General features: G+C 46.6%; 1 protein-coding gene and 1 non-coding gene across 2 annotated transcripts; one reads left to right on the top strand and one right to left on the bottom strand.

Annotated features, from left to right (window-relative positions):
• Positions 1-19222: 19222 nt before the first annotated feature.
• Positions 19223-54782, bottom strand: DHCR24 (24-dehydrocholesterol reductase). The gene is made up of 9 exons (XM_059063101.2): positions 54171-54782; positions 49480-49635; positions 40020-40125; positions 39205-39323; positions 37043-37306; positions 32936-33079; positions 23942-24139; positions 23632-23810; positions 19223-22119 (listed from the first exon to the last, which is right to left on the bottom strand). The coding sequence occupies exons 1-9, from the start codon at positions 54399-54401 to the stop codon at positions 21966-21968; spliced, it is 1551 nt and encodes a 516-aa protein (XP_058919084.1). The 5' UTR covers positions 54402-54782; the 3' UTR covers positions 19223-21965.
• LOC131747050 (small nucleolar RNA SNORA8) lies at positions 40641-40757 on the top strand. Its single transcript, XR_009332749.1, has one exon. It is a non-coding gene; the product is annotated as a small nucleolar RNA SNORA8 (small nucleolar RNA).
• Positions 54783-72089: the final 17307 nt, after the last annotated feature.

The following is a 72089-nucleotide window of genomic DNA, read 5'->3' as shown; positions in this document are numbered from 1 at the left end:
ATCACAAGTGAAAACAATATAGAATGTTAGCAGGGAGTGGGTGTTGTGGTAAAGGCATCAGGAAGCGGGGGTGGTGAAATGTTGAAATTCTTTGGGATCAGCTGGTAAATAGCCACTGAATGAGCCCTGCAACCTGGCTCCTCCCTGGGGCTTCCCAGGCCTCCCCATGACCAGCTCCTAAGGTGTCCTGCCAGTATAGCAGGGGCCCCAGATGCTCCGTAGGCCCTAGAGCCAATGCCCAGGCCACAGGATATTATTTTGTGTTATCTAAAAAATAGACATTTTAAAGAGCAGTTTTAGGTTCACAGCAAAACTGAGCAGGAAGTACAGGGTTCTCATGTCCCCTCTGTCCCCCCTACATGCCCAGGCCCCCACTATCAATAATCAGCACCAGAGGGGAACAGTTTTTACTATCAGTGAATCTACATTGACACATTATTATCACCGAAAGTCCATGGGTTACATTAGGGTTCACTCAGTGTTGTACATTCAATGGGTTTGGACAGATATATAATGACATGTATCCACCATCATAGTATCATACAGAGTAGTTTTGCTGCCCTAAGAATCCTGAGTGTTCCCCCGTCACACCGGTTTTTAAATATTTGGACTATCGCTCCTGCTTAGAACAGTGCCTGACTCAGTAAATGTCCACAAAACAAGCAAAAGAAAGAAGAAATGGATGAAGGCAAGCTAGGCTGCAGGGCACCGCACGGAGGAGGGGCTGTTAGAGACCCCATCAGACTGACCCCACCCCTGGCTGGGGGGCTTCGTCTCTGTCGCTCAGGTCATTGTGGACTGGCCTGGCCATGGGACAGTGGCAGGCATGGGGGAGAGTGATGCCTCATTGGACCACTGCTTGTCTCTGATTGTGGTAAGGGTCCAGAATTGCAGCTCTTGCTTTTCCTGATATAACAGATATTCTTTTTCCTCCTCTGTTTCTCAGAAAAAACGGCCCAGGGAACTGATGAATTTCAAGAGCTTCGTGGAAGAACTTAACTCATGTCACAATAAGAAGCGTGGAGTTGGGCTTCCCTGGTGGCGCAGTGATTGAGTGTCCGCCTGCCGATGCAGGGGACACGGGTTCATGCCCCGGTCCAGGAAGATCCCACATGCCGCGGAGAGGCTGGGCCCGTGAGCCATGGCCGCTGAGCCTGCGTGTCCGGAGCCTGTGCTCCGCAACGGGAGAGGCCACAACAGTGAGAGCCCGCGTACCACACACACACACACACACACACACACACACACACACACACACACACACACACACACACACAAAGCATGGAGTTTTTTCAAAAGTTCTCCGCAACCCGGAAGCCCCTCCAGAAAGAATTTATTGGGCCACCCTTAGCCAGTGTCCCCCAAAACTAGTCACTGTCCCTCTATGGCCTTCCTTCCTTCTTCTCTTGGAAGGGGGCTTTCCTGCGGGGGCAGGGTGGGGTGGAAGTGGCTATTTCAGCTGAAAGCTCACCCTTGGATACCAGACTCACCTGGTTCCCTATCCTGGTCTTGTACTTACTAGTCACATTGGATCAGTGTCTGTCATTCTCTGAGCCTTGGTTTTCATGCTTGTCCCTTGAGCGTGACCAGGTGGCTGTGAGAATTCAGTGAGGTTAGTACTAGAGCCTATGGCATGGAGCCTGGCACCCGGGAAGTGCCCAGTGGGCATTGATCTCTGACCCTCCCTCCCCTGCAGAGAGGATTAGGGGGAAACTGGAGCGGGATCAAGTGAGAATAAGGGGTCTGCGCGACAGAGGGCCACACACCTGTTCTGTTTAGGGGAGAGGTGGGCTCCTTTCTGGGGGCTCGGCAGCCAGTGGTCTGAGTAGGCTCTGGACATTAGTCCACCCCCAAGCAGGTTCTGCCCCCCCAGGGAGGGAACTGCTAAGGGCTTGGGAAGGTGGGCATGTCCAGAGGAATGAAAAAGGGTACCAACATTTCCTGAATACCTGCTCTGGGGCGGGCACCGTTCAGCCCCCTGGAGGGAGGGATTGTCTTTTACATTTCATGAAAGGAAACTGAGGCCCAGAGATAGGAAGGGATTTGCCCAGGCTCCCAGCAAGGGCGAGAAGGAGCCAAGATTGGAGCCCAGCTCATTTAGCTGCCAAGTCCGTGTGGCTTCTACTCCCCAGGCTGGGGTCTGGAGCACCTCTCTGGACCCTGCCAGACTGGGAGGGCCCTTGGGAACCTGGAAAGAGGTTTCAGGCTGATGGATGGGCATAGAGTGGGTGGCAGAGGTCACGAGAGTACCGCAGGGCCCCTTCACCCCCAGAGGATGGGTTCCTGGTAAGTTGGGAGGTGGCCAGATACCTCCCACCATCCTTGGCTCAAGTCTCAGGGCTGCCAGGGGGGTGAGGTCAGCTGCCCGGAGCCCTCATCAGGCCTGGCCCCAGGCTGACCACCGCCAGACCTCGCCAAGCTTTCAGCCTTTGTTCCTCACCTCTAGGTCACGTCTGGTCCCAGTAAGTGGCTTCCTCCGGAGAAGGAATGCAAACACACATCAACCAACCACCATTCCTGCTGTCTCCCAAGCGGATAGGCATAAAGGCCTCCCAGATGATTCTGGGGACCTGGGTGAGTGGGTCTGGGTAGGGGATACACAGTGAGGAGCAGGGAACCCTCTCCTAACTCTACAGGCAGCTACAAGTTCTCCTTCCCCCCCACCCCCCACCCGGGAACTGGTGCTCTGAGAGAGCCAATCCCACCTCTTTTTTTTCTACCAGGGACTAACACCCACTCCCACTGTCTCATTTCTCTAAGGCAGTGGTTTTTCAAACTTGAGCGGGCATTAGCCTCACCTGGAGGGCTTGCGCCACGCCAGAACTTCTGATTCAGTAAGCCTGGAGTGGGGCCTGGGAACTTACATTTCTAATGAGTTCTCAGGTGATGCTGATACTGCTGTTCCAGGGACAAGTTTGAGAACCACTGTGCTAATGGACATCACCCAGAGCCACCCCACTCTTATTTTCTAGGGAAATGCTCCCTCCATTCTCTTCATATTTGTCTTGAGGCCTCAGGGTGCAGCTCGGGGAGTTGGCCCATTTCTCATCTCTGGTTGAGCAAGGACCCTCTCCTTCCCCTCCCCTCTCCTCCCCCTCCCCTCTCCTCCCCCTCCCCTCTCCTCCCCCTCCCCTCTCCTCCCCCTCCCCAGAGGCAGCCATCCCCCATATATGATGTAATCTTCGGTTTGTTGGTGTTCTTGTAAGACAGCTAAGCTCTTGCCTTCGTGTGCCTGCCTTCTTCATTCACCAGATGGCATTGGGCACCAGCCTCATTCCGTTGCTCATTCCTGTCCTTCATTTTTTAAGCCCACCTTTTACTGGGGTCTAATAACCATACAGAAAGGAGCATGAATCCTAAGTGAAGAGCTCCATGAATTGTCACAAAATGGACTCACCATGTAACCACCCCCCAGAGGGTTGAAGGGCACGTTTCCAGCACCCCAGGGCCACCCCTCAACCTCCCTCTCCATCAGGTGGTTCCTCTCCTGACTTCCAGTAGTGCAGGTTAGTTTGGCGTGGTTTTGAACAGCTGTTTGTTTTTTTAATTAATTGAGATATTTAATAGACAGTGCAAACCATAGTTTCATCTGATTATAAATGTATGAGTTATCCATCAGTTATCACAAACAGCAACAAGGACCTTACAGCTACGTTAGAAAAATGTATAGCTGGTATTTAATTCTAACAATCTCACGTGTTCTCAAGAGAACACCATCCATTTCAAATCAGTGTCACAAACTCCAAAAAGACCAGGGGAGTGGGAGTGAGGAGTGGGCCAGAGTGGGAATCACAGGGGCCAGTACACAGGTGATGGACAGAAATACAGCTCTCAAGGAAACCAAAGTCAGATGCATTATTACAGCTAAGGACAAGGAAAAGCTTATGGCTTTTAAAAAACAACTCCTGGGCTTCCCTGGTGGCGCAGTGTTTGGGAGTCTGCCTGCCGATGAAGGGGACACGGGTTCGTGCCCCGGTCCGGGAAGATCCCACATGCCGCGCGGAGCGGCTGGGCCCGTGAGCCATGGCCGCTGAGCCTGCTTGTCCGGAGCAATTACAATAAAAACTCTATATCAAAACCTATATAATATTGTCAAAGCACCCATCAGAGGAAAATTCATAGCTTTAATAGCTTTTAATATTAAATATGAAAGATTGAAACCAACAGAAGCAATCATTCAACTCTAGAAGTTTAAAAAAGTCAAAATAAATTTAAAACTAAGGCAGGAGTAAAGAATTAATGAGAACAAATCGAGTCTGGAAGGATGGAGGTGCTCTCACTGGGGCCTCACAGCTCCTCCATGTTGATGTGCTATTGTCAATCCCTTCCTCGGCTGTAAGGTGCGGGCCACGACCCAGTGTGGGTGTGGATGGAAAAGTGTAGGGTCCACAGACTGCGAGGCTGCTGTAGAAAGGCAAAGAGCGATTGCCAGGGCTGTCTTCCCATCTCATACATGAGTGCCTGCAGAGGTGGGTGTGATGGAAATGGCTCAGAGGCCCGCAGCCAAACAGGCAGGGCAGGGACCAGGGCTCTGACTTAGATCCTGTACTTCAGCCTCTCCTCCTTGGCCAGGTTTGCAGAGGCCATGGGTGTGGAACACCACTTGGCCTTGAACAGTTTGCTGTCTTCAGTCCAGGCGAGGGAGGGCGTGTGCGGGAGAGTTGTAAAGTCTCCTTCTGGAATGTGTAGTGGCAGCTAATCTTTCTCACCTTTCACTGCCAAGCCTCACCTGCTTCTTCCTGCCAAACCGCTGGTTCTGGGCTTCCAGCTAGGTAGCCTGGGATTTGACTCCTGTGTGGAAAGGCAGACTTTTGCTTTCCATTATTTAGAGCTATACACATAGTAGGTGCTTCATAAATGTGGCTGATGGACCAATGGAGCAAGTTTTCCACCTGGTCATTTTTCTGGCTCTTACAGCCTGGTCTCTTTACTCCATCTGGCCACCCTCTGGCTGTGTGGACATGCTCACTTTGCACTCCAGCCAGGCCACGCTTTGGCCACACTGTGATCTGTTCTGGAAACACTCTTCTCCTAGTTTCTGTCTGGAAAATTCCTATTTATCCTCCACAACTCTGCTTAAATGTGAAGGCTTCCCTGATTTTTCCAGACAATGCCTCTTTATTCTCAGCCTCTTGTGCATTCCCAGTTTGGAGCACTTTCCCTTTATATTGTAATTATTTATTCACATGCCTGTGGTCCCTAGTAAACAGAACTTCTCTATTCTCAAACTCCAGTGTCTAGCTGGCACGTGTAGAGGGAGCTCAATGTATATTTGTTAAAGTATGAGTCAGTGCTGCACGCAAGGAAACTTCCAGTTCGATCTGGTAGAAGCTTATTTTTCCTAAGTTTTTTCACTTGACATTTTTTTGTGAAAAATTTAAACATACACCAAAATAGAAAGGATTTTACAGTGTACCCTTGTATATGCATCACTTAGATTCTACCATTAAAGTTTTATTCTTCTTGTTTTATGACATATCTTCCTGTCTGTTAATCTATTAATCACCTATCTATTATCATCTTTCTACCCATCTATTAGTTACCTTACAATCTGATAAATTTCAAAGTAAATGGCAGACATCAGTACTTCCTCCTACATACTTCAGTAGGCATATTAACTTTTTAGTATTTTTAACTAAAGTCACATTCCTTGTCCAGAAATCTGAAATTGAAATCATAAGTATCCATTTTTATAATAACAATAATAATAAATTCTTATATCACTAGAGTATATTTAAAATATTCCAAGTGATTTTTTATGTATTTATGTATACAATAACTTTAAAAGGTAGGAATTACTCTCAATATTTTTCAGTTGAGACAACTGAAATTTGGGGAGAGAAAGGGATTTCCTAAAGCTGCTGCTAGGCAACAGCATTCATGCATGTAATCTTCAAATATTAATTGAGAACTTGCTATGTGGCAGGCACATCTTGGGACATTGCAGAGGAGAACCAGACAGACAGCAGTTCTGTCCCAGAGTGGCTCCCACTTTTCTGGGGAAGGTACTCAACCCCCGTTCTACAGTTACAGGGCAGTGTGAGAAGGATGAGGGCAGGAGGGGCCTGGGACTTTTCTATGTCCAGAATGCTCTCCCCACTCTTTTACCCACAGCGTTCTGGAGGGTGAGACCAGGAGAGAAGGCCCTTTGAACCCAGGGAGGCTAAGGCACAGATAGCCTTCACCATGACCAGTCTTCCTGTCCTTGTCCCACCTGCTCACACCCGGTCACTCCCCTTTTACCTGCTGGGCCTCTGTGCATGCTGCTTTGGTGGAAGATATGGAAGTTTGAACAGGAAAGGGGGACTCTTAGGAAATTCAGCACAGAGTCCCCCTTCCCCAGGGTTCCAAGCTGTGTTCTTTCCACAAGTGTTCACTTCTTTCAGGGAGGAGAAAAATTAGGACAAAGGAAAGTGCATGAACAAAGGAAAGGAAGCCAAAAAGCTCAGGACCTGTCCGGAAAACCCTAGATGGTTCGCTTTGGATGATGCATGGAGTGTGTAAAGGGGACTCGCAGAGAATAAGACAGGTGGGATTGGTTAGGTCAGTCCTTAGAGGCCTTGATTGTGAAGCTAAGCTGCTCAGACTTTATCTGACCTGTGAGAAGCCACAGAAGGATTTTTGTAAAAGTTAGGTTTATAATAGTAAAACTTACAGCCAGTAAAATTCACCCTTTTTAGGTGTATAGCTCTATGAGATTTTTTTCCAGTTCTGTGAGTTTTGACAAATGTATATAGTCATGTAATTAATCACCCAAACAAGCAAGATAAAGGATATTACCATCACCCCTAAAAGTTTCCTTGTGCCATTTGTAGGCCCCAGCCCCTAGCAGCTACTGATGTGATTACCAGCCCTATAGTTTTGCCTTTTCCAGAATGTCATATAAATGGAATCATGCTGTATGTAGAATCTTGTTTCTTTCATTTTGCATGGTGTTCTTGAGATTCATCCATACTGTTGCTTATATTAGCAGTTTGTTCCTTTCTAATGCTGACTTGTGTTCTCTTGAATGGATATACCACAGTTTATCCACTTTCAAGGAGAGGGACATTTGGGTTGTTTCCAGTCTGGGCAATTTTGAATAAAGCTGCTATAAGCAATCCCATATAGGTCTTCATGTAGACATATGCTTTCATTCTTTTTGGTAAATATCTAGAGTAGGATTTCTAGGTCACTTGATAAATATATGTAGAATTTTATAAGAAACTGCCAAACTATTTTCTGAAAAGGTTCTATTCCCAGTAATAATGTATGTGGGATCTAATTGCTTTACATCCTTGTCAACATTTGGTATTATAAGGCTTTTTTTCCTTCCAATTTAGCCATCCTAGTAGGGGTATTTCCTTGTGGTTTGAATTTGCATTTCTCTAATGACAACATGTTAGGCATTTTTTCATGTACCTCCTCCATATCTCTTCTTTTGCACATTTTAAAAAACGGTTACTTGTTTTCTTCTATTAAATGTTGAGAGTCCTTTATATATTCCAGGCATATATCCTTTATCAGACATGTACTGTGCAAATATTTTCTTCCGGACCCTCAAAAGGGTTTAAATGGGAAGTAACTCTTGTGTTTTAAAGATGTACTCTGTGGCATTGTTGGGTGGGGGAGTGGGATGGGGCCAGATGGAGACAAGGAGGCCAACTTAGTGTCAGGTGAGAGCTGAGGCTCTGAGCTAGGCCAGGGGCAGTGGGCTGGGGAGGACTGAAGAGCGGAAGGCACGGAGACCCACCGGATGATCATAAAGGCCTCTTTGACCCTGTGAGCCCGCCCTCCTGCCTTCCTTCCCTTGACAGATATTTGTGGACACCACCTTTCAAGCACCTGAAACAGTCTAGGCATAGGGGAAATATCAATAAAGACACCAAAGTCCTGCCTTCATCAAGTTTACGTCTCAGTGGGAAAGACAGACAATGCACAAACACATACATGTGTGCACCATAATGGCTGGTATATGCTGTTGGACACACAGAGTAAGGGGTTCTTATAAAATGCCATCTTCCAAAAGGCTTCTGAGATGAAACCGGAGAGAGTCCTCATGGGTTCCACTCTTAGGAAAGAATCCGAGCAATGAGAGGGATGCTGGACTGTGGTCAGGGCCTCTGGGCTGGAATTCTGGTCATCAGGGTGACCTCAGGCAAGTTCCCTGCTTTTTGTGACGCTCAGTCTCCCTCTTGGGATGATCTTTTAGGTGCTAGGATTTTGTATTTGAAGTTCTTACAAACCGATTTGGGGGCTCTGATGAGCCAAAGTCGGTGCATAACAGAGGAATTTCCTCCTTAGAACCAGGCTGTTCTGTTGGAAGAGCTCTAGAGGTCATCAATTTTGGCCTCTCAACTAACATAGGATTCCCCTAGGAAGCACCCTGTTCATCCCCTCTGGGTGCCTCTCCAGGGATGGGGGGCTCACTCTCTTCCAAGGGACCAGTTCCATTTTCTCTTTCTCTGTCTTTTTAAAGGGAAAGAATCACACCTTTTACTAGGGGGAAGTGCCCTCCAACTGTGGATTACAATTCAGATCCTATTCCTTAAAGCCACACATGAAGGACAGCCTGCAGTGACCGGAGGACCCAAAGGCCTGAAGGCAGATCTGGGGATGGGAGAGTAGGAGTGGGAATGGGCGGTCTCGGAGAAAGGACACATGGGAATGCCTGGGAGAGGGGAGAGGTGTGGTGGGATCACTTTTGCTGGAGATGTCTACCAGGAGGTCATGATGTCTGCTGGGCCAGATATCTTTTGACACGAGAGATCAATTATCCTGAGAATCGGCTAGTGACATGATCATGGGAGCCAGACAGCAGATGGACTAAAGGGGTGGAATGTGGTGGACACTCTTGGAACCCCTTTTATTCTAAAGCCAAAGTCCTTGGATCCTTGATCAGTAAAACCCAAAGAGAGTTGGGAGAGTGGAGCATACGTCCTAAGGTGGCTGTAGGCCCTCTCTGGGAATACTCCATCTCCATCCCAGGATGCTCCTGGAAGCTCAGCAGGGCCAAATGCCATGAGGAGGCTGCTGACCTCCAGGAATCATGCAGCCATTGGGAACAAACAGTTCCACTCCCAAAGTCAGACCTTGTGGGCACGCCAGTCTAGCCCAGAGGTGGGTCTGTGCAGGTTGGTCACGTGTCCTGAGCTTCTGCCCTGACTGTTTTTGGACAGTGAGAGATTGGGTGAGATGGCAGGAGTGTGTTGTCTTTAGAAAAGAGGAGACAGACTCACAGCCTCAGCCACAAAACTCACATAATGATAAAAAATACTTCAAACAATCTTAAGAGCATGAGTGCCTTACAGAAGTTACTTCTTCACTCATGTCAAAATGACTGTTTTGGGAGAAGTAAAATTGACTTTATTCACAGGCATGTTGTCTATTGAAAAAAAAAATACTACCGAATCCTCAAAAAGGCTGATAAGCCAAACTAGGTGCAAGTAGGTCTAATAAGTCTGCAAGGTTTTAGGAAATAAGATCAATATACCCAAATCAACTATTGCTATACACTAGCAATAAACAACCAAAAATTTAAAATTGAAAATGCCATATATAATAGCATCAAAACTATCAAATACTTAGGTATAAATTTGACAAAAGAGGTATAAGACTTGTACAGTGAAAACTATAAAATTTCTCTCTGCTGAGAGAAATTAAAGAAGACCTAAAAAAGGGAGAGATATGCCATTCATGGATCAAAAGACTCAATGTTGTTAAGATGTCAATTCCCTCAAATTCATCTATAGATTCAATACCAATCAAAATCCTAGTAATTTTTTATTACTTTTTTTATACAGCAAGTTCTTATTAGTCATCAATTTTATACACATCAGTGTATACATGTCAATCCTAATCACACAATTCAGCACACCACCATCCCCACCCTCCCAGGGTTATCCCCCTTTGGTGTCCATACGTTTGTTCTCTTCATCTGTGTCTCAACTTCTGCCCTGAAAACTGGTTCATCTGTACCATTTTCCTAGGTTCCACATACATGCGTTAATATATGATATTTGTTTTTCTCTTTCTGACTTACTTCACTCTGTATGACAGTCTCTAGATCCATCCACATCTCAACAAATGACTCAATTTCGTTCCTTTTTACAGCTGAGTAATATTCCATTGTATATATGTACCACATCTTCTTTATACATTCATCTGTCGATGGGCATTTAGGTTGCTTCCATGACCCAGTCATTGTAAATAGTGCTGCAGTGAACGTTGGGGTGCATGTGTCTCTTTGAATTATGGCTTTCTCTGGGTATATGCCTAGTAGTGGGATTGCTGGATCATATGATAATTCTATTTTTAGTTTTTTAAAGAACCTCCATACTGTTCTCCATAGTGGCTGTATCAATTTACATTCCCACCAACAGAGCAGGAGGATTCCCTTTTCTCCAAACCCTCTCCAGCATTTGTTGTTTGTAGCTTTTCTGATGATGCCCATTCTAACTGGTGTGAGGTGATACCTCATTGTAGTTTTCATTTGCATTTCTCTAATAAATAGTGATGTTGAGCAGCTTTTCATGTGCTTCTTGGCCATCTGTATGTCTTCTTTGGAGAAATGTCTATTTAGGTCTTCTGCCCATTTTTGGATTGGGTTGTTTGTTTCTTTAATATTGAGCTGCATGAACTGTTTATATATTTTGGAGATTAATCCTTTGTCCATTGATTCGTTTGCAGATATTTTCTCCCATTCTGAGGGTTGTCTTTTCATCTTGTTTATGGTTTCCTTTGCTATGCAAAAGCTTTTAAGTTTCATTAGGTCCCATTTGTTTATTTTTGTTTTAATTTCCATTACTCTAGGAGGTGGATCAAAAAAGATCTTGCTGTGGTTTATGTCAAATAGTGTTTTTCCTATGTTTTCCTCTAAGAGTTGTATAGTGTCCAGTCTTACATTTAGGTCTCAAATCCATTTTGAGTTTATTTTTGTGTATGGTGTTATAGAGAGTGTTCTAATTTCATTCTTTTACAAGTAGCTGTCCAGTTTTCCCAGCACCACTTATTTAAGAGGCTGTCTTTTCTCCATTGTATATCTTTGCCTCCTTTGTCATAGATTAGTTGACCATGGGTTTATCTCTGGGCTTTTTATCCTGTTCCACTGATCTGTATTTCTGTTTTTGTGCAAGTACCATATTGTCTTGATTACTGTAGCTCTGTAGTATAGTCTGAAGTCAGGGAGTCTGATTCCTCCAGCTCCGTTTTTTTCCCTCAAGACTGCTTTGGCTATTTGGGGTCTTTTGTGTCTCCATACACATTTTAAGATTTTTTGTTCTAGTTCTGTAAAAAATGACATTGGTAGTTTGATAGGGATTGCATTGAATCTGTAGATTGCTTTGGGTAGTATAGTCATTTCCACAATATTGATTCATCCAATCCAAGAACATGGTATATCTCTCCATCTGTTGGTATCATCTTTAATTTCTTTCATCAGTGTCTTATAGTTTTCTGCATACAGGTCTTTTGTCTCCCTAGGTAGGTTTATTCCTAGGTATTTTATTCTTTTTGTTGCAGTGGTAAATGGGAGTGTTTCCTTGATTTCTCTTTCAGATTTTTCATCATTAGTGTATAGGAATGCAAGAGATTTCTGTGCATTAATTTTGTATCCTGCAACTTTACCAGATTCATTGATTAGCTCTAGTAGGTTTCTGGTGGCATTTTTAGGGTTCTCTATGTATATAGTATCATGTCATCTGCAAACAGTGACAGTTTTACTTCTTCTTTTCCAATTTGTATTCCTTTTATTTCTTTTTCTTCTCTGATTTTCGTGGCTAGGACTTCCAAGACTATGTTGAATAATAGTGGTGAGAGTGGACATCTTTGTCTTGTTCCTGATCTTAGAGGAAATGCTTTCAGTTTTTCACTGCTGGGAATGATGTTTGCTGTGGGTTTGTCATATATGGCCTATAGAATTTCTGGAGAGTTTTTATCATAAATGTATGTTGATTTTTGTCAAAAGCTTTTTCTGCATCTATTGAGATGATCATATGGTTTTTATTCTTCGTTAATATGGTGTATCACATTGATTGATTTGCATATATTGAAGAATCCTTGCATCCCTGGGATAAATCCACCTTGATCATGGTGTATGAATCTTTTAATGTGTTATTGGATTCTGTTTGCTACTATTTTGTTGAGGATTTTTGCATCTATGTTCATCAGTGATGTTGGTCTGTAATTTTCTTTTTTTGTAGTATCTTTGTCTGGTTTTGGTATCAGGGTGACAGTGGCCTCATAGAATGAGTTTGGGAGTGTTCCTTCCTCTGCAATTTTTTGGAAGAGTTTGAGAAGGATGGGTGTTAGCTCTTCTCTAAATGTTTGATAGAATTCACCTGTGAAGCCATCTGGTCCTGGACTTTTGTTTGTTGGAAGATTTTAAATCACAGGTTCAATTTCTCTAAATGTTTGATAGAATTCACCTGTGAAGCCATCTGGTCCTGGACTTTTGTTTGCTGGAAGATTTTAAATCACAGGTTCAATTTCTCTAAATGTTTGATAGAATTCACCTGTGAAGCCATCTGGTCCTGGACTTCTGTTTGTTGAAAGATTTTTAAGCACAGGTTCAATTTCATTACTTGTAATTTGTCTGCTCATATTTTCTATTTCTTCCTGGTTCAGTTTTGGAAGGTTATACCTTTCTAAGAATTTGTCCATTTCTTCCAGGTTGTCCATCTTATTGGCATAGAATTGCTTGTAGTAGTCTCTTAGGATGCTTTGTATTTCTGTGCTGTCTGTTGTAACTTCTCTTTTTTCATTTCTAATTTTATTGATTTGAGTCCTCTCCCTCTTTTTCTTGATGAGTCTGGCTAATGGTTTACCAATTTTGTTTATCTTCTCAAAGAACCAGCTTTTAGTGTTTTTGATCTTTGCTATTGTTTTCTTTGTTTCTATTTCATTGATTTCTGCTCTGATCTTTATGATTTCTTTCCTTCTGCTAACTTTGGGTTTTCTTTGTTCTTCTCTCTCTACTTCCTTTAGTTGTAAGGTTAGATTGTTTATTTGAGATATTTCTTGTTTCTTGAGGTAGGCTTGTATAGCTATAAACTTCCCTCTTAGAACTGCTTTTGCTGCATCCCATAGGCTTTGGATCATCGTGTTTTCATTGTCATTTGTTTCTAGGTGTTTTTTGATTTCCTCTTTGATTTCTTCAGTGATCTCTTGGTTATTTAGTAACATATTGTTTAGCCTCCATGTGTTTGTGTTTTTTACGTTTTTTCCCCTGTAATTCATTTCTAATGTCATAGCATTGTGGTCAGAAAAGATGCTTGATATGATTTCAATTTTCTTAAATTTACTGAGGCTTGATTTGTGACCCATGATGTGATCTATCCTGGAGAATGTTCCGTGTGCACTTGAGAAGAAAGTGTAATCTGCTGTTTTTGGATGGTATGTCCTATAAATATCAATTAAATCTATCTGGTCTATTGTGTCATTTAAAGCTTCTGTTTCCTTATTTATTTTCATTTTGGCTGATCTGTCCATTGGTGTAAGTGAGGTGTTAAAGTCCCCCACTATTATTGTGTTACTGTCAATTTCCTCTTTTATAGCTCTTAGCAGTTGCCTTATGTATTGAGGTGCTCCTATGTTGGGTGCATATATATTTATAATTGTTATATGTTCTTCTTGGATTGATCCCTTGATCATTATGTAGTGTCCTTCCTTATCTCATGTAACATTCTTTATTTTAAAGTCTATTTTATCTGATATGAGTATAGTTACTCCAGCTTTCTTTTGATTTCCATTTGCATGGAATATCTTTTTTACATCCCCTCACTTTCAGTCTGTATGTGTCCTTAGGTCTGAAGTGGGTCTCTTGTAAACAGCATATATATGGGTCTTGTTTTTGTATCCATTCAGCAAGCCTGTGTCTTTTGGTTGGAGCATTTAATCCATTCACATTTAAGGTAATTATCGATATGTATGTTCCTGTGACCATTTTCTTAATTGTTATTGGTTTGTTTTTGTAGGTCGTTTTCTTCTGTTTCCCACTTAGAGAAGTTCCTTTAGCCTTTGTTGTAGAGCTGGTTTAGTGGTGCTCAATTCCCTCAGCTTTTGCTTGTCTGTGAAGCTTTTGATTTCTCCATCAAATCTGAATGAAATCCTTGCCAGGTAGAGTAATCTTGGTTGTAGGTTCTTCCCTTTCATCACTTTAAGTATATCATGCCACTCCCTTCTGGTTTGTAGAGTTTCTGCTGAGAAATCAGCTGTTAACCTTTTGGGAGTTCACTTGTATGTTATTTGTCATTTTTCCCTTGCTGCTTTCAATAATTTTTCTTTGTCTTTAATTTTTGCCAATTTGATTACTATGTTTCTCAGTGTGTTTCTCCTTGGGTTTATCCTGTATGGGACTCTCTGCGCTTCCTGGACTTGGGTGGCTATTTCCTTTCCCATGTTATGGAGGTTTTCGACTATAATCTCTTCAAATATTTTCTTGGGTCCTTTCTCTCTCTCTTCTCCTTCTAGGACCCCTATAATGCGACTGTTGTTGCATTTAATGTTGTCCCGGAGGTCTCTTAGGCTGTCTTCATTTCTTTTCATTCTTTTTTCTTTATTTTGTTCTGCAGATGTGAATTTCACCATTCTGTCTTCCAGGTCACTTATCTGTTCTTCTGCCTCAGTTATTTTGCTATTTATTCCTTCTAGTGTAGTTTTCATTTCAGTTATTGTATTGTTCATCTCTGTTTGTTATTCTTCTAGGTCTGTGTTAAACATTTCTTGCATCTTCTCGATCTTTGCCTCCATTCTTTTTCCAAGGTCCTGGATCATCTTCACTATCATTATTCTGAATTCTTTTTCTGGAAGGTTGCCTATCTCCACTTCATTTAGTTGTTTTCCTGGGGTTTTATCTTGTTCCTTCATCTGGTACATAGCCCTCTGCCTTTTCATCTTGTCTGTCTTTCTGTGAATGTGGTTTCTGTTCCACAGGCTGCAGGATTGTAGTTCTTCTTGCTTCTGCTGTCTTCCCTCTGGTGGATGAGGTTATCTAAGAGGCTTGTGCAAGTTTCCTGATGCGAGGGACTGGTGGTGGGTAGAGCTGACTGTTGCTCTGATGGGCAGAGCTCAGTAAAACTTTAATCCGCTTGTCTGCTGATGGGTGGGGCTGGGTTCCCTCCGTGTTGTTTGGCCTGAAGCAAACCAACACTGGAGCCTACCTGGGCTCTTTGGTGGGGCTAATGGCAGACTCTGGGACGTCTCACACCAAGGAGTACTTCCCAGAACTTCTGCTGCCAGTGTCCTTGTCCCCACGGTGAGCCACAGCCACCCCCTGCTGCTGCAGCAGACCCCCCAACACTAGCAGGTAGGTCTGTTCTGTCTCTATGGGGTCACTCCTTCCCCTGGGTCCTGATGTGCACACTACTTTGTGTGTGCCCTCCAAGAGTGGAATCTCCATTTCCCCCAGTCCTGTCGAAGTCCTGCAGTCAAATCCCACTAGCTTTCGAAGTCTGATTCTCTAGGAATTCTTCTTTCCGTTGCCGGACCCCCAGGTTCGGAGGCCTGATGTGGGGCTCAGAACCTTTACTCCATTGGTGCACTTCTGTGGTGTAAGTCTTTTCCAGTCCCTGAGTCACCCACCCAGCAGTTATGGGATGTGATTTTACTGTGATTGCGTCCCTCCTACTGTCTCATTGTGGCTTCTCGTTTGTCTTTGGAAGTGGGGTATCTTTTTTGGTGAGTTCCAGTGTCTTCCTGTCGATGATTGTTCAGCAGCTAGTTGTGATTCTGGTGTTTTCACAAGAGGGAGTGAGAGCACGTCCTGCTACTCCACCATCTTGGTTCGGGCCCTTGACATTGTGGCTTTATTACCAATAACCTTTTGATTTGTTCACACATTTGCTTTTTATCTTAGTAGAGAAATTTCTAAAAATTATTAGAAATAGCCAAATTTTAGTATTTTTCCATTCTTATGTAACAATCTACCTTGATTTTGCTCATCCAGAACAATAATCCATAACTTATTTGACTCAGCCCTGTGGAATCAGTCATTTTCTCAACATTCAGTTCAACTTTTTACCCACTTGCCAATGCCTCTTTCCTACACTCCTTCTTGCTCTCATCCTGTCTTCCTAAAAACTTACTCCTACGTATTTTATTAACAAGGAGGCATAATTGATTAAAAGCAACTTAATGTTTTCCTTTCTGAAGTTATTTGCATTTTAACGCTTATATTAACAAGATGGAACTCTAATGGTGGAATTGTAGGCATCCATCAGAGGGTTGGAGAAGACCCCTATAAGCAAATCCTATAAACTGTTGCTTATTCTTCTTATTTTAAGGATTTGGGGATAAGTATTACACGCTCTGTTTATTCATCAGTTAAGCTGCAAATATGCTTGATACACCTCAAGTCCTTCATATGAGTCAAGGTGGCAAAACAGAGAGTTAGCAATTTCAGGCAGAGATTACCTGTTGTTGTAATGCTGGGATGCCTAGCATAGTGCCAAGCATACAACGAATGCACAACTATCTGTTGTTTAATTGGTCAACCAAGAGTGATTCAGGCTGTGGTCATTGATCCCTAGATTGCTGACTTTATTTGCTTTTACTGCCAATCCCTGCAATTCTGTTACAGATTATATGCAGGAGATGGTTGTGAGCTCTGTCATGGTTCCTTCATATATAGAAGAACGAATGGTCTTACAAAATCAGGAACATGCCTAATCAGGCATGATCATTTATTAACTCCATTTCCAGCTCCTCTCCCCACCCTGGAGGATGGGGGTGGTGGTGGCAGGGGCTGAAATCATGGCTTGGTCTTTCTGGTGACCAGCCCCCATTCAAGAGCAATCCAGGTGCCCACCCAGAGTCACCTCATTAGAACAAAAGACACCCCATTACCTAGGAAATTCCAAGAGATTTAGGATTTCAGTGTCAGGAACCAGGAGTATCTATCTATCAGCTATCATCTATCTATCTATCTATCTATCTATCTATCTAATCTCTATCTATAGTTAGATATACATTTATATTTATATTTATTTATTTATTTTTATTATCTTACAGTGCCCCATTTTTTTTTTCTTTATCATTCCCTTGGATCTTCCCCCTAGGGAAACCCATGGGGAGGAGTATGATGGGAAGAGAAGGATTCAGCTATTTCTGGGTTCCTTGGCTCAACTATCTTCAAACCATCTGTCACCGGCAGTTCAGGCTGCTATAATAAATTACCACAGATTGCGTGGCTTATACAACAATTTATTTTGCATGGTACTGGAGGCTGGGAAGTCCAAGATCAAGGTGCTGGAGGATCTGATGAGAGCCCTCTTCCTGGTCTGCAGATGGGCATCTTGTATCCTCACAAAGAGGGCTAGCTGTTTCATTTCTCTTCTTAGGACACCACTCCTATCACGAGGGTTCCACCCTCATGGCCTAATTACCTCCCAAAAGGTCCACCTCCCAATTCCATAACACTGTCAACATATGAATTTCAGGTCACAAACACTCAGCCCATAGCTTCAAAATACCACCTCCTAGAACTCAACAAAGCCTCCCAATCTTTCACAACCTGCAATGACTACAGCGATCCTATAGGATGAAACCTGTAGGCCATCTTAACACCAGGACATAGCTAGAAAACATATTTTTGAAACACATCTACATTTAACTTGTGTACTGTGTGTATGTGTGTGTGTGTGTGCGTGTATGTGTGTGATTTTTCTTATATAATCCAAGTTTGGAGAACCAACTGTTGCAACTCTGGCATGAATGTTGGTGTCTGGACACTGCCCATGGTGCCCACAGGGTCTGGTGGGGCAAGACGGTTCCCTTGCAGAAGGAAGTGCTTTGGGTCAAAGCAGAACCCTCTGCTAATCCCTAGTGGTTTCCTTTCTGAGCAGAGTTCATGAAGAGACTTGACTCCCCACTACTTGTGGGGCTCAGCCAAGGGTCTCATTTCACTGTTTCTAGACCTGGAGCTACAGTCTCAACTAGATCAGGGTGAGGCCCTTGAAGCATTTTGATGTTTTAAGACTAATGAGTCTGCATCCTTGTTTAACACGTTAGTGGCCTCAATGTGGCCTCCAAGCAAATCACTTGACCTTTCCTGAGCTTCACTTTCCTCATCTGTAAAATGGGGATAAAAACGGACCTGCTTTTGTTACAGGACTCTGAGGATTAAAGAAGATATTGTATGTTGCATGCTATTCAAATGTAAGGTGATATTTCAGGTTTCAGCTACAAAATCTGTTTTAAGGACATTAAAGATTTCTCCTCCTTTATGGAGAATTTACAAATCCTGATTTGTGAAACTGAATAATTGGAAAAAGAATTTCCTAAGGGGTTCCTCTCAAACAACTTTAGGATGGGACCCTAACATCACATATATTTTAGGAAAATGTCCATCATGTATATCTATGCATTTGCATAAAACTTTATTGCACTAAACTCAACCCTTGTGTCTCTGTTCATTTAAGCCTGATGACCTGTAACAATTAGGGTGAACTAAATTGCTCTAACAAATAGTCCTGAATATGCAGTGACTCAACTACAGTGAAAGTTTATTTCCTGTTCCCAGACCAGGCCAAAGTTCAGGTTGCTGGGCAGTTCTCCATACAGTGATTCAGGGATCTAGCTCCTTCCCCTTGTGACTCTGCTACCACCTATGGCCTGGTAGTCATCTGCGTCTAAATAACAAAAGAGCCAGGAGAACCTCACACAGGGCTTTACCACTTCTCACATTCTCCTGGAGCGACTCTAGCACAAGGGCACATCTGAGGGCAAGGGAGGCTGGGAAATGTAGTCCAGTGGTGTGCTCAAAGGGAGGAAGGGGTTTTAGTGGACAGTTAGTGGTCTCTACTAGTGTGTAAATGAGGAAAGAGTCTCAATAGGATTAACTGATATGCCAAAATTAGTTAGGTCATCCAAGTGACAAAGCCAGGACTGCGGCCCAGAGCTTCTGTCATGTCTGGTGCCTTAAAAAGCACAGCCCCACCTCGATCTGAGCCCCACCTCACCTGAACTCTTCTCATTGGTCTCCTAGCTTCCAAGTTTCTCCTTGTAGTCTGTTCTCCACCCTGCAGATAGGGGAATATTATCAACATCTACGCTAGAACATTGTGACCGTGACGGAAATTCAAAAACAGTTAAAAAAACCCACCCTGGTCCCTCTGGCGTAACACACCTGTCCCTTCCCCCACGCCATCTTCCAGCCCTCGCGGGTTCAGAGGGAAACTGGAGCCTGCACTTGAGCCAGGAGTGCCTCCATGTCGTGGTCCCCAGAGCAAGAAACGACAAAGGCTACTTTCCAGATCACACTTTTATTCTTAACAGAAGCAGGGGCCACACAGCCATAGGGACATGAAGTGTTCAGACAGTAGGCACAGCGCCTGCAGCTGCAAGAGCCTGCTGGGTGGGGGGACCCATGCCTTTTTCCGTGGTCCCCACGATTAAGGAAAAAACTAAAAATCACACAGCATTCACTGCCACCCCCATCCCCACCCCTTCCCTTTCAGTAACAGCTAATTAAGATTATGCATCCTTCCAGCCAAAGAAACTGGCTAGAATCCGGATTTTACAGAAAACCTTCATGCAGAGAAACTCAGCGTTCCGGAAGGGAGAGGCCTCTTCTTACACTTTCCACACAGGCTGCCCCACTCCCGCCATGTGCCAAGTTTAATTCCACCTGAAACCACCACCTGGATGGGTAGTGACAAGACTGGCTACAAGAAAGAGCTGGTCACTCAGCTCAACATGCTTGGAAGACTGCCCCTTTCTAGGCAAGGTATCACTGAAGCAAAACACTATCCTGAGGCTGGTGTGATCCCCAGACCCTCCCTTCTGAGCCCCGGGTTCCGAGTGAGGTCTGTGAAGGGCAGGATTTTGGTTTGTAGGACTGAGGATAACAGAAGCTGCTGGCATCTCTGGCCACACTCCCAGGGGCCCAGGGATGGAGGCCCCACCGGTGAAAGGATGGGGCCTTATCTGTTGGGCTAATCTAGCTCGGGCTCACCATTCCTCTACAGCAAGTAGGATCATCAGTTTAGCGCCGAGCAGGAAGCCCACGGGCCCACTAGGAGAGCTAATGCCAGTATTCACGTGCTTTGCATACAAGCGAGAAAATGAGGTTTCTTATTTTTTTCTTATGCCCCCTCCAGAGGCCAAATGGGGAAGAGTGGTTCCTCTGCCTTCTGAGTGCCCTGAATGCGCCCAGAACTCCCAGGACCACGCCAAGACACTGCAGCGTGCCAAACCCAGGGCAGGATGAGCGAGCCTCGGCAGCCAAAGCATGGCTCTGGGAGGATTCTGGCAACCTGTGTGACGAGATTAACACTTCCTTGCAGGCCATGGATGCGCCTTTCTGAAAAGATGAGAGCTGGCCTTGGGCTGAAGGAAGGACCTTAAATGGCAGACAACCCCCAAGCGTCCACTTAGATCATTTGTTTTTCCTCTGACTATCCACACAAAAGAGGCTTTTCATGGGGTTTGCAGTCATGGTGTTTAAGACAGCTCTGCACTTCTAAAGCAGAAGGGCCTCAGGTGGTCTTGTGTGTGCTGATGTGACAGATGAGGAAACTACAGCTCAGAGGGACAAATGACTTGCCCACGGGTGCAGAGCTTGTGAAGAATACAGCAAGAAGTGAAACCCAGGCCTCCTGGCTCCTGGTGCAGTGCTCTCTCTCTCTCTCTCCCAAAATGTCACTGCCTGGCACAGTTCACTTAATTCCAGCTTCCCTTACACAATTCCCTCTCAGATTCTGGGTTTTCAGCTGAGGCTGGGCAGTTCTTAAGACGGAGCTGCATAAACAACCAAGCTTTACTAGGTGGGCAGGGACCTGGGAAGGTTTCCTTCCCTCTGGAACGGAAATGGAGCTAACTTTTCTCTGAGCTTAGGATTTGTAAGGCACTAAAATTAACTACAGTTGGGGGCCGGGGGAGAAAGAAAAAAAGGGGGGATGAGTGGTTGGAGAAATCAAGTTGATGCTGTTTTCTTTCAGCCCCGCAGTGAGGAACCCCATGAAACCAAGTGACGGTGGGCTCCATTTTCCTGCTTGGCGCAGTCCCACCCCCTAACTCCCACCCCTACTGCAGAGCAGAGGACACAGCCCCACCGTGGCAAAGCGGGTTCTGGGAACAAGAGCCATGGAGGGTGGAGAGCCAAGAATGAGCCCAGGTCCTCTGGATTCAATTCAGAGCAGAGACCACGCACCCAACCTGGGCAGGTGTCCCAGGCCTGGGCCCGGCCAGGATTCAACCCTGAAGTATCTTCTCCAAGGACACAGTCCCCTCTGAGTGGACTTGGGCAACGGCTGCAGTGGGCCTGCAAGCCTGAGCGTGAAGGAGGAAGGGGCAAGGCGCCACCGAGCACGGCAGGGAGAACTTTGGAATCAGACCTGGCTTTGGCACAGCACATCTTGGGCTCGCCCGTCCGCCTCATCTGTTGCCCTCCCAAGACCCCAGGGATGGAGAGGAACTTTCCTTCCTTCCCTCCGCGAGGAGGTCTTGCAGCTGACAAGTGATGGCAGCGCAACTCGAGGGCACCCCCTTCAGCCAAACCCGAGCCCAGGTGACCTAACATGGAGCCTTCCCAGACTCAACCACTGAATCCAAAGCAGTTTAGTCCGACGTGACTCTGAGTGGGAGGCCGTGCTAACAGCAGCTGCCACTTCTCCAGCACCTCTGCTGTGACAGGCGCTTGACTTAGATGACAACAGCAGGCAGACAGCATTACCCCCTTTCAACAGATGAGGAGCAGGGCTCAGAGTGGCTGAGTGACTCACTCAGAGTCACACAGCTAATGCGTGGCAGAACTAGGAACTAGACTCGGGTTTGTGTGACTCCAAATCTCACGTCCTGTCCACTCTACTTGGCTGCTCCTGGAAGCTGGGAGCAAGCTGTCGGGGGCATCTGGGTGGGGTTTCTGGAGGGGTTTCTTTCTGAAAGTGTGGATCTGGCAGAGCAGCCAAGCTTGAGTGAAGGGAAGATGCCTTCTGGCCCTGGGGACAGGGTCTGCCCTCGCGTCCGCCTCCTTCCGGGTGGGCTCCGGCTCAGTGCCTGGCAGCCTTGCAGATCTTGTCATAGACCTCAGGGAAGGCGTCCTGGCAGCCGAGCTGTTTCCGCAGCTTATGGTACAGGGAGCCGTCAAACATCTCCCAGAACTCCTCCCGGTCCATGTAGCAGTCGGCATACAGCATCTGGAACCTGCAGCGCAGACACAAGGGTGAGGACTTGGGGATGGCGGGGAGAAGGGCAGGGAGGGGAAAGGGGCGCAAAGAACCCCAACCATCCCTAAGGCGCCCCAAATGCACCGCCTGATCTGCAGGGCAGGACGCGCTTTTGGAGGATTTCTCTTGTTTAGTCCCCCTGAGGAGCTAGTGGTTGAGGCTGGTGCAGGAATTTTTATCCCCATTGGGGAATCTGGGCTCAGGGCTTTATTTTTTATTTATTTTTTTTGTGGTATGCGGGCCTCTCACTGTTGTGGCCTCTCCCGTTGTGGAGCACAGGCTCCGGACGGGCAGGCTCAGCGGCCATGGCTCACGGGCCCAGCTGCTCCACGGCATGTGGGATCTTCCCGGACCGGGGCACGAACCCATGTCCCCTGCATCGGCAGGCGGACTCTCAATCACTGCGCCACCAGGGAAGCCCTGGGCTCAGGGCTTTAAGTGGCAGTGGAAGCAGAGTCAGGAGTAGAATGCAGTGCACTGCATGCCCGTCTCCCTGATGTGGTCGCCAGGCTGCTTTCTCTCTCTTTTTTGACGTTCAATAAACTGCACATAATGAAAGTGTACAACTTGAAGCTACAAGGATATATGGCACAATACAGGGAATATAGGCAATATTTTATGATAACTATAAATAGAGTATGACCTTTAAAAATTGTGAATCACTAAATTGTACACCTGTAACATATAATATTGTACATCAACCATACTTCAATAACATAAATAAATAAAATAAGCAAAAAAATTTTTTTAATAAATTAAAAATAAAGAAACGTACTGCTTGATAAGTTTGATGCATGTGTATAACCTTGAAACTGTCATCTCAGCCCAGATAACGGCCATATAGATCACCCCCAAACTTTCTTCACGCCCCGAATTCCCCTGTGTTGTCTGTCCATCACCCTCCACAATCCCAGGCAGACCTGCCTTCTGTCGCCATGGGTTCATCTGCATTTTCCAGATTTTTTTTTTTTTTTTTTTTTTTGCGGTACGCGGGCCTCTCACTGTTGCGGCCTCTCCCGCTGCGGAGCACAGGCTCCGGATGCACAGGCTCAGCGGCCGTGGCTCATGGGCCCAGCCGCTCTGCGGCACGTGGGATCTTCCCAGACTGGGGCACGAACCCGTGTCCCCTGCATCGGCAGGCGGACTCTCAACCGCTGCGCCACCAGGGAAGCCCCCATTTTCCAGAATTTTATATAAATAAAATATATACATATAAATAGAATCATACAGTACTCTTTTTTCCTGGCTTCTTTCCGTCAGCATAATCATTTTGAGATTCGTCCACGTGGATTTTGCACGTCCACAGTTTGTTCCAGGACGTTTCTGAGCAATGCTCTGTCCAGGCCTCTGTGTGGCTTTCACGGTCCTGAGTTCCACCCCCCTGCTCCTCAGCTTTGACCTCCAACCTGGAGTGGGAGCCCCTGGACACGTCTAAAGCACCCCCATCAGCGCTCTGTGGCTGACGGCTACACTCTGGGCACTCGCTCACCCGTGCACGCTTCGGACGAACTTCTCCAACTGCCTCATGCAGGACCGGGCTTCAAAGTGCTTCACGCGCGGCTCCCCGTAGGCACCAATGTCGACGTAGAGCTCGGCCTCGTCTCCCTTGGGGTGCACCAGGCCTGGCTGGCTGGGCAGGATGAATGGGCACAGCCAGATGGGGTAGACCTGGGGGGCCAGGGAGGGCGTGTTGGTGCTTTTCCTCCCCCAGGAGGCAGGCTCTGCAGCAATCCCCCTTCTCTGCTGCTCACATGCCACCCCCACCCCCGCGTCCCCGCTGAGCTCCCGGCCCGGCTCACATGGATGTCGCTGTGGAAGGTGTGCAGGGCCCGTGGCAGGCACTTCATGGGCACCAGCATGTCCTGTACCACGTGGTGCTGCTCGTACAGCTTGCGCAGCGTCTCGCCCTGGGTCAGCTTCAGGAGGGAAATCTTGGGAGGCACCATCCAACCAAAGAGGTAGCGGAAGACGGGGTTGTTGCCAAAGGGGATGATGTCCTGAAAGACAAGGGTTGGGGATGGAGAGAAGGAACTCAGCAGGGCCCAGTGTTCCCACGTGCCAGGGGCCGGGTCCTGCTCTGGGGCTGGACAGAAATGTGACGGGTCCACTCCTATCTGGGGGGCGCATGGTGGTACCCAGGATTTCCCAGCCGGATCTGGGTTGGATTCCCGGCTCCAGCATTTACCAGCTCTGATGATGATCTTGGGCTGGGGACTTAACCTCCCTGAGCTCAGTTTCCTGATCTGCAAAATGGGGCTTGTGAGAATGAATGGTAAGATATCAAATGGAAAGCACTCGGTCCATTGCCTGAAGCAAAATAACAACGAAGCTATCATTGCTGTTCTAGTTGCTGAGGTCAGTGTGGCTGGCACAGAGCAGGCACTCCATAAATGTTTGAGAATGCTGTTGAATGGCAAGAGGGATGGATACTCAAGAGAGCTTAAGCAATTTCCCTAAGGTCACACCGCCAGAGACGGCTCCCACTGAGGTGGGGAAGGTCTGGCTCAGGTTCAACGATGAGCCCTTCCGTTTATAGCATCTCCTGAGAGGGCTTCTCTGACGCCCCTATTAAAATGTCACTGCTTCCCATCCCTCCAAATGCACAACAGCAAATTCTTGCTCACCCGTCAAGGCCAAGCTTGACAGCTACCTTTAGTCCTAGGCAGAGCTGGCCACTTTCTCTTGTTCCTGTCGCCCTGCACAGTGCTACCCCGCCTGCCTCCCCCAAGCTGGCCTCTTGGGAAACCCCCCTGAGCAGGGCCGTCTCCCTCTTCCACACCTCAAACCTCCACAAGGGAGGAGCCCCCCCATTCACGATCGTTCTCCCTGCTCCCAGTCTGCCATCTTCCTGAGGGCTGCCAGCGTGCACCTGATACCCCATCCTCATAGCTCCTGGGCCCTCGAAGCCAAGGACATTCCTTCATTCGTTAGACAATTACGAGGCACCCATGTGCTCAGGTGCCAGGTTCTGTGCTGGGTGCTGGGGATACCCAAATCGTTGAGACATGGTCCCTGACCTCAGGTGTGAAGAGCTGCAACAGAGAGATGCAGAGGCAGCTCATAAAAGGGTCCATGTCAGACTAGGGTCAGTGGTGGCTGCCCAGAGAAGCCCCCATGCTAAGCTTCAGAGGCTGCGTGACTCCTCCGCTCCCCTCCTCTCCTCTCCCCTCCCCTCCCCTCCCCTGGAATCATCTCCTGTGTGCTCTCTTCTCTGTTAGATTCCAGCTCCTACACCAGTTCCTGGCTCGCAACAGGAGCTCAGGAAATAGCGTGGCTTTTATTGTTCCCTTGGTTGTCCTTGGAAAGCCACACAGGCCCATGGCAGAAATCCCCCTCAAAGACTAAGCCCTGACCCCATTTCTCTCACAGCCCTGATCACTCATCATTCCTCCTCCATCCCAATCTCCTTCCCCTCCACAAAGGCAACCATTCTTAGGAATTATTTGTGTACCCTTCTAGAGACTATTCGATGCACAGACAAATCCATAGGCTTAAAAAAAACCCACAAGTCACAAATGGCAGCGTCTACTAGCCTCCTGCTTATCACTGTATCCTGGGCGTCAGCACACAGAGCGCTACTGCATTCTTTGTCCTGGATGCCTGACACAGACAGACCTCGTTTTATTGCACTTCTGATCTGTGATCAGTGATATCTGATGTCACTACTCCGACTTGCTGACGGCTCAGATAATGGTTAGCATTTTTTAGCAATAAAGCATTTAAAAATTAACGTATGCCCTTTTTATTTAGACATAATGCTAGTGCCCACTTAATAGACTACAGTATAGTGTAAATATAACTTTTATATGCGCTGGGACAACACTGTAAAGCAATTATAGCCTAATAAAATTATTAAATTAAAAAAACATATATATATATATGCACTGGGAAACCAAAAAATTCATGTAACTCACTTTATTGTGATACTTGCTTTATTGCAGCGGTCTGGAACCCAACATGCAATATCTCCAAGGTCACCCTTCAAGGGGTGGGGTTGCAAGGTCCTAGCCCCCTGGCCTCAAGGTGGGACAGCTCTGGAGGGCAAACCAGCCCCAGAGCTCCCTGTGGGATGGCTGTGGGCTTTGTTGTGACTGCCTCACACCTCCGCTTTTCCCTCTGCCTGGCCCTGCTTCCCTTTCCTCTCGCAGTCGAGGATCACCAGAGTTCTCCTGAACAAACTTCCTGTGTGCACATCTTGGTAGTAAAATACCCATCCTTCCAGATTCTTCCTTTAACTTAAGGCAGTACAGGCTAGTGTTTAACAGCACAAAAATATAAGACGAACCTCATTTTGAAATCTAGCTCTGTGGTTTTAAAACCCTTCCAGGAGTTCTCCGTTACTCCTTTCTTCAAGAGGTGGAGCTTAATTCTCCCCTCCTTGGGTGCGGGCCAGACTTCGTGACTCCATTCTAATAAGAGAGTATAGCGGGAGTGGCGAGGTGACAAGACCGGGTCATGGAAGGCACTGAGGACCCCTCCTTGGCCTCTCTCTTGGATCACCTGCTCTGGGGGAAGCCAGCTGCCCTGTTGTGAGGACACTTGAGCAGCCCAGGTGGCAAGGAACGGAGGCCCCTTGTCAACAGCCACGTGAGGGACCCTTCCAGGAAGCAGATTCTCCAGCCCCACTAGAGCCTCCAGCAGACCAGCCCTGCCGACACCTTGACTGTAGCCCTGAGCCAGAAACACCCACATCATCGCTCTCCAATCCCTGAGCATCGAAACTGTGAGATAACAGAGGGCAGTTGTTTTAATCCTCACAATTTCGGGTTAATTCATTATGCAGCAATAGATAACCAATACACTCGTATCTCTTACTGAGTTGTGTTACTTTGGATAACCTAAGCCAGCTTCTTCACCTGTAAAGTGGAAACAGCACTAGGACCTACCCTCACAGGGTTGTGAGGAAGATGGAGAGAATGCATGTAAAGTGTCTGGCTTAATAACTAACATGTAAGGAGTGATTCATGTTAATTGCTGCTGTTATCATTCTGATGTGCTCTCACGTACTTTGCTGGCCCCTCTTTCCTGTCTCTTCAATATCCCTGCTCTTGACAAAACCACACCTCCCACATCCTTAACACTGCTCTTGGCAGGGGTAAAGAGGGACTCGGGGGGTCTTCTGCCTTTGGCAAAACTTTCCACCAAACGCTCTGGGCCTGGACGCTGCTCAAAGTAGGACTAACAGGGATGGGGGAAGCCCAGAGCTCTCCAGGCCTTGATGAAGCCTCTGCTGCCCACTCCTCCACCCCTTACCACTGCCCCATCACATCCTGCCTGAGAGACCTAGCCCACGATTAGAAGTGACCCGACACCTCCCCCTGGGAGACCACCAGGTGTCATTCCTTCATTCCTGACATCCCTATATATCTCAGTCACGGTGGACTTTTGGGTGCCTTCCACTAGCACCCTTGATGTGCTACAGCGATGCCATGTCTTTTAACCTGACCCCACTGGCCACTGTCCCCCCGTCTTCTAAACGCCTCCCCTGTGCTCTCTCATGGTCTAAACGGCAGCAAACCCCCTCCATCCTCAAGCTCTTCTCTTGACCGTCGTGTCCTCTCCTTGCTCTTAGCTGGAACCTGGCTGGCCCCTGCAGCCCTCCGAGGTGGTATCATTTTCTCTCCATGACCCTCTGGGGTAGACGGAGGTGAGGTGGGCTCCTCATTACTGCTTCTAGGTCTCTGCCCCTCCCATTCCCTGAAAACCCTCAGCGGCTTTGCAGCCACCTGCCGAGCATCTCCACCCCCATCATCTCCCTCGTTCCCAGATCACTGCCACCTTCTTCAACACTCATCTTATCCCTGATGTCATTTAATATCCACCTCTATGATCTTTCCCACGCCCCAGCCTCCCCTCTGTCCTCCAGCGATCTTACCTTCCACCTGGCCTCTGCCCTGACTCTCATGTCACACACCAGAGCAGGGGGGTGACCAACTATAGCCCGTGGGTATCGGTCTGCAAGCGGATCCAGCCTGCTGGCCAAATCTGGCCCCCTGCCCGTGTTTATACATAGTATCACTGGAGCACAGCCATGCACGTTTGCTTGTGCACTGCCTGTGGCTGCTTTTGTGCTACAAGGGCAGCGCTGAGCAGCTGCGACAGCACGTATGACCCGCAGAGCCTAAAGCTTTTGCTACCTGGCCCTTTAAGAAAGTTTGCTGACCTCTTCATGTTGTCCTATTGTCTCTATTCATTGCCTCTGCTGACTTGGAAAAAACAAAGCACGTCAGAGCTGTGAGTTGAGTTTATTCAGTGTCTCGAGGACTATAGCCTGGGAGACCCGCTCTCAGACAGCTCTGAGAAACGGTTCCAAAGAGGTAAAGGCCAGATCAGTATGTATGTGATTTTGGCGAAGCATACATGTAATCAAGCGCAGGTCTCGGTCTAAGGTTGTTGCTAGTTATGAGGAACAGCCGTCTTACCAATGGTTTTGGTACTTTTCTAAGTATGGGAAGATCCAAGAATTTGGGTTCATAAAATTTTCTCCTCAAAATATCTACCTATCTGAAGGCTGTCTTTATCTGCCAGTTTTCCCATAGCACAGAGTGCCTCATTACTGACCTTTGCCCTGAATTCCTTTCAGGGGGTGTTGACGGTGACCGCAAGGCCTAATGACTTCATTCCTGCAGAACTGGACGGTAGGCAACATACTTCATTGGGCATCTCCATAGTTTCAATTCCAAGCGTTCGCCCTCTGACCACTAACTCTCCTTCTTGCTGCTCATGCCGTCCAGTACTCTGACGTCAATTCTTCACCCCAAGGGGCACCCAGGCCCCCATATCAGTCCCTTCAGCCCCGCACATCCTCACTGCCCGCCCCCCACCAGCTGGCTCGGATTTCATCCTGATCATGTCCTGGCTTTTCCAACCCCGCCCCACTTGTCATACTCATTTGCAAAACCTCAACCGTGGTTCAATCTAACTTCCTCCCTATGCTGTACCCCATCCACGGAGCTGAACGTGTGAAAATCCACAACCACCAGGGCTGGTCTCACTGTAAACTCACGGTCATGAATCTTTGGCAGGCCCAGTGTTGCCCAGCAATCCTATGACATATCCCCAGTTAATTCATTCCCACTCTCCAAGGGACAATTTCCCATCTCCTCTCTCTTCAGTCCTTCAACACCCCCTCACCCCCTCATCTCAGCTAAAATCCTTGCTTCCTATTTCACTGAGAAAACAGAAGAACTCCCACACCCTCCCACCACCAAATGGTCCTCCTGTTTGTAGCAACACTTCCTCCCTCCTGTCCAGTGGGTGAATCTCCATGCTCACACCTAAAGGCAGCCTCTCCACCTGAGCACAGGATCCATCCATCCTCAAGGTTCACCCTGTGAGCACACCCTCTCCCCTGCACTGCCAGCAAGTCACCATGCGGTAACCTCTCCCTTCTTGAAAGTCACACATGGACTTCCCTGGCGGTCCAGTGGTTAACACTCTGCACTTACATTGCAGGTGGGGCACGGGTTTGATCTCTGGTTGGGGAACTAAGATCCCATGTGCCGTGTGGCACAACCAAAAAGAAAATCAAAATAAAAAATAAAACAGTCACACAAACTATTTCCTCTCGATCCTACATCCTCCTCTGGCTCCCACCCTTCTTTTCTGCTTTCCCTTATACTGAGCCTTCTCAGATTTCCATTTTCACTGTCTCCACTTCCCTGTCTCTGTTTTTTCTCGAACCCACGTCAGGCTTTCAGCCCCATGGCTCAAGGTCATCAGTGACCTTCTCACGACTAAGACCAGGGGTCGATGCTTTGTCGTCATCTCACTCAGGGGCATTTGACACAGCTGTTCATTTTCCTTCTTGACATGCTGTCCTCAGGTAGCTTCCGGGATGCCAGTCCTGCTGGGTTTCTCCTCCCCTCTGACTGATGGCGTCTTCTCCTCTCCTGGCTGGTTCCTCCTCCCTCAACTTGCAGGGCTTGGCTCTGGGACTTCTCTTCTCTAACCTCCCTCACTCATCTAGTCCCACGGTGTTAATTAACATTTCTCTGCTGATGATACCCACAGTGATATGGATTTATTCGACCTCTGCCCTGAAGATCTGACATATGTGCCAGCTGCCCACTCAACATCCCACTTGGATGTCTGAAAAGCATCTCATGCTGACATGTCCCAAACCAAACTTCTGATTTCCCTTCCCAGACCCCTCCCCCATGTTGTCCATAGCAGGCAGTGGCACCTCAGGTCACCTAACCTTGGAATCACACCCAAGGGCAGTCTGTGGGAAACCCTGTTGGTTGGTTCAACCTTCACAGCACCTCCCAGATCTGAGACCCCTTTCCTCCTCCACCGCTACCACCCCGGACGACAGAATCTTCTTTCTTCTGCTCTCCCACTCTTGCCACCTCCACCCCGTCCTCTCTCCACCTAGCTGTCAAAATTATCCTTTTAAAACAAACATCCGGTCATGTCACTTTTCTGCACAAAGCCCTCCACTGGCTTTCTTACCCTACAAGGTAAAATATAAAGTCCTCCCCTGACCTACAAGGACCCACATGATCTAGGCTATGGCTGCTGTTTGACAGCATTCTCCACCATGGGTCTAGCTCAAGGGCCTTCTTGCTGTTTTCAGAAACACGCAGCCTTGCTGTGACAACTTGTACCTTGCTGTGATGTAAAAGAATGGAGTTGGACCCCCACCTCACACCATATACAAAACTTAACTTAAAATGGATCAAGAACCTAAAATAAGAGCTAAAACCATAAAGCTTTTAGAAGATAACACAGGAAGAAATCTTCACGACTTTGGATTTAGCAATGGATTCTTAGATACGACACTAAAAGCACGAGTAACAAGATTAAAAATAGATCAACTGGACTTCAACAAAACCAAACACTTTTGTGAATCAAAAGACATTATCGGGACTTCCCTGGCAGTCCAGTGGTTAAGACTTCGCCTTCCAATACAGGGGGTGCGGGTTCCATCCCTGGTCGGGGAGTAAGATCCCACATGCCTCACAGCCAAAAAACCAAAACAGAAGCAATATTGTAACAAATTTAAAGACTTTAAAAATGGTCCACATCAAAAAAAAAACCAAAAAAAAAAAAAAAAGACATTATCAAGGAAGTGAAAGACAACCTATAGAATGAGAGGAAATATTTGCAAATCATGTATCTGATAAGGGTCTAATATCCAGAATATATACAGAACTCTTACAACTCAACAACAAAAATCGATAACTCAACTAAAATTGGGCAAAGGATCTGAACAGATACTTCTCCAAGAAATATACAGATGGCCAACAGGCACATGGAAGGATTCTGAACATCGCTAGTCATCAGGAAAATGCAAATCAAAATCACAGTGAGATTCCACTTCTTACCCACTAGGATAGCTATAGCAAAAAACCAGAAAACAACAAGTGCTGGTGAGCATGTAATGAAATTGGAACCTACACAGGCTGCTGTTGAGAATGTAAAATGGCTCAGCCACCATGGAAAACATTTGGCAGTTCCTCAATAGGTTATACACAGAATTATCATACAACCCAGCAGTTCCACGCCTAGGCATGTATCCTCCAAAACTGAAAACTAGTACTCCAACACATTCTCGTACATGAATGTTAGCGCAGCATTGTTCACAATGCCAATAGGTGGAAACAACTCAAACGTCCACCAGCAGATGAGTGGAAAAACAGACTGTGGTCCAACCATACAATGGAGTATTATTCAGCCACGAAAAGGAATGATGTACTGACACATGTTACAGCGTGGATGAACCTTGAAAACAGGCTGAGTGAAAGAAGCCAGGCACAAAAGGCCACATGTTATATGATTCCATTTATATAAAATGTCGAGAATAGGTAAATCCATAGAGACAGAATGCAGACTGATGGTTGCCAGAGTCTGGGGAAAGGGAATGGGGAGTACCTGCTTAACGGGTACAGGACTTCCTTTTAGGGCGATGAAAATATTTTGAAATTAGATATAGTAGACACACAACATCATGAATGTACCAAATACCACTGAATTGTGCACTTTAAAATGTTTAATTTTATGTTTTCACTTCAATTAAAAAAAAGGAATAAAAAGCTACCTAGGGGCTTCCCTGGTGGCGCAGTGGTTGAGAGTCTGCCTGCCGATGCAGGGGACGCGGGTTCGTGCCCCGGTCCGGGAAGATCCCACATGCCGCGGAGCGGCTGGGCCCGTGAGCCATGGCCGCTGAGCCTGCGCGTCCGGAGCCTGTGCTCCGCAGCGGGAGAGGCCACAACAGTGAGAGGCGCGCGTACCACAAAAAAAAAAAAAAAAAAAAAAAAAAAGCTACCCAGCCAGCCCATTTGAGGACCTGTGCTCTGGCTCTTCCTCTGCCTGGCATGTCCTCCTTACGTTCAGGTCCCGCTCACAAGGCACCTCCTGAGAGGCCTTCCCTGACCGCTTATTTAAAATGTCACTACTCCCCATTGCTCATCACACAACAGCAAATTCTTGCTCACACGTCAAGGCCACGCTTGACAGCTACCTCCAGCCCTGGGCAGGACAAGCCACTTCCTCTTCTCAGGCCGCAGTCTGTCTGCCTGGCTAGGCTACAGCTCCTCAAGGACAGAACAGGTCTGTGTTCCCCAAAGCACTGGGCCCCGCGCCCCACCTTCTGGCACAGGCAGGTGTGTGGGGAGAGCCCACTGCTTTAAGGGAAGGTGGCTGCTCCTGAAGAAGGAAGCACTGTGCTGCTGGGTAAGAGGCTGTTCTGGTCCCTAGGACAAAGCCACTCTTTTCCCCCAAGGGAGGAGAAACCATCCTGGTTGCCAGCCTGGCCAGGAGCCAGTACTACCAGGAAATCCTAGCCTCACCTGGAGCTCCCAGAAGATGCTGCGCGTGTGGCGGTGGTAGTAGTGTCTCAAGGGGATGTACTCCAGGCCCTCGCGGTTTGTCTTCAGGTAGTTCTCCACGTGCTTGAAGAACCACGGCTTGTAGTAGTTGCCAATGCTATTCAGCTGCAATGACAGAGGGCACTGTGTCAGGCCACAGGCAAGCCCCAATGCCATCGGGGCGTAACAGTGATACCCGGCTTCTGTTCAGCACTCCTGGCCTCTCCAGAGCTCTTTCAAGTCTATTATTGCCTTGGAGGTTCTTGAAAGCCGGGTGAGGTTAATAAGCACAGCCAACATTCTCTAGCAGAGAGAGCAGCTCACAGAGGTTACGTGGTGAGCCCAGGGCCCAACAGCGAATTCCTGACAGTCTCGAGAGCTCAGCCTGCTACTCCTTCTTGGTGAGAGCACTGAAGTGCCGATGTCTGGCGCCGTCGGCCACAATGCAGTGCTCCACACAGGTGCGCTCCTCCCCACCTCCCTCCCACGAGGCCAGTGTCGGCACGAACACTGAGCGTGGGTCATCCTCCCCACTGGGTCCCACGGCCGACAGCACTAACTGACCACGGTGCTTTCCCTGCTGCCCTGGACCAAGTTCCACATCCCCTGGCCACAGCGCTCCCCCCAGGCAGCCACCATCAACGGAAGAAGCTTTACTGTAGTAAAGCTACAGTCTTCCCTGGCACTGGGCCCCATGGTCTCCAAGCCTAAATCATATATTTAGCTGGTGTCTTCTTCAGTCCTAAATGGTTCAGGACTCTATCCACTGTGTGCCCTGGGATGACTTAGCTTCTCTGAGCCTCAGCTTCCTCACCTATGAAAGGAACTGTGGGCTGGTGCTTTTGGAGACAGGCAGGGAAGCAACCCGGAAGGGTCATGGGCTTCAGGTTGGGCGGCTGAGGCCAAACCCTGGCCGTCACCCACTAGCTGTGTGACATGGCGCAGGACACTCTGAGCTTGTTTCTTCACATGTAAAATGGCAATAAATACTTTGTGGGAGATTCAGTATTCAGTTCCCGGCCCTCTCACTGCCCCCAGCCCCTCGGCAGCCCCCTCCATCCTGGAGCCAGGCAACCTCTGCCCTCCACCTCTGGCAGCCAACACTTGCAGCCCATCTGGGGGTCACCGCTGTGTGCAGGCCACTCTGCTGCTAGGCACTCTGCAGTGGGGAAACCAGGCCACAAAGTACCAGGAAACGGGCTAAAGAGCCTGCTTGTCCAAGTCAGTTAGAATGTGGATAGTGTGCGGCAGGGCGGAAGTCACCATAGGCTGGCCTCCACCTGCGCATGCAAAGGGGAGTCAGACCCAACAGGAACAGAGCAACTCGATCTAACCCCAGGTGGACCTGGTCACACACCGGCAGTGGCGCCAGCTGCGTGATGAACCCGAGACTCGGGGGTACCTGGATACAGGCACTCCTGGTGTTCAAGGACTCATCGGTAACTCTCTGTGCCAGAGAAGCCTGGGACATGATAAAGAACCTGGATGGCACGTCTCTCCTGGGGCACACGGCAGCCGTGGCAGACAAGAGGTGGCAGGAGTTCCAGTTCCAGCCCAAGCACTTAGATAACAAGCCACTTCCTATCTCTGGGCTCCCCTGTAAAACGGGGGTGGCTGCCTTCTCCCAGGGTGGACAATGCCTGGGGACGCAGGGACAAACTCCTGAGCAGCCCGCCGACCAGGCATGTTTGGGAGAAATGCTCTTCCGATGAAACACGCACATGCCTCTGGCACCCATCACTCTCCCCCGGCCCCAGGCCCCGTTCTCATCCGGCATCATGGGAACACTTTGCAGAAGTCTGTGGCCTGAGGCCCGGCCCCTCTGCCACTGATAACAGGCAAGCCTCTGGGGAAAACCTTGGTCTGCCTGGGAAATGAGGGAACTGGTCAGGGTGTTCAAACAATTTAAAAGCTGTACAATCCCTTTTGCCCAACTGCAACCTTAGGTGGCATCTAATACATCAAAGAGATGACTTTCAGTACAAAGGGGGTGGTGATACCCCTTGGTCCCGGCCCTTAGCTTATCACCACTGGCAGCCTCCAGAGGAACATCTCAGACAAGGTAGAAAACCTCTGGACGAGACCTCCTTGCCAGGTGACTAGGTTCAGAGTGACACACGGCCTGGGCTTTGGCCCGACCTGAGCTCAAGCAGAGTCAGGGCCCGGGGACACCAGAACATTTGGCTCAGTGTCTGAAGTCCCACTCCTGCTCCAGGATCCCCATCCTCCAGTGCTCACTAGTGTCCCATAAAGAATGGTGCTCAATCAAAGTTTGCAGATGATGCCAAATTCTAGAAGCTGGTATGGCAAGGAACAAACACCCAACCAGGAGTCAGAGACCCAAACTTAAAACTGCCCCACGCTTGCTGTGGGTCCTCAGAGGAGCCTCCTTCCCCTTCTGGGCCTCTGTTCCTTATTTGGAGAGGGAATTGTATCAGATGATTTTTGAGTCCTTTTTGATTTTAAAATGCTTAAGTATATAGGGATAGATCAAGAGACTTAAAAGTGCCTATCCTGGGCTTCCCTGGTGACGCAGTGAGAGTCTGCCTGCTGATGCAGGGGACACAGGTTCGTGCCCCGGTCCGGGAAGATCCCACATGCTGCGGAGCGGCTGGGCCCGTGAACCATGGCCACTGAGCCTGCACGTCCAGAGCCTGTGCTCCGCAACGGGAGAGACCACAACAGTGAGAGGCCTGCGTACTGGGGGGAAAAAAAAAAGTGCCTATCCTTTGTTGTACTAATTCTACTTGAAGGTATTATTCAAATTATAGACAAAAGATGTTCACTGCTACATTAATTAAAATAATGAAAAACTGGATGCAACTTTAATTTCCAACTATGGGGCAGTTGTTTAGTAGACGATAGGGCATTTGCTCACTGCAATGTTTCTGCAGTCATTAAATATGAAGGTAATGTAACAATATCCAGAAATACTTACTGCACTAAACCAGAAACTACAAATTTGAACTGGTGATCACAGCTGAAGATAAACAAACCGAAACACTGTGCAAAGAGATGGTAACCTTGAAAGTACCCGAGAACTGCAAAATAAAACGAGCTACTATTTTTAACCCTATCAGATTGGCAAAAATGAAAGAGTGACGCTATCCAGCCCTGGCAAGAACGTGGGGGAAAGGTATTCTCACACACCACTGCGTCGCTGGAAGTGGACAGAAGCACACATTTCTGGCAGGTCACTGGTCCTATCTATCAATATTTAATATATTCAAACCCCTGGGTCAGGAATTCCTTTTTTTGGACTCAATCCTACAGAAATGCATGTACAAGAGGCCAAGGATAGATGCAAGAGAATCTTCAATGCAATCTTATTTGTAAGAGCAAAACATTTTAAGCAAAATGCTCATCAGGAAGCAATGAGTTAGGCTAATTACAAGGGTTAATATACACACGCGTACATGCACAGGCACAGGCCTTGAAGAATGCAATGTTATGAGTGGTTACCCTGGGAGCATGCTTGGGTGAAGAGATGCACTTTAACTTTTTCTTTATCTATTTCAACATTGTTATACTACTTTTGTAAAAGCTTTAAAAAAATTGGTGCATCAAAAAGAGAGGAAATAAATCTATCAAACACATTAGCAAGAGCTGGATTGGGTCATATTTATAGGTGGAGTCTTTCCTTTCCTTTTACTTCTGTACACTTTCCAAGCCTCTCATAATAAGCACAAATCCTTTCTCAATGGAGAAAGAAAGGCTATTAAAAATTACATAGTGTACGCTGAAGGGGTGTGAATCTGGATTCTGAGGCATCAAATCGATTACTCAAATCTTGGCTTTGTCATCTTGTGGAAGTTTACATGGCCTCTTGGAGTCTTGGTTTCTTCATCTATAAAATGCGGTTACTGTGAGGATCAAAGATTACGCCTATCAAGAGACACACACGTACCTGGCAGATGGTAGGGGCAGAGTAAATGGATACTTTGGTCACAGCCTAAGACGGCTGACTATAGATCCTGCTGCCCAGGTGGGCTGACCCAGGTCGCAGCCTCAAAGAGGGTGGCTGCCAGGGTCAGGGTGGGGAATCAGGCTCCATCCCAGCCCATCCAGGCCCTCCTCCTCCGGGCCTACCTTGCCAGGCTCGGCCTCGTCCGTCATGATCCCCGTCATGATTACGGCCTCCTCCAGGGAGTAGAGCAGCCCTTCCACGAAGTGGTTCTCCTGCCGCTGGGACTCACGGGTGAACCTGTCACAGATGGCCTCCAGGCCGCACACCGGCTCAAACCGCAGCTTGACGTACTTCTTGGCGGGGATGATACGGATTTCGGCGGCCACCAGGAAGCCCAGGGTCCCACAGGACCAGGGCACAGCGTAGAACAGGTCTGAGTTTTCCGACTGTGAGGCAGAGGGGACACATGCTGAATGTTTGACCCCCAAACCCCGTGCTGCAGCGAGTCATCAGCGGGGCGCAGAGGACCCGGGGCCTGGGCTAGATCCCTGTCCTGGCACTCTCTGTGTCAACCTGAACAAGGACTTCGCAAATGCACTTTCTGGGCCTCAGTCCTCCCCCTGCAGCTTCAGCATGACATTTGACCTTACACTGCCCTCTGTATCAGGGATGCTCAGGGAGAGTGCATCCTCTCTCCTCCACCTGGGCACAGCCCCTGGACCACAGGCTACCCAGGAAGAGGCCAGGACCAGCTCTGCCCAGAGTCCTAAAATGAGGGACCAAGGGCCAGGGGTCCCAGGCCAGGTTAGAGAGAGATGAACCGTTAATGACGGTCAAGGTAGCCAGGGGACATTAAAATGGGCCATTACTGAAACTTACAAAGCCTTTCCCATTCCGTTAGCTGTGAATTCCCCCCTCCCCAACCACAGTCCAGGGAGAGCATTAACATTCCTGCTTGAATGAGTAAGGAGAGTGAGGTTCCAAGAGGTGACAGTGGCTCACCCAAGGCTTCCCCCCAGTTCAGTGCAGTGATGTCGGGCTCAAGAAAGGCTGCCTGACACCTGATCCAGCAATCCTCCTTCTAACCTCATGATTTTGTTTTGGTATTTGTCTTAGAGACAAACAACTTTTCATCTGGCCGTTCTAAGGCAGCTTCTTTGATTCTAATAAAGCTCCTTGTGAAGAAGTCTAGCCTTGTCCAGGCTTTACGGAGAGGACAGTCCTGCGTGGTCTCTGCTCACGCTGAACGCCCTTGGTGCTGGTGTGGTGGGTACAGCGAGGTGGTGGGGTGAGGGCCATGCTGGAGCAGGGGAGCTCTGCAGCAGGCTGGCAGAAGTCTCTGGAACAGCAGACATGGGCCACCTGATGCCCACCTGGGCCACCGCCTGATCACACTGTCAGCTCACAGCAGTAATAACCAGGTGTCTGCCGCACACCCAGCTCTGTGCTAGGAGCTTTACATACGGCATCTGCGCTCTCCTCCTGACAACGCATTTGCCAGATGAGGAAACTGGACCTCAGAGAAGGGAAGTAATTCATGAATGCCTGTCTTCTTTCTCTGCTCATAATAAACAGGCCAGAAGGCAGGGCCCAGCGAGCGTTTTGGGAAACGTGCTGAACTGGGTGTGAATCCTGAAAGAGGTCTATCTTGTCCAGACAAGAGCTCTCAAGCCTGGAGTCCTGCCCTGGACTCTGTGAGGCCAACAACTCTGGTGGCTCTCAGAAACATTCACTTCTAAAGGATCCCACTGTTCCTCCCATCCCAGGGGCTCCTTAGATATGCTCAGAGAGATCTGAGTTTATTTAAAGTTTCAATCCTGTCCAGCTCCGTAACTGTTTGCATCCTACTTTGGGCCGTGGAATTGCCTTTTATTTCTCCAAAACAGGCCCTCTTATTACTGTTAGTTACACCTCACCACTGGCATAGAATGTTGACATTTGGGCCTGACTTCAAGACAGTCTGGTGACATGAATTGCTAAGGGCATTGACTTGGGAGCCCGGTAAGCTGGCTTTGAATCCCAGCCGTGTGGGATTTACTAGCTGTGTGATCTTGGGCAAGTTTATTAACCTCTCTGTGCTTTAGTTTCCTATCTGTAAAATGTGTCTAATAATAGTACCCACCTCATAAAGTTGTTTAACAATTAAATGCCTTAATATACATGAGGCATTTACAACAGTATCTGAGCACATATCAGGGGCTACCTAAATCTCTGTTTTTATTATGGATACAGACCCAGACTGGACAGGTGTATTTGAAACGAAGCACTCCCAGGGGAGCCACCTCCCAGGGGTTCTTAATGCCCAGTACAGGCTGGTGGGGGCATCCCCCATCTCTGAACTCACCGGTGTGCATCGTACAAAGCTGCCATCGGCCAGGACCAGCTCGTAGGCAGTGCAGATGTGCTGGAACAGGCCATACTTGTGGGATGAAGACTCGATGCCTGTGCCCATGATCAATCCCCCTGCAGAGACATGTGCATTAGCCAAGCAGAGCTGGAAGGGGGCTGGGGAGAGCTGGGAAAAGGACACCCTGCTGAAGCTGGGGAAACTCAGAGCATGAAGGAGGCACGACAGGGCTGGCAGATCTTAGGGGAGATTTCCCATCTCTATGGATGTAGAGAGCAGGAGAAAGAAGGAGGGCCTAAGATGTGGGCATGAGGGCTTGCTTAGAGGTGGAAGATGGATGGGAGACCCCATCAAGGGCGCTTGTGCCATCACCTCTGGCCAGACCCAACCTAGAAACCTGTGCACGTTCATTTCAACAGGGACATTGATGAAAGGAGGGCTGGTTGGGTGGGGGAAGCTGTGTCCCTTGGGAACAGTTAAAGGACCTGAAGGTGTTTCCCCTGGAGAAGAAAAGGCTCTGGGACCTTGAATCCTATGGAAGGAGAGACTAGGCTTATTCTATGTGTTCCATGGGGCAGAACTGGATCAATGGATGCAAGTCACAGGGAAGCAGTTTCCAACCAGCAATTGAAAAGTGCATTCTGATAACGTAAGCTGTTCAGACATGGACTGACAGGCAGTGAGTGCCCTGTCTTTGGTGCTGGACGAGCAGACAGGGTGACATCTGTCACAGATGGGACAGTGGTGACTCCTGGACCTGATGGAAGGTGGGCTGAGGTTCCTCAGCTCTGACGCTAGGACTGAGTTCTCACCCACTGTGAGGTCATCCAACTCGGGCAACACAGGCAGAGTCCAGCCAATGGAGGTCAGCAGGGCAGTGACCTGACCCATGGTCACCAAGGGCTCCACGCGGACAATCTGTTGACACAAAAGAGAGACCCTGGGTCACAAGGAGGCTGCCAAGCCTAATAGGGGCTTCTGTCTGCAGAAGGTGTTATCCCAGACCTTCCCAAACAACCAACATGGGGATTCCTATATGGGCTTTATAGCCTCTTTCCAGAGCATTCCACCACCTTTAGTTATAGTGAATGGTGTTTCTGGTGCTGGGTTAGATAGTGTTTAATCTTGGTCTTTCAAATACCTTAATATTTAATACTTAGTTTATTTTTCTTCTAGAAGAAGAAATACTCATTTATTTGGAAGAAACAGCATATATGAAGAAGACAAAAATAATTAATCCTAGTTCTTCCAAGTTATCAATGTTAATACTGGAGTATATCTCCTCTCAGTCTTTTCCCATGCATATCTATATTACTACTTTTATGTTTTAATACAACACACACACACACACGCCCACAAATGCAAACACACATAACACAGAGTTTAAAAAAAAAATTTAATGCTATACTGTGACATGATCCCTTATCATTAAATGCTCCTGGAAAACATGATTTTTGTTCAAAGGACAGGGCAATATTAATTCAGTATCCGGCATCATTGGTTTTCTTGGCTTTGTGCATGTTAGACCTGGTATTTCTACCGACAAAGTATTCCTATAGTTTCTCATACTGTTCAATTTGACATAATCTTCAATAGGAACTAATGCTTCTCTTTTCTAGGGTGTGTAAAAATCAGAACCAGGAAGATTCATCCCCTCTGACCCTAAACACGGTCCTAAAGTAAACTGCTTGGGGAAACTGGATCCCAAAGATTACAGGTGGGGAACTTTGTAGTGTGTCCATATTCCACTGTAGATCAAAGAAGCCCAACTAAAAGAATTGTGGACTGACTGAGAAGACAACTGTGTATTGAGCAAAAATTCTTTTTGAAAGGGCGATCTTGAAGATTATGACCCAAACATTGGAGGAACTAAGGTGACCGATAGTAGAAGGAAATCCTTAAAAATTTATTGACTTAAATAATTTTGCCTATGTTACACATAATAAAAAAAACCAAAAACGTTTATGCTTAAAAAAAACAAACACGGTTTTTAACAGACACACGAATACGCCATCAGGAGGACTTCTGCTTTCAGTCAAGATGGAGTGAAAAGAACGAGTTTAACCTGTTGCCTGGAGGAAAAAAAAGGACAAAATATATGAAACAGGAGTTTTCAACACAGTAAACATCAGGCAGTGAAGTTAATGATTGCTGACAGGAAACAAACAGGGTGAGCTCTATGAATGCCCCAGCTAACTGCCTAGAGTTAGGCGGTGCAGGAAGGGAGAGCCCAGTGGACTCTGAGCCGAGGGCCCTAGAAGACCAAGGTGAATAGAGTCTGCAAGACAGAGTATTGGAGAGGAGAGAACTGCAGAGAGAAAACGCTGAAGTACTGCGAAGAGTGCCTGTTGAGTATTCCACTGAATACTGACTGGTGCATACATAGAACGAAATTACCAGAGGCTGAGGCCAGGGGAAGAGCCTGGCAGGTAACGGTGCCAGTGGCTCACACAGGGCAGGAAATAGTATCTGTTCCCACAAGCCAGACTGGAAAACTTCATGACTCCCAGGGCACTGGGTAGAGTACTCAGAATATTCTTGCCTGAGCAGCGGGGAATAACTGCCCCTAGATTACATGCTGCTCCAGCCCCACCTGAAAAATCAACACCAAACAGGATCAAACTGTTTCTCAGTAACTCGGCTCTATCTTAGAATGAAGCTCACTAAGGTTTACAGGGGTACAAAAATATCCAGCACCCCACACAAGGTAAAATTCATGATGCCTAGAATCCAATCAAAGTTCACCAGGCATTGACACAGATATTAAAATCAGCAAACAAGGACGTTAAAATAATTATTGATACTGTATTCCCTATGTTCAGAAAGTTAAGTACAGACATATAAAAGGCAGTAAAAGGATCCAAATCAAACTTCTAGAAATGAAAACCACAATGTTAGAGATGAAAAATACACTGGTTGGAAATGACAGCAAATTAGACACTGTAGAAGAAGAGTGATGGATTTAAATACACAGCAATAGAAACTATCCAAGATGAAACACACAGAGGAAAAAAACCTTTAATGAACAGCATATCAGTGAGCTGAGCTGTGGAACTACTTCAAGTGGCCCAACATATGTGTAACAGCAGTCCTCAAAGGAGAGAGAGGAAGGGAAAGAAAAATATTTGAAGAAACAATGACCCTCAATATTTCAAATTTGATGAAAAATTGTATGACTCCTGAGCACAAGAATTATGAAGAAAACTATACCACAGCACACTGTAATAATTGCTCAAAACTAGTTATAAAGATAAAATCTTAAAAGCAGCCAGAGGAAAAAGATAAGTTACATACAGAAGAACAAAGATAAGGATGAGAGATTTCTTGTTAGAAATAACGCAAGCAAGAAGACACTGGAGGGCTTCCCTGGTGGCGCAGTGGCTGAGAATCTGCCTGGCAACGCAGGGGACATGGGTTCATGCCCTGGTCCGGGAAGATCCCACATGCCACAGAGCAACTAAGCCCATGTACCAAAACTACTGAGCCTGCGTTCTAGAGCCCAGGAGCCACAACTACTGAGCCTGTGTACCACAACTACTGAAGCCCATGCACCTAGAGCCCGCAACAAGAGAAGCCACCACAATGAGAAGCCCTTGCCCTGCAATGAAGAGTAGCCCCTGCTTGCAACTAGAGAAAGCCTGCACGCAGCAACAAAGACTCAATGCAGCCAAAAATAAAATAAATAAATAAATTTATTTAAAAAAAAAAAGACACTGGAGCATCTTTAAAGTACTGAAGAAAAAACATTGTCAACCTGGAGTTCCATGCCCACTGAAAATAGCTTTCAAAAATGAAGGCAACCTCATACCCATTAGGATGGCTATTATTAAAAACAAAACAAAAACAGAAAATAAGAAGTATTGGTGAGGATTTGGAAAAATTAAAACCCTTGTGCACTGTTGGTGGGGATGTTAAAATGGTGCAGTCACTATGCAAAACAGTATGGCTGTTCCTCAAAAAATTAAAAATAGAAATACCATGTGATCCAGCAATTCCACTTCTGGGTATATACCCAAAATAATTGAAAGCAGTGTCTTGAAATGCTATGTGTACACCCATGTACATAGCAGCATTATTCACAATAGCTAAAACATAGAAGCAGCCCAAGTGTCCATGGATGAATGAGTGGATAAGCAAAATGTGGTATGTACATACAATGGAATATTATTCAGCCTTAAAAAGGAAGAAAATTCTGCAATATGCTACAACATGGATGAACCTTGAAGACATTATGCTAAGTGAAATAAGCCAGTCACAAAAAGACAAATACTGTATGACTCCATTTACGTGAGTTACTTAGAGTGGTTAAAATCATAGAAACAGATAGTAGAATATGGTTACTAGGGTCTGGGGGGAGGGAAGAATGGGGAGTTATTGTTTAATGGATATAGAGTTCCAGTTTTACAAGAAGAAAAGAGTTATGGGGATGGGTGGGGGATGGCTGAATGACAAGGTGCATATATTTAATACCACTGCACTGCACACTTAAAAGTGGTTAAGATGGTAATTGTTATGTGTATCTTACCACAACACAAGTTGGAAAAGAAATGAAGACAAAATAAATTATTTCAGACATACAACAGCTGAAAGATTCATCACCAGCAAAATCACCATATAAGAAATGTCAAAGGAGGTTCTTCAGGCAGAAGGAAAATGAAACAGATGGAAATATAAATCTACAAAATGGAATGAAGAAATGGTAACTATATGGGTAAGTATATAAGATTTTTCTTATTTTTAAAATTTCTTTAAAAGAGAACTATTAATAACAAAAATAATGTACTGTGGGGTTTATAACATATATAAAAGTAAAAGGATGACAGCAATAGCACAAAGGTGGAAAGAAGAGAAATGGAAGCATATTATTCTAAGATTCTTACATTGTACATAAAATGGGATACCATCACTTGAAGTTAGAGTATGACAAGGAAAGTATATACCATAAATCCTAAAACAACTGCTAAAATAACAAAACAAAGGCTTATAGCTAGTAAGTCAACAAAAGAGCTAAGACAGAATCATAAAAATTATTCAGTAATCCAAAAGCAGACAGAAAAAAAAGAACAAAGAACAAATGAGACAAATAGAAAACAAAGAGAAAGGCAACAAATTTAAACCAAACCATGTCGGTAATAACATTAAATGTAAATGGTCTTAAATCTGAATTAAAAGGCAGAAATTGTCAGACTGGATAAAAAAGCAAGACCTAATTATATGCTGCCTACAAGAAACACTTTATATAAAGATACAAATAGATTAAAAGGAAAATGATGGAAAAACATACACCATGTCACCACTTAGTCAAAAAATGCTGGAGTGGCTTCATTAATATCAGACAAAGTAGATTTCTGGGCAAAGAATATAACTAGTAACAGAAAAGGTCATTTCACAGATACATGCACCGCTATGTTCATAGCAGCACTATTTACAATAGCCAAGACATAGAAACAACCTAAATGTCCACTGACGATGAATGGATAAAGAAGATGTGGTACATATATACATTGGAATATTACTCAGCTGTAAAAAAAAGAATGAAATAATGCCATTTGCAGCAACACGGATGGACCTAGAGATTATCATACTAAGTGAAGTAAGTCAGAGAGAGAAAGACAAATACCACATGATATCACTTATATGTGGAATCTAAACTACAACACAAATGAACATGTCTACGAAACAAACAGATTCACAAACATAAAGAACAGACTTGTGGTTGCCAAAGGGGAGGTGGGGTGGGGGAGGGAAAGATTGGAAGTTTGGGATTAGCAGATGCAAACTATTATACATAGGATGGATAAACAAGTCCTACGGTATATAGCACAGGGAACTACAGTCAATATCCTGTGATAAACCATAATGGAAAAGAATATGAAAAAGAATATATATATATGTATGACTGAATCACTTTACTGTACAGCGGAAATTAACACAACATTGAAAATCAACTATACTTCAACAAAAAAAAATGACACAAATGTACTTATCTACACAACAAAAACAGACTCACAGATATAGAGAACAGACTTGTGATTGCCAAGGGGGTGGGTGGGGGAATGGATGGGGAGTTTATACTATATAGAATGGATAAACAACAAAGTCCTGTACAGCACAGAGAACTATATTCAACATCCTGTAATAAATCATAATGGAAAAGAATATGAAAAAGAATATATATGTATAACTGAATCACTTTGCTGTATAGCAAAAACACAACATTGTAAATCAACTATACTTCAATAAAATAAATTTTTAAAAAAGGTCATTTCACAATGATAAAGAGATCAATTGGGCTTCCCTGGTGGCACAGTGGTTAAGAATCCGCCTACCAATGCAGGGGATATGGGTTCGAGTCCTGGTCTGGGAAGATCCCACATGCCGTGGAGCAACTAAGCCTGTGCGCCACAACTACTGAGCCTGCGCTCTAGAGCTTGCATGTGGCAACTACTGAAGCCCGCATGCCTAGAGCCTGTGTTCCACAACAAGAGAAGCCACCACAATGAGAAGTCCACGCACCGCAACAAAGAGTAGACCCTGCTCGCCGCAACTAGAGAAAACCCACGCGCAGCAATGAAGACCCAATGCAGCCAAAAATAATAAATTTATTTTAAAAAATAGAGATCAAATAATCAAGAGGACATAAAAATCCCAAACATTTATATACCTAATAACAGAGCTTCAAATTACATGAAACAAAAACTGAAAGAAGTGCAAGAAATATAAACAAATCTACAATCACAGGCAGATTTCAATATCCCCCTTTCAAGAACTGATGGAATAAGTAAAGAGAAAATTCATAAGGATATAGAAGACTTGAACAACACTATCAACCAATTTGACCTAATTGACACTTACAGTACACATCACCCCAAAACAGCAGACTACACATTTGTTTTAAAAAAGGCACAAGGAACACTTACAAAGTAGACCATATTCTGGGCCATAAAGTATGTCTCAATAAGTTGAAAAGCATTCTAATCATATAAAGTATGTTTTCTGACAACAACTAAATTAAATGAGAAATCAGTAACAGAAAGATCTCTGGAAAATCCCAAATATTTGGAAACTAAATAACATACTTCTAAAAAACCTCTGGGTCAAAGCAGGTATCAAAAAGGAAACCAGAAAGTAGTCTGAACTGAATGAAAATGAAAAGGTAAGATATCAGATTTGGGGATGGCTCTAAAACCATGCTTAGGTGGAAATTTATAGCACTAAACATCTATATTAAAAAAAAAAAAGAAAGGTCTAAGTCAATGGCCTCAGCTGTCACCTTAAAAAACTAGACAGGGCTTCCCTGGTGGCGCAGTAGTTGAGAATCTGCCTGCCAGTGCAGGGGACACGGGTTCGAGCCCTGGTCTGGGAAGATCCCACATGCCACGGAGCAACTAGGCCCGTGAGCCACAACTACTGAGCCTGCGCCTCTGGAGCCTGTGCTCCGCAACAAAAGAGGCCGCAATAGTGAGAGGCCCGCGCACCACGATGAAGAGTGGCCCCCACTTGCTGCAACTAAAGAAAGCCCTCCTCGCACAGAAACAAAGACCCAACACAGCCAAAAAATTAAAAAAAAAAAAAAAAAAAAAAAAAAAAACTAGACAAAGAAGAGTAAAATTAAACCCAAAGTCAGCAAAAGAAAGAAATTAACAAAGATCGAAGTAGAAGTCAATGAAATAGAAAACAAACAAAAAGAGAGAACAATCAATGAAACCAAAAGCTAGTTCTCTGAGATCAGTAAAACTGATTAAGCTCTAGCCAAACTGCTCAGGAAGAAAAGAAAGCAGACACAAAATGACCAGTATCAGGAATGAAAGACATGACATCACTACAGATTCTACAGATGTTCACAGGACAGTAAGGGAATATTATGAATAACTTTATGTCAATCAATTATACAACTTAGTGAAATGGACAAATACCTTTAGAGACACAAACTGCCAAAGCTCACTGAGAAGAAACAAATAAATTCAGGAGCCCTATATCTATTAAAAAAATTAACTTGTAGTTAAAAACTTGCTCACAGACAGAACTCCAGGCCCAGATGGTTTCACTGGTTAATTCCACTAATTATTAAAGAAATAATACAAATTCCTTCAGAAAAGTGAAAAGGAAGGAATACTTCCCAACTCATTCTTTTGGACTTATTATTATAAAGCTACAGTAATCAAGACAGTGTGTTCTTGGCATACAGATGGACTAATAGATCAATAGATCAGCAGAGTCCAGAAACAGACCTGTGTATATGGACAACTGATTTCAACAAAGGTGCAAAGGCAGTTCAGTGGAGAAAGGATTGTCTTTTCAACAAAAGAGGCTGGGACAACTGGAAATCCACGTGCAAAAAAAATTTTTTTGGACCCATATCTCACATCATATGCAAAAATTAACTCAAAATGGATCATAGTTCTAAATGTAAACCCTAAAAAATATAATACTGCTGGAAGAAAACAGAAGAGAAAACCTTTGTGACATGGAGTAGGGCAAGTTTTCTTAAATAAAATGTCAAAAGCACAAGCTATAAAAGAAGTTACTAAATCCGATTTCATCAAAATTAAAAATTTCTGGGCTTCCCTGGTGGCGCAGTGGTTGAGAGTCCGCCTGCCGATGCAGGGGACACGGGTTCGTGCCCCGGTCCGGGAAGATCCCACATGCCGCGGAGCGGCTGGGCCCGTGAGCCATGGCCGCTGAGGCTGCGCGTCCGGAGCCTGTGCTCCGCAACGGGAGAGGCCACGGCAGTGAGAGGCCCGTGTACCGCAAAAATAAAATAATATAAAATGAAAAGACTTGAACAAGTACTTCACCGAAGATATACAAAGGGCAAATATGCACATGAATAGATGCCCAATATCATTCATTAGTCATTAGGAAAATGCAAGTTAAAACCACACTGTGATACCTACTATACACCAACTGAATGGCTAAAATTAAGACTAACCATACCAAGTTTACGATGATATGGAACAACTGGAATACTTGCGGGAATGTAAATGCTACAACTACCTTGGAAAATAATTTGGCAGTTTCTTAAAAAGTTAACTATACACCTACCATATGACCCAGCTATTTCACTGCCAGCTATTTACCCAAAAGAAAAAAGAGCATATGTCCACCCAATGACTATATACAAATGCTCCTTGCCACTTTACTTGTAACAGCCCCAAACTGGAAACAACCCAAATATCCATCAATAAGTGAAAGAATAAACAAACTGTGAGATATATATATATATAAAATATATCTAAAAACAGAATGTACTTCTGATACATGCTTCAACATGGATGAATCTCTGAATAATTATGCTCAGTGAAAGAAGCCAGACAAAATACGAGAGTACATAATGCATGATTCTATTTATATAAAACTCTAAATACAAACCAATCTATAGTGATGAAAATCAGGTCATTATTTGCTTAGGGATGTGGGGAAAAGAGGCAGGGAGGAACCTGAGGAAGGGATTACAAAGTGGCATGAAGAAACTTTTGGGGTGATGGTTCATTGTCTTGATTGTGGTAATGGTTTCAATGGTGCATACATATGTCAAAATTTATTATCAATTGTACATTTTATGTGCAGTTTATTGTAATATCAAGTATATGTCAAGAAAGCTGTTAAGGAAAAAAAGGCACAGGGAAATTAAGCAACTTGGCCAAGATGCCACAACAAAATGCCATCACGTGGATATACCATATTTAACAACTCACTACTATTCGATATTGTGTTGTCTTTGATAAAAAACAAAGCTGTGATATAATCTCTCTCTCTGAGTTGTTTTTGACTTAAGTTTATTCCCCTTTTCCTTGAGCCTGGTTTCAAGAAGTAGAAATACTAGATAGGCCAAAGAGTATGCACACATCTAAGGCTATTAACAAGTGGGTCCCCAGAAAGCTTGGAACAAGGCCCACCCTCTGAGCCACTTCCACAGCCCAATTTTTACCAGCACACTTCCTTAATGGGAGGAGGTAAATGGGTTCATTTTTGACTCTCATTTTTGCCCATGATTTCCCCATCCCTGTCTTCCTGTAGAATTGCAAATAATCAAAGAATCCCCCTGAGCTCTCATTTTGCCCACCTGTGAGATGGGGCCATGACCATTCTCTTCCAAAGCTGTGAGGCTCTAGAGGATGGCAATGGTGGGCAGAGCCTTCTGTGATGACCAAGGGCCTTGGTCCTGTCCACTCTGAGACGCCTTTGGCTAAAATCATCTCCCCGTGAGTCATTTGCACCAGGCGCAGCGCCCCACCCACTCCCAGAGCCAGGGAACCATGCCACTCTCACCTGTTTCTTGGTGTCCACCTCCAGAATGTCCATCAGGTTGATCATGATGTTTTTGTGTGTCTTCTTGTACTTCCCAACTCTCAGTGAGACGGTGAGCCAGCCAGGGCGCCCTGTACACATGAAGGTCTTGCTGCCCTGCTCCTTCCATTCCCGCACCTGCAGACATGAGAAGAGGCTGAGCTGGGCCTGCCAGAGATCTCCTGGGCAGCTCACAGCCTTGCTTTCAGGAGAGGGAGCTGGGAATTTACCGAGGCCCTGAATCCTTCCAGGTACCAGGAGGAGCAGGATGATGAAACACCCACTGGCCCTATCCTCTGGACTCTCCCTGGCTAGTGAGGCGGGCAGAAAAGCCAAAGTGCTGCCACGTCACAAAGCAGAATGAAAAAAGAGCAAGAGAACAGGATCAAAGCACTTTGAAAACATTTATTCTCACTGCAAAGTTCAGGACAGGTTTCGTAATGGTAGTAATAACAACCGCACAAATGATAACTATTTACTAGCTGCCACCATTGTACCAAGCACTGCTGTATCTTGTCTCACTTAAGTCTCACAACAACCCCAGGTGTTTGGGATGACCTGCCTCCTTTTGCAGACGAAGAGAATGAGAGGCAAAATAACTTGTCCAAGGTCACACAATCACTGAAGGGCAGAGCCCAGATTCACCATCAGAACTAACCAACTTTAGGCCTGGAAGGATAAATGGGCTTGAATGAATAGTCAAAAGAGTAACAGCTAACATTTACTAAGGCTTATTAGGTGCCAAACCCTGTTCCAAGCATTTGCGTGTGTTAACTCATGCATCACTAGCAGGGGGAGAGAACAGGCAGGGGAGGCCCACCAAGCCAATGGAAGGAAGAACTTTTGCAAAACCCTTCTGTAAGTGACCAGAGCACAAAATACAGCGAAGAAATAGCCCAGGAAATGAAAAGCCCATCAGGAACATGGGAGGAAGCATTCCCTTCCTGCTGATGGACAAGGGCAGGGAGGTGGATATCTGCTGTTGTGACCTGTGACCATCCATGTCCTCTTCACCTGCTTGTAACACTCCCATCTTCCTTTGGTCCAGGTGAAGCTGATTCCCCTCCTGCCCCAGGAGGTGGGCACATGACTGAGGTCTGATTCTATCCTCCTGGCCACAGTGACTCGTTCAGGGATGGGCCTATGATCCAAGTGAAGCCAGTTAAGACGGATCCTGGGAGAGGCCCTCTCACTTCACTTGGGTTGCTAGGTTGGTTGGATGTAAGCCAGAAACTGCTGGGGCCTCCGCAGGGAGACAGCCTCCCTGAGAGTAAAGTCAACTCAGAGGAAAGCAGAGCCAAGAGATGGCAGCTAGAGACGAATCCTGGATCCAGTGATGTCTGAGCCACTTTTACTCCTGGACTTTTCAAGACCTGGGTCAACGAAGTCCCTTTTTGCTCAAGCCAGTTGGAGTTGATTTTCTATCACTTGCAACCAAGAGTCCTTGGAAGAAGCTGGATTGGAGCTGGTCAGGTAAACAGTTCAACGTGGGGAAGAACTGTTCTGCGATCAGAGAGGCCAGGGTGCCACGTGAAGCAGAGGTGTTCACGCAGAGGGGTGTTACTGAGGAACGGATTCCTGTGAGTAGGGGGTAAAGGGATGACCAGGCAGACCTTGTCCCTGCCTGACTCTGCAGTTCCAGGACTTAATACAAGATCAGAGGTGTGGAGGATGGATTGGGAGAGCTGTATGCAGCCTGGAATGGGAAGGGGGGCAGTGGGGCACGAAGTGAATGTGGAGACCATCAGGCCTGAAACACTGAATGCGGAGGCCATCATGCCTGCAACATTGGTTGGGTTGGATCCTGACCAGAGCCAACCAAGATTTCGGGCAGGGAGGCAATCCTGTGGAGTGTTGCCCTTGTGACTAAGGGCAGGCCAAGGAGAGGTGGGGAGGGCCCAGGGAACGGGCAACTGGTCAGGTAGCTATTATCATATTCCAGGTGTGAGGCAACGGAACCAGACCTCCAGGGTGGAATGAAATGGGCTGGGAAAGAAGAAATGTCACAGTTCAGGTTCTGAAATCAAGCTGACCTGAGTTCCAGACCCATTTACTAGCTATATCATCTTGGGAACATGACTTACAGTTTGAACCTCAATATCTCCCACCTGTAGAACAGGTACAAGACCTACCAGGGTGGTCCTTTTCCGGTAAGCTGCCCGAGGTGACCTCTAAAAATGATCCGGTATTCACTTGACCCAGAAAACCCCCCCAAATCATGCAAATCAAGAGGGTTGAATCTTCGTGTTCACTTTAAGAACACTGGTGAAACTGTCCAGGCCATTAAGGGTGTGCATATCCGAAAAGCCACCAAGTATATGAAGGATGTCACTTTACAGAAGCAATGTGTGCCATTCCGTTGTTACGATGGTGGAGTTGGTAGGTGTGCCCAGGCCGAAGAGTGGGGCTGGACGTAGGGTCTGTGGCCCAAAAAGAGTGCTGAATTTTGACAGCACATGCTCAAAAATGCAGAGAGTAATGCTGAACTTAAGGGCTTAGATGCAGATTCTCTGGTCATTGAGCACATCCAAGTGAATAAAACCCCCAAGATGCGGCACAGGACTTAACAGAGCTCATGGTCAGATCAACCCATACATGAGCTCTCCCTGCCACACTGAGATGATCTTTACTGAAAAAGAGTAGATTGTTACTAAACCAGAAGAGGAGGTTGCACGGAAGAAAAAGATATTCCAGAAGAAACCGAAGAAATAAAAACTTATGGCCTACGGGACTTCCCTGGTGGCACAGTGGTTAAGAATCCGCCTGCCAATGAAGGGTACGTGGGTTCAAGCCCTGGTCCGGGAAGATCCCACATGCCGTGGAGCAACTAAGACCGTGTGCCACAACTACTGAGCCTGTGCTTTAGAGCCCATGAGCCACAACTACTGAGCCCACGCGCCACAACTACTGAGCCCACGTGCCACAACAACTTAAGCCCGCACGCCTAGAGCCCGTGCTCCACACAAGAGAAACCACCACAATGAGAAGCCCCCGCACAGCAACAAAGAGTAGCCCCTGCACGCCGCAACTAGAGAAAAGCCTGCGCGCAGCAACAAAGACCCAATGCAGCCGAAAATTAATTAATTAAACTAAACTAAACAACAACAAAAAACTAATGGCCTGGGAATAAATGCTACACACAAAAAATGCAAATAAAAGTTAAAAAAAAAAAAAAAGACCTACCAGTGTTGCTGTGAGGATGAGAAATAATGGTCATCAATGGCATGGGGTGTGGCACAGGGCAGGTCCTCAGCAGCGGGCGGTCTGGACTGTCCCTAGTGAGCCCTTAAATTTAGCTTAGGTTCCTAAGCACTCACTGTGCTACTTTGGGCCAGGGCCCATGGGATGGAGGGGAGTCACACAGCAGTCTCTGCCTTCAAGGAGCTCACACTCTGATGGGGGCAGACAAGCAGGTAAATCAAGAATCTGGGGGCTTCCCTGGTGGCGCAGTGGTTGAGAGTCCGCCTGCCGATGCAGGGGACGCGGGTTTGTGCCCCGGTCTGGGAAGATCCCACAGGCCGCGGAGCGGCTGGGCCCGTGAGCCATGGCCGCTGAGCCTGCGCGTCCGGAGCCTGTGCTCCGCAACGGGAGGGGCCACAACAGCGAGAGGCCCACGTACCGCAAAAATAGAATCTGAACACATAGAAAGAACTAGGCAACAGGGTGCCATTTGGGAGGGAGGGTAGGCTGGGCTCTGGAGCTGTGACTGTGACTGGCGCAACCCCATGGCAGCCCGAGTAAAGCGCTTCCAGATGTTGCCTGCTCCCACCTGGCCCAAGGTCTATCCCTCACAGGGATGGCTCTCCACATCCATCTTCATGCTCTTGGAGGCAGCAAACAGAACATGGAGGCTGCTACACCTGTGGCGAGGGTGGCAGCAGGAAACAGAAGATCTTTGCAACCTGACGCCAGTAAGAGAGGAACATAAGGAGGGGTGGAGGGAGCCAAGAAACTGCCCAGGCCTGATGCCCAGGCCTGATGCCCAGACCAGCTGTGGCCATGAAGAAGGAGGCGCGGCTGTGAGCAGCAGCAAGGGCAGGGGTTCTGTGGGTGCTGACACAGGGGAGGACGTACAGAGTTACTGGGAGGGGGGCACTGCCTTGTCAAGAGTGAGCGCCTGGCGCAGGGTCCGTGAGGCTCCCCACCCTGGTGTGGGGCTACCTTCTCACTTTAGTCCTCTATTATAAGAAGGTGGAAAGCTCCTTCTTGCTAAGGAGTAAACTCCAAACTGAAGGGCCCTCCCCAACCTAGTTCCAAACTGACTTTCCAACCTTTGCCTCTCTTCTCCTATGCTCACACTTTCCCCCAATCACTCCCCCTGCTTCCCAGTCTCCAGCGCCAGGTGAACCTTCCTGAAGACCCCCTCCTCTGAAATCGACTGGGCCCGGTGAGAGCTACTTGAGCATGGCTCACCTACCCTATCTTATGATTCTTTACATCCCTCCAGATCCCTGCACGTACTCTGCACATAGTAGGCACTCCACAAATGTCGGAGCAATGCTCTGTTCTACTCTTTTGCTTACTCCGTTCCCTCTCCGGAAGCACCCCTCCCCCCAGTTACATTTTTGTTTAGTTCAAATCCCGCTCAGACGCCACCTCCTCCGTGAAGCCCTGGCTCCCCTGCGCCGCGCACCACTTCGCGCCTGGCTCCCGCCCCACCCGGCTCCGCTCACCTGCTTCTGGATGTCCCGCACGCGCTGCTCGTGCAGCCGCGGCGCGCTGCTGAGCTTGAACACCACCCAGGCGCGCACGTAGTAGTAGATGTCGAAGATGAGCGAGAGCGGCAGGAGGAAGAGGCACACGAACACCCAGCGCTGGTGGATGAGCACGAACTCCAGCCCCTTCACGCGGACCCAGAGCAGGAAGAGCAGAGCGCACACTGCCAGCGACACGGCGGGCTCCATGGTGGAGCCGGCGGCTCACCGCGCGGGGGAGGGGATGCCGGCTCGCGCCGCTGCTCACCGCCACCAGCTCCTCGCCGGCCTGCGCTCGCTGCTGCCCGCGGCCGGCTCCCCTCGAGTCCGAGGACACCCTCGCCGCCTCGCGATTGGCTCGGGTCGCAAAGGTTCGGTGGGCCGAGACCCGGGTGGTGACCAATGGCGAGCCGCGCCGGGGATCGGACCAGGAACCTGCTGCTTTTATTGGCTGCGGGAGTCAGGCCGCTCCACCCTCTTCTCCTCTCAGACGCGCTGGGAGGGGGTGGCCGCGGACCCTGGCGTTGGTGGGGTCTACGGCGCTCTGCGGCGCCGGGATTCAGGTTTCCCGGCCCTGGGGACTGAGGAGTCGCCCCGCCTCTGAGGGGCGCGGCTGCAACCTCCTCCCCTCCTCCTTAGGTGGCGCCTTTTCGAGAGGCGCGTTAAGCGGTCACGCGTTCGGTTACCTCCGGGGGGTCGGGTCGGGGCGCCCCACGCCTTGGGTCCGTCACCCTGCAGCTTGGCCAAGGATGCCCGTACCGGCCAGGGAGAGTGGAAACCTGGCCTCGACCTCCACAGGTCGTGTCACTCTATGCCCTCATGGCCACGAGATGCACCTTTTCATTTTTCGAGGCGCTTTCTGTAAATTCATTTGAGTTACGCAACAGTCCAGCGCGGCGGGTAGTTGTGAGCCCGTTTTATAGATGAGAAAACATCCTAGAAGGGTGAAGGCCTGCCTCTGAACTCCCGAGGACTTAAGAAGAGTAGGCTAAGGTTGGCGCTCTTCCCCCTCTCCCGCTGTACTGAGGGGGAGGGGAGGACTGGGGGAAAGGACTGAAGGAAGGTACCGGCTCTGTAAACTTATAGTTCCCGCTCTGCCAGGCAGCGTTGCAGGCCCTGGGACAGGGTGGTGAGCAAAGCAGACGGCCCAGCCCTCAAGGAGCAGCCAGTACAGAGGAGCGTGACTGTTACCAGCAAAAGCTTAAATCCAGTGTCATTTGCATTCCACCGCAATCCTGTAGAGAGACAGTTACTTCTTATGAAATTTTAGGAAGTGTAGATACTTTATTTTAGAAGCCAAACATGACTTACCAGGCCCTTCAGTGGCCTTGCTTACCTCCGCACTTTCCTCTCTTTCATCTCTGCCCTAACAGGCACTCTTTGGACGTTCCTGGGTCCCCACTATCTCTCATTTCAGGCCTTTGCTTAAGCTGACACCTCTGGAATGCCCTTTCCCATCCTCTTCATAGAGCTAACATTACAGGTCCTTGAAGTCAACTCAGGGACACCTCTAAAACTACATTTATGGCACTTCCTTCTCCTTTCAGGTGCTCATAAAATAGACGGTGTCTATGTCACGATTCTTTTACATTATTTCATGATCATCTCTGGGTGTCTCTCACCCTCACAGACTGAGCTTTAGGATAAAAAGTCCACTTTTGTATTTCCAGTTTCTAGCATAATGCTTGGTGCATAGTGGACACGCCAGTGATTGCTGACCAATGAATGAAGGAAGAATGTAGGCAGAGGCCCAAACATTCAAGTAAACGTAAAAGTCAAAATAGAGGCTGTTTGCATTAGGCTTCAAAAATGAATTGTCTAGGGCTTCCCTGGTGGCACAGTGGTTGAGAGTCTGCCTGCTGATGCAGGGGACACGGGTTCGTGCCCCGGTCCGGGAGGATCCCACATGCCGCAGAGCGGCTGGGCCCGTGAGCCATGGCCGCTGAGCCTGCACGTCCGGAGCCTGTGCTCCTCAGTGGGAGAGGCCACGGCAGTGAGAGGCCCGCGTACCACAAAAAAAAAAAAAAAAAAAAAAAGAATTGTCTAGACTTGTACTCTCTTACACAATAGCTACTAGCTACTGGTATGTGGCTAGTCCAAACTGAGACATACTTTAAGTGTAAAACACACACTGGATTTCAAAGACAGTACAAAAAAGAGAATGCAGAATACCTCATTAATAATTTTGATATTGATTACTTTTCCTTTTTAAGTCTGAATAATATTCCATTTTATGTACCACATTTTGCTTATCCATTTATCCGTCCATGGACACTTGAGTGGCTTCTATGTTTTAGCTATTGTGAATAATTCTGCTATAAACATGGGTATACCAATATCTTTCTGAGACCCTTTTAATTCTTTTGGCATATACCCAGAAGTGGAATTGCTGGATTGTGTGGTAATTCTGTGTTTAATTTTTGAGTTGCCATATTGCTCCACAGTGGCTGTACCAATACTTGTTGCTTTCTATTTTGATTTTTTTTTTTTTTTGCGGTATGCGGGTCTCTCACTGTTGTGGCCTCTCCCGTTGCAGAGCACAGGCTCCAGACGCGCAGGCTCAGCGGCCATGGTTCATGGGCCCAGCCGCTCCGTGGCATGTGGGATCCTCCCGGACCAGGGCACGAACCTGTGTCCCCTGCATCGGCAGGCGGACTCTCAACCACTGCGCCACCAGGGAAGCCCCTCTATTTTGATTTTTTGACAGTAGTCGTCCTAATGGTTGTGAGGTGGTATCTCATTGTAGTTTTGATTTGCATTTACCTGTTGATTAATGATGTTGAATGCCTTTTCATGTGCTTTTTGGCCATACCTATATCTTCTTTGGAGAAATGTCTGTTGAAATCCTTTGCCTACTTTTGTATTGGGGCTTTTTGTTGTTGTTGTTGAGTTTTAGGTGTTCTCTGTGTACTCTGGATATTATCCCTTATCAGATACATGATTTGCAAATATTTTCTCCAATTCTGTGGGTTGTTGGGCCCATTAATTTTTGCACAAGTCAAGGAAGCTCCCTTTGATAGGGAGTCTACTCATGAATTACTGTTAATAAATGTATATTATTTACATAAAAACCTAGTTAGAATGCTTAGGAACAGGATGTTCTCGTTAATAAGTACTCAGGTTAACTGGAAATTAAGCAAAATCCCTTTTAGAGTTTAACTGTGAAACAACCTTTCTAAAATGTGAGTCCCCATCTCTTGCTTAATGAATAGAGCCTAAGGAACACAAATAATTTTACTTATTAAGGAGCTCAGTAAACACCAGAGTCCTAACAAAGAGCATTTTATTATATTTGTATAGTACAGCTACTGAGATCATCTGGTCTTCACAACCAGTCTGAGAGGTGGCAATACAGAGAACTATTAATCTGATTTATTTTTAATAAATGGGGTCATTCAGACAGAGAGAGCTTGAGAGACTTGCCTGATCAGTGTCTTATTCTGGTGAATAGAGAAGCCCAGATGTGGCTCCCATTTTCTGGATCTTTCCATCACTTGAATCTGCTCCCTTGATTATTGTGTGAAACACCATATCTTGTGGTTAGGTTCTAGAGATACAAAGTGCAAGCTTTAGAATAGGGTTTCTTGGGCTTCCCTGGTGGTGCAGTGGTTAAGAATCCTCCTGCCAATGCAGGGGATACGGGTTCGAGCCCCGGTCTGGGAAGATCCCACATGCCACAGAGCAACTAGGCCCGTGCGCCACAGCTGCTGAGCCTGCGCTCTAGAGCCCATGAGCCACAACTACTGAGACCGTGTGCCACAACTACTGAAGCCCGCGTGCCCAGAGCCCATGCTCCGCAACAAGAGAAGCTGCCGCAGTGAGAAGCCCACGCGCCGCGATGAAGAGTAGCCCCCGCTCACCACAACTAGAGAAAGCCTGCGTGCAGCAACGGAGACCCGGCACAGCCAAAAAAATAAATAAATAAATTTATTTTTTTAAAAAAAGAATAGTTTCTTTTTTTAAAATTTATTTTTATTTTATTATTATTATTATTTGTTTTTTGTGGTACGCGGGCCTCTCACTGCTGTGGCCTCTCCCGTCGCGGAGCACAGGCTCCGGACGCACAGGCTCAGCGACCATGGCTCACGGGCCCAGCTGCTCCGCGGCATGTGGGATCTTCCAGACCAGGGCACGAACCCGTGTTCCCTGCATTGGCAGGCTGATTCTCAACCACTGCGCCACCAGGGAAGCCCAAGAATAGTTTCTTGAAGTGTGGTCTGAGATCATCCACATCAGATTGCTGGCTAAAATGCAGATTCCAGGACCCCACCACATCCCACTGAATCAAAATCTCCCCAGGTGAGGCCCAGGAGTCAGCTTTTTAACAGGTCTCCAAGTTATGAGTATACGTGCTAACATTTAGGAGATTGGACTGAATGTGTATAGACTCTGAAACATCTCTAAGAGTATTACCTTTGTTTTTAAATGAAGCCCTAGTAAGAGATTCTTTTCCCTTGCAAAGTGCAGCTTTTGCCTAAAAGCCCAGTTTATCTGGAAAACCATATTAAGCTAACTTCCCGATAATCAAGACTTTGTTGTCTTATCACCTTGAGTATCTTAAGAACAGTAAGCAGTTTTTGAAGTCTCCAGGACAAGACTTTAACTCCATCCTAGGGGAGCTGGCTTTCTTATGCTAGTGGTCAGAGTCATTCACTCGTTTGTTCCCTCAACCTCTCACTGGTGATGCTTTATAACTCAAACAGCAGCAACAATAAGGGTTTTTATTCTCTCATATAGCCAGAAGTCTGAGTGTAGTTTGACCCAGAGTTGGTTAAGTCATTAGCTCAATGACTTTTTTTTTTGGCTGTGTTGGGTCTTCATTGCTGCATGAGGGCTTTTCTCTAGTTGCCGCCAGCGAGGGCTACTCTTCGTTGCAGTGCATAGGCTTCTCATTGCGGTGGCTTCTCTTGTTGCAGAGCACAGGCTCTAGGCACGTGGGCTTCAGTAGTTGTGGCTCACGGGCTCAGTACTTGTGGCTCATGGGCTCTAGAGCGCAGGCTCAGTAGTTGTGGCGCACGGGCTTAGTTGCTCCGCAGCATGTGGGATCTTCCCGGACCAGGGCTTGAACCCGTGTCCCCTGCATTGGCAGGCAGATTCTTGACCACTGCGCCACCAGGGAAGCCCCTCAATGACTTCTTGAAAGACCTGGTTGTTCCTGTCTTCTGCTTATTCTGTCTTTCCTGGGTTAGCTTCCCTGATAATGGCCAGAGTGGCCATGGTTCCAGGAGCTCCATCATATACAGCAACATCCTGGAGGAGGAGGGGAATCCATTTTAGATGGAAATTAACCGTGCCTACAGTCTTCAGTGATTATTGATGTGCAGGAATCGTGCAAGGTACTGGGGATACAGTAGTGAACTAGACACAATCATTGTCCTGACAGATCATTGTGGGGGATCTGGACAAATGAATAGGCAATTATGAATCAATGTGTTAAGTACTATGATAAGGAATTATAGGGTACTATGAAAGCACATGAAGAGTTGTATACATTTTATATATATATATATAATATATCTATACAGTTGACACTTGAACAACATGGGTTTGAACTGCACAAGTCCACTTATGTGTGGATTTCTTTCACTAGATACATAACTACAGTATCACCTGATTCCCAGGGGGTTGAATCTGCCGATGCAGAACTGCACACATGGAGGGCCAACTGTAAAGTGATAGGTCGGGGGCAGAGTAGGAGAAAAGATGAATGCTATGGACTGCGTGTTTGTGTCCCCTCAGATTCATAAGTTGAAACCCTAATCCCCAATGTGATGGTAATTAGGAGGTGAGGGCTTTGGGAGGTAATTGTGGTTAGATTAGATCATGAGGGAAGAGCTGATCATGGTGCGATTAGTGCCCCTATAAGGAGGTGATAGGACCAAAGCTCTTTCTGTCTTCCATGTGAGGGTGCAGTGAGAAGGCAGCCACCTGTGGACCAAGAGGAAGGCCCTCACCAAGAACCCTACCGTATTGGCACCCTGATCTCAGACTTCCAGCCTCCAGAACTGTGAGAAATAAATGTCTGTTGTTTAAGCTCCCCACTCTACAGTATTCTGCTATACTGACTGAGAGAGTGAGTCTATGGTCATTGGGTCTGGGGCAAAGAAATGATAACTGGACATCATTGGGGTAAGTAGTGGACAAGCCATCAGAGTCCATTTTCTGATCCTTTGCCTTTAGGGCACTGTTGTCTTCTTTCCAAGATGTTAATGAATCAATCTAGCAAATTAGCCCTTACTAATTTGTCATGGCTATTTTAAAGGCATGGCTGTTTTAGAAGGAGCAATATTTTTAAAAAGGAGATTAATAATACTATAACTTATTATATTTTGTGTAAAAATAGCTTTATTGCTTTTGAAATGTGGGGTATATTCTTCTAAACAATTCAAACTATACAAAAAAAGCCAGAAGAGAAAGTAAAAAAATCACCTCAAATGGTTCATCATCCAGAGACAACTAAAGTTCCCAAATTCATGAACATCTTCCTAGATATACCTCTGGGCCCACGTACATATACGTACATAATTTCCCAAACAAGATCAACTAACTCAACATGAGCTTTACAGTTTGCTTTATAAAAACTGCACCATAGGACTTCCCTGGTGGCGCAGTGGTTGAGAGTCTGCCTGCCGATGCAGGGGACACGGGTTCGTGCCCTGGTCCGGGAAGATCCCACATGCCGTGGAGTGGCTGGGCCCGTGAGCCATGGCCGCTGAGCCTGCACATCCCGAGCCATGGCCGCTGAGCCTGCACATCCCGAGCCTGCGCTCTGCAACGGGAGAGGCCACAACAGTGAGGGGCCCGCATACCGCGAAACAACAACAACAAAGAAAACTGAACCATAGGCTATAGACATTTTTAATGGTTTCCTTGTATTCCAGTGTGTGTTTGTATGTATGTGTACGGGGGTATATGTGTGTGTGGCTTAATTTATTCAATCAGTCCTCTATTGAAGGACATTTATTTTCGAAGTTTTGTTATGATGGGCAAAGTTCCAGTGAATTTTTGTTATCATACATGTTTTTGAACACAGTACACAAATTGCACAGTAGAGGAACATAGGGTAGTAAAGCAAGGGACTTCATGAGGTCCAGAGCCTCTTACTCAAAATGTGGTCTTTGCACTGGCAGCACCTGATCCACCCGGGAACTTGGTAGAAATGCAGAATCTTAGGCTCCACCCCAGACCTCCAGAATCAGAATCTTCATTTTAACAAGATCTTGTCTCTGGGAGAAGGGACAGTTTGCCTGAGAAACCTGAAAAGTGAACAGGCATCATCCAGGCAACGACTTGGGGTGAGACTTGGTCAAGATGGAGGAAGTAGCATCCTGGAAGGAGGGCTTTGGGCCTGGGAGGACCCACAGGAAGAAGTCCTATGTGGCTGGAGCTTAAGGAACAAGGAGAAGAGTGGAGGAGACAGGCAGGAGCTAGGCCACGGTAATGATTCTGGACTTCATTTGGGGGCCAGAAAAAACCTTAAAAATTTCAGAGTAATACAGTCAGATTATTATTTTAACAAGCAACCTTTATCAACAAGGATATTTCCAGGTTTTATGGAGTCTAAGCTTGTTTGTTTGTTTGTTTGTTTTGGCTGCGCCATGCAGGTCACAAGATCTTAACTCCCTGACCAGGGCCGAACCCACACCCTCTGCAGTGAATGAGTGGAGTCCTAACCACTGGGCCACCAAGGAATTCCCAGAGTCTAAGTTTTATACAATTCAGGATGCTCTTATTAAGGAAAAGACCACAAGATTATGAAACATCAATGTGGTTACTTATTTAGAATGAGAAAAAAAATCACAAATTATACATTTTAAGAAGCTGACAGGTACCACAAATATCACAAAATTTAGAAAAATAGCAAAATTTTTATTAAACTACTGAATACACCTCTCTAATACTTTTTCCTTATATTTTTGGGCCTTAATTCTCTTTTATCATTTCTTCATGTGAAAACAGTTTTATAATATCATTTTATAAGCAGAGAGAATAAAATGATAATTCAGTCCTTCTTCCAATATGGCTGATCAACATTTGCTTTTTATTATTGATAGTTTGGAAACGTTTTGGTATATAAGTAGCTATTGTCAATGTCATGGCAAATTTTTTTCGGATCATTATCAAATTTGGAAAAATCTCTATCAAGTTTCTTTCAATTATGAGCTGTAAGTTTTCAAAGCATTTCAAATTTTCTCATGCAGTGAATAATCTCTACTTTTTGAACTGAGGACACTCATTAACCAGGGATTCAGGAGGTGCTCCGACCAGTGAGGGGCCCTGAAGTTTAAGTTTCATTTATTTCATATAAGCACTTTTCTGTGTATCCACCTTTAACTCCATACAGCAAACTGAACTGGGTCTTAGGTTATAGAGACACGGTCCTTGTCCATGGGAAGATCATGGATTAATGGGGAGACATGACAAAAGCTAACTATAAAGTAAGGCAGAATGTGAGTACTATACAACTGAGAGACAAACATAACTGTTAGTAAAATTCTGGGAATGTCATATACATATTCATAACTATATAAGATAGGCCATAGTCCATTCCCCAAATATTGGTCAAATGCCTACTATGTGCCTATCACTGCTGGGAACAGGTTGGGTGAGCAAAGATGGATACATCCAACAGGACCTCTGTCCCGTGAGTCATAGTGTGGTAGGTAAGATATATATGCAGAAAAAGCAATGCCAATCATAATAATCATAGCAGCTAATATTTATGGAACATGATTCTTTGTCAGGCACAATTCTCAATGCTCTACATTTAAATACAATATCATGATACAATTAAATACAATATAACAGTACAAAGTAGAATATGCTAAATACCTCACGAGTGGTCCAATTATGCAGAATCCTTAAAAGGGAGCGAAATTTTTCTGGCATCATCATCATAAGGAGAAGAATTGAGCACCTGTTGTACCAGGCATGACTCATCCATCATCTTAATATAACCTTCAAAACAACACTGTAATGTAGGCATTGATGTGCCCTTGAGATGTCAGTGTTTGGAGAGGTTAGGGAGCTGGACAAAGAGAATAAGATGCTGGGCATTGACCTCCTAAGAAAGCTATCATGAACCAGGCATGCACAAGTGGTATGGGTCCAGGCTTTGTTCAACTTCAGCGAAGGCCACAAGCATATAGTTCAACAGGCCAAAGCACAGTAAGAGGTTTTTTCACAAAAATAGCAGTCTCGGGCTTCCCTGGTGGCGCAGTGGTTGAGGGTCCGCCTGCCGATGCAGGGGACGCGAGTTCGTGCCCCGGTCTGGGAGGATCCCACATGCCGCGGAGCGGCTGGGCCCGAGAGCCGTGGCCGCTGCGCCTGCGCGTCCGGAGCCTGTGCTCCGCAACGGGAGAGGCCACAACAGTGAGAGGCCCACGTACTGTAAAAAAAAAAAAAAAAAAAATAGCAGTCTCCTGCTCCTCCCTTCCCATACCCAGGCCTGCTTTCCTCTCTTGCAGCTGGGCTGTGAGCTCCTGGGGACAAAAGAGCTGTCTCCTAGTTGCCCAGTGCCCAGTGTCCTGAAGTTAGCTGTTCTCCATCTTGATTCTTGAATCAGAATAATTTCAATTTCTCCCAACAAAATCAGTACATCCCTTAAAAAATTATCAGCGACTAAGCATCACATACAAACAATAACATCTATGAACCTTCATTTATTCAGTGCTCAGACCTCCAGCTGCTCAGCATTGCAAACACCCCTGAAGGCAGGTGGAGTAGAGGTTAGCTATACCAATTTCATTCCTGTAGTTCTGATTTGAATCCTGACTCCTCCATGTATTAACCTTGGGCAAGTTACTTATCCACTCTAGATAAGTCCTGACAGGTGGTAAATTCCCAGTGAATATTATCTGTCATCATTTCCCAGAAGAAAGGGGCAAATCTCTTTGATCATGTACTGGGCCTATGGCCTCATTCCTTGGCAGAGATAAACAGTCCCAAAGTCACAGACTACTGGCTTAAAAATGTGTAAAATGAAACCACTGATTTAATAAGCTTGGCAGCCTGACATTCTGTGGGCGATGGGTGGAAGAATAGACAACAGCGGATGGGGTGAGAGTGAATTGCAGAGGCAGCAGGATTGCTACTCACACCTGGAAAGCAGTCTGGGTGGTTTAATAAGGGACAAACAGTCCTTTGCTAAGTAGCCTCCCTGAGGGCATGTTTGTGGGTTTGACAGCTCTTTATAGTAATAGATGTGCATAGTAATACCTTGAAGCATCAATAAAAGGTCAGATATGTTCCAAGTAAGCAGTTCAGCCAGGCAAAGAGGTGTGTAATGCCTTTTTAAAAGACCCCTGAGCTTAACTTTGGATGGCATCTCTTAGAGAAACTCAGTCTGAACTCTTTCATGCCCAGGAGCAGTGTGTCCTCAATTTCAGAAGTACATGGACCAAAAAGATGTTTTAAAAAATTGAAGACCATGACAGGGCTGCCAGCTTGTTATTTTGCCATGCAAAGAAACCAAGAAGCTAACGAGAGAACCACCATCTGTTACCATCTTTCCACGAAAGTAAGGAAATTTTAACGTCGGAGAAAGTAGGAAAGTCACAGTCTCAGAATAAAGGACAGTCCTTCAAATTGAACACATTTGGCATTGCAAAGCACTTGCTGCCATTTCATGACTTTTCTGACTTTGCTGCACCTTCTGGAAGTGTTGCTATGTACTGACCAAATGGGCCTGGGATTTAGAAATTACTGCTTTCTCGAGTGGAGGTTCTCCAAGCGTGGGCCTGAACCAGCAGCAGCACCGCCCTGGGAACTGGTTACAGATGCACATTCTCAGTCCCCACCCCAGGCCTAGTGAAGCAAAAATTCTGGAAGCAGGCCCAGCAACCTGTACTTTCACAAGCCCTCCATGTGATGCTGACACACCCAAGTTTGAGAAGAACCACGGTTGCAAATCATCCCTTCTATTTTTTTGTCCTTTGGCTGCGCCTTGTGGCATGCAGGATCTTAGTTCCCTGACCAGGGATTGAACCTGTGCCCCCTGCATTGGGAGCATGGAGTCTTAACCACTGGACAGCCAGGGACGTCCCCCAAAGCATCCCTTCTAGATGGATGGCACAGATGCTCTCTGGAAACCCTCCAATGACAGGATCCCAACCACCTCGCGAAGAAGCCTGTTTCAATGTGAGTCAGCTCAGGTGGTTAGAAACTCCTGGACGGGTCTCGCTGGTCCCAGTTCTGCCCTCTTGAGCCACCCAGAGTGATTCTTCCCTGTCTCCTGGCACTTGTCAACACACTGTCTACATTTGAAGGTGACGATTGTAGCTCCCTTGTCCAGGTGAGCACAGCCACTGCTCATCAGTGGTCCTCACATGGCTCAATCTCTAGTCCTCTCATCAGCCTGGTTGCCCTCATGTGAAGGCCCCTTTATTCTCATTATTAACAACCACCATTTATTGAACACTTGATACTATGTGCTACGCACTGCCTAGGGATATTCCATATCTCCTCATTTTTAATGTTCTCAACAACCCTTGGAAGTTGGTCTCTTATCTCCATTTTACAGAAAGAGTAAGTTCAGAGAGGTCAAGTAACTGCCCAATATCCCTCAGCTGGTGAGTAGCTGAGCCAGGATTCCACACTCAGGCCTGTGGCACTCCTGGTCTCATGTTCTTTCCACTGTATGAGGTTGCCCTTAAATTTCCATCAAAATCTTCTTATTTTAGGGGAGGCTGAGCCAGGAAGAGGTAGCCATGAGGACTGAGTATGTAACAGGTGGGTAACAGTATGGACTCTGGAGTCAAACAAAGCTGGGTTGAGTCCCGTTTTCTGCAGTTGCTAATTGTATGACCTGGCATGTGTTTCCTATTCTCTCTAAGCCTCAATTTCTTCATCTGTACAATGGGGATAATAACAGCATCCACTTAAGTCTGCTCTGAGTAGTAAATGAATTTGTGCTTATAAAGCACTTAGCAAAGTGCCTGGTACACAGTAAGTACTCAGTAAATATCTCTTATTATTACTGAGTAGATGTACTCAGCAATTACATAATTATAGCACAGAGGGATCATATCCACACACGTGTACATTATAGCAATATAAACCATTGTCTCCTTTCCAACTCCACCGAACACCCATTTATTTCTGGCCCTGCATGATTTCAGCAACTTCCTGATTCCCTCCCTCCAGTTTCTCACTTTTGTAAGCTGACCTGCATACACTGAGAGGTTACTCTTCCCAAAGCCCAGTTCTGATTATGTGTGCCATCTCCCTGTTGAAACACTATCTTCAAAGTAAGTCCAAGTTTCTCTTCCTGGCTTTCAAGGCTCTGCATACGATATGGCCCTAAGTTCCCACTCCCCCCTTGTCCCCACTATTGCCTGACATGGACTCTAGTTCCAGCTAAACTGAGTTATGGGCCTTTCTTCATACATGAAGTTCCTTCTCCATTTTCTCCATCCAAAACGGCCACCCATCTCCTTACCCTCCCTCCACCTCATGGCTTTCTGTCAAAGTTTTCCATCAAGTACTCTCTCATCTCCAAGAGATGCAGGCAACTTCTTCCTTTGAACTCACTTGGCCTTTATTTCTTGAATTATAATAGTGTTAGGAAAAGAGCTTAGATGTTGCCACCAGATAGACCTGCGTTCAAATTTTGAATCTTCCTCTAGTGTCTCATGTCCCTGAGATTACATGTCCTTATCTGTAAATTGGGGAAAATGAAATTATGGAGACTGAAGGAGACTGGCGAATATACGGCTCCTGGTCAGAGCCTGATTCAAGGACTTTTTCAGCATCTCTTCCCTTTTCCTGTCCGGGCATGACGCAGTTTAAATCCCCTATTTGTGGAGAACGAGGACTTCACCTTCATTGTGTTGGTATCACTCACAGTCCTCAGAATAAATCTTTATAGACAGATGCTCACTAAGGACATGTTGAACTGAACCCACTGCCTCTTATTCACTAAGGGGTCAGTTCACTTAACCTCTCTGAGCATCAGTACTCTTGTCCCTAAAGTTAGTGATATTAAAAAGAAAACTTTATGTTCCTTCCAGCTATGCCATTCTTTCATTCATTCAATAAATATCTACTGAGCACTTACAATATGTTAGACAATCTGCTAGGCTGTGGGGATGCCATGGGGAAGGTCAGATGTTCTATAATTAGAACTCTGGTCCACAGCAATGAAAACTCAAGCCTAGCACTGGCTGTGGACCGGTGGAGTGTGGGCTAGCAGTGCTGGGCTGCAGATGTCGGTAGGAGAGAGCAATGTGTGTAGGGAGCTTGGGAGAGCTGGAGCCTCCAGGAAGACAGTACTCTTTCATCATAGGTTGGAAAACCTATTGTTCCCCTTGGCTTGGTGCTTCATAGGCGGCTGCCCATTAGTTGGGTATGAAAAAATTTGTAACGGCTTTACTGAGATAGAATTTACATATGATAAAATTTGCCGGTTGAAAGTGTACAATTCAATGGTTTTTTAGTGTATTTACGTAGTTGTGCAACCATCATCATATCTAATCTAATTAGAACATTTTGATTCCCCAGAAGAAACTGACAACTTTATCTTTGTAATAAAGGTCAAGTGAATGAATACCTTAGCCCAGGTCAAGTCCTGCCTTTCTTCATCAGCACAGAAATGTGGCTCAGATTGTTGTGGAGATGATAGGGTTGAGAAGTCAGAGTGTAGAAATATTTATCTTAATTGGATCACTGGTATTCATTTGGTAAGTTGGCTTAAAACATAACGTCAACCCCAGAGATCTCCAGCTTGGTTAAATGTGAAGTAAACATCCAGCCACACGATCTTCTCCAAGCACAGCCCCTGCTCTACCAGCTCCATGGCTCCCTGCTGGCTACAAGCAGGTTCCTTAAGCTGGTATCACATGATGACCTAAGATGGGTCCAAGCTACCCTTCCTGTTCCTCTCCGTCTCCTCCCAACATTTGCCCTCAATCCCTCTCTCTCCTCCCTCAGTCAAGTCAATTACCCCTTCTGTGTGCTGTCTTCACAGGCACCCCCCTGTAATAGCAAAGCCTTCTCCAGACCTGCCCCCCTCCCTCCCCCAACTCTGGCTCCTCTTTACAGACACGCTCCTTGGGTAAGTTACACATACTTCTGCCCATTTCCTCATTCCTAATCCCACTGCAACCTCACTTAGGCTCCTGTGACCCCCTCCTAACGCTTGCATTGAGACCACCCATGACTTTAGAATTGCCTGACCCAGGGGGTCCTTCCAGGCCTCCTTCCTGCCCTCTTGGTCCTCTCTCCTTGAAACCCTGTCCCCCCTGGCCTGTGACCCGTGCCCTCCTTCCACCAGTCTGCTCAGCGTCCCACCTGGCCCTGCCCCCTCCCTTCCTCTTCCCAGCCTTGGTGGGGCTCAGGGCCCCCTCCTCGGCTCATGGCTCTTCTATTGCTCAACACCCCAGCCCTGCTGTGACCTCACTCTTCACCCACACGCAGAGGCTCCCAAACCTTTCTGGGCACCAGGTGTCCGGCAAGACGCCTTGGCACTGACCTTGGCTCTGTACAGGGTCTCTGGACTCAGGCTCGGATAAGCAGAGGATCGGAGGGGAACGTGGGCCAATTTGCATAAGAATCCAGCACCACTGGGGAGAAGAGGGCCCCCTCCTCAGCCCCTTCTCCTTGAGAACTGAAGGTAGAGACACGCAGGAAGTGGACACCACGAGCTTGTCGCTGGTCCTGGAGCTGGTGGAAAGGGCAAAAGCCTCAACCGACAGCTTGCCACAGGGATCCGGTGGAGGAGCATTCACCAAGGGACGGGGAGTGCTGGTTCGGGGCAGGGCTTAGCTCTGCTCTTCTGTTTGGGGAAATGAAGGAGAGGGTTGTAGGCCTTTATGGGCTGCAGCTGGAGTGGTGTTGAACAGTGACACCATCTGACAGTGGTGAGTCATTACAACAGTGACATAAGGACTTCAATCCTCCCGAGTTCTTTGGGAGTTGGGAAGGAAACAGGTCTCTTAACAGAGAGATATTGGACTTTCTGTTAAGAAGGGCAGGTGGGGGCTTGAGCAGTTAATTTGAAAAACAAAGATGTGACCACATTTGTACACTGAGGAAGTGAGTGAGACATATCGGGCACACATATACAAACATACCCCATTCTCATCCTGTATAGACAATGCTACTAGACATCTCCTCTTGGAGTCCTGTGGGAACGCCAACCTCAGCATGCCTGAAGTTCTTGCTGTTTAACCTCCCAAAGGCCCTACCCCGGAATGTGGCACAACCAGTACAATCCCCAAGCCGGAAGCATTGGAGTCATTCTTTAAAAAATAAACAATTATGCAAATGTCTTTTCATTATATAAATAATGTCCACCAAGGGAAAATTACAAAATGATCCCATTTTACAGATGTGGGAACTGAGACCAGGAGAAGAGTCATCATGACTTCAAGAGCACACAACCAACACGAGGCATTCCTAGGTGCACACTGTTTATTCTAGAGACGAGAACAAATGTTTGACATTTCTGGCTTTTTAAGAAGTCTCTTCAGATGCCAGTCTCCTTGGAGTGTGGTTAATCTGTTGATGTCCTGTGAATTCATTGAGGTCCGGTTTCAGTGTTGCTCCCAGGAAGACTGACTGTCCTGATGTCCTGACCCACGCTGGTACACTGATTCTGTAACAGATTCTATAAAAGTCTTCTTGAGGCCCTCCTGCTGGTGTCTGGAGACTTTGCATATTTCACCTTGTCTCATCCTTACTGTGATCCCATGAGTTTCATGAAATCCCTCTCTTTTTTTTTTTTTTTTTTTTTTAAGATGAGGAAATTGAAGTTGAAAGAAGCTAAGCGATTTGCCAGCTCCCATGGCAGAATTCGAGTCAGACCTGTCTGACCACGAGCCTCGGTCCTGTCCCTGGCCTTGCTATGCTTGCCAGCCTTGGACCTGGCTAGGAGGGGCACTCTGAGCACTGGTTCTCAAACTTGACTGTGCACTGGGAATCTTGCCAAGATGCAGATTCTGATTCAGGACGTCGGGGTGGGATCAGAACGTCTGCATTTCTAACACGCTCCCAAGGGATTCCAAAGCTTCTAGTCTGAGGACCACAGTTTGAGAAGCAGGAGTTCAGAGCACCCGTCTCATTCTGCAGCAGAAGAAACCAAAGCTTGAAGTAAAGCAACATACTTCAAGCCACATGGCAAGTTAGTGGAAGGGGCAGGAGAAGGTTCAGGAACGCTGATTTCCAGTCCAGACCCTTTCCTATCCTGTGTGTCAGTTATTCAGTTATCGCCTCTCAGCTCCAACCCTATCTTTCTACGCTTGGCTTTGGATACTGGAGATGGGATTTTCCAAACTACACTGTTCTGATTTGCCCACTGGCCCTACATTAGGATCTGTGCATGTGCTCAAGAGATGAGAGACAGAGACAGAGAGAGTAAGAGAGAGTCGGGGTGGAGGGGGGGAGAGAGGGAGAAAGGCTGCTCAGCCATCAGTTGGAGTGGGGGAGGGGAAGGGGGAAGAAGGGACTTGCTCCCTCCTATCTGCTTCCAGAGGATTTGTGTCTGCCATCCTCTCCCTGTGAGCATAACCCAGCAGTGCTTCTATTGCAGTAGCAGTTCCTCCCTGTAGCAGCAGCTGAATCCAGTCTGCAGTTTTCCCTCACAGGCAACAGCACCAGCGACCAGCCCCCCTTCCCCAGGGGTTGGGTCCCAGGCCCACAGGGCCCTCCTCCAAGTGTTTACTTTGAATAATTCCACCCTCTTCCCTTTGTCCCCCAGCCCTCGGAGTCAGCAGCTTCCTGCACTTACTCCCTCCTAAGTGTTTTCTTCTTGACTCTTCAGCTACCGAGTCAACAACATTAACTGACCTTATATTTCTTTATACTAAACTCTCTCTGTTAAAATAACTGGACCTTGGCCAAGATACTTTGTGATATATTAATTTAAAAATAAACAAAACATCCCCTCTAGATTCTGAATTCCTGGAGGGTGGCCACTGGGTCATTATGATGAGTCTGGCGTTTATCGGAGTGGAGTGAGTGCCTGGGCATAGCAGCAAATACACACACACACACACACACACACACACACACACACACACACACACACACACACAGAATGGATGAAGCTATTACACACTTTTCTTTTAATGTGAGACCTGTAGACAGGCCTTAAAGTCCAAGTTTTAGCGTTAACAGGATTTGGGTTTCTAATCAGGCTTTTTCAATTATTAGGCAAATTGCTTGCACTTCCTCTCCGTTTCCTCCTCTGGAAAATGGAGGTAATATCCCCCTTTGGGTTGTTAGAATTAGAAATGATGCAGGCAAAGAGCTGACACCATGCTTTGGAGAGCTGCCAGGACACAAGCTGTTAAAAGGGGATCAAGTCGATGTTCTAATCAGGTTCCAGCGGAGAAGAACATGAAGCACATGGTGACCTAGGAAGGTTGAATTGTCCACGAGGATGAGACAAATGGGAGGTAATTTTCTGATGAGGTTAAGACAGGGAGGGAGTCGAGGCCTAAAGTCTCGTTGGAGAAGGTTTTGGGTTTATGAGGAGCCTGGTGAGCACCAAGCGGCCATTCAGGGCCCTCCACGTGCCAGACCCAGTGCCAGGCTCTAGGGCTGCAGAGATGAATGGGACAGTCCTGTTGTCTTGGGAACACACAGGGCATCCAATCAATTCACTCAACTCACATCACGGAGGGTCTACTGGGGGCTGGGCCCTGAGCCAGTGGCTGGGCAGCAAAGGTAAATTAAAGTAGACTCGGACCTGAGGAATTCAGAATTGAGTAAGGGGCAAGTGAGACCAAAAGGATAATAGGCACGTAAAAGCTTGGAGGATGGTCTGCTACTTTAATGGTCTTGCAGCCCCCGTCTCCCTCTGCAGCCCATCCTGCTAACTCATGGCCATTGCAGCCATATCCCTAAGGCTCAGCTCTGCTCTGAAAAAGAGCTTAGCAGGCGAGAACTCTGGTTCAG

This window comes from Kogia breviceps, chromosome 1 (assembly GCF_026419965.1).
Source record: "Kogia breviceps isolate mKogBre1 chromosome 1, mKogBre1 haplotype 1, whole genome shotgun sequence".
Lineage (NCBI taxonomy): Eukaryota > Metazoa > Chordata > Mammalia > Artiodactyla > Physeteridae > Kogia > Kogia breviceps.
This window is presented reverse-complemented; position numbering and strand designations above follow the sequence as displayed.

Excerpts from the sequence above, each read along its gene's own strand:
- DHCR24 (XM_059063101.2), bottom strand. The coding sequence starts at position 54,401 with ATGGAGCCCGCCGTGTCGCTGGCAGTGTGCGCTCTGCTCTTCCTGCTC. Across the intron at positions 37,307-39,204 it reads GCTTTGTACGATGCACACCG|TCGGAAAACTCAGACCTGTT; the intron begins GTGAGTTCAGAG and ends TCTGCCTCACAG. Across the intron at positions 23,811-23,941 it reads CCTTCCACAGCGACATCCAT|GTCTACCCCATCTGGCTGTG; the intron begins GTGAGCCGGGCC and ends CTGGCCCCCCAG.